Below are 72,089 nucleotides of genomic sequence, written 5' to 3' on the forward strand. Positions count from 1 at the left end.
TGGATGGCCTGAATGATGTTTGTGGATGTTCCGGTAATGTTCCTGAATCCTGGTCCGTAGTGGTCTGATTGTACTTCCGATGTATGGAAGATTGCAGGGACAGATAATCACATAAACACAGAATTTGCTGTTACAGTCAATCCATTCTTTTATGAAGAATTCTCTTCCTTCAGTTAGTTGGACTTTTGTTGTTTTGTTGTTGCTAAGTTTGCAAATATTGCAATTTCTGCAGATGTGGAATCCTGGAGGTCTGTCCAGGAAGGTGCTGACCAAGTTCCGTCTGTCCACAAATTCTGATTTGCACAGGAGGTCTTTCAGATTAGGGGCGCGTCTGAATGTTATCTCTGGATATGTTTTTAGGTCTTGATTAAGGTTTGGTGTTTGTTGAAGCAGATGCCAGTGTCTCTTGAGGCTTTGTCTAATTTGGTGGTGGCCGTTATTGTAGTCCGTTATAAAACGTATGGCTGAATCGTTCTTTTGTACTTCTCCTATGTTTTGTCTGAACATCTGTTTTCTTTCAATTTTGGCCACTGTAGTCATTGTGTTTTTGAGCATTGATTGTTCATATCCACGTTGTGTGAGTCTAGACACCAATTCTTCTCCTTTTGTTTTGAAGACCTCATCTTCACTGCAATTTCTATGTGTTCTTAACAGTTCTCCCTTAGGGATGTTTCTTATGTTGTGTCGTGGGTGGAAGCTATCGGCTCCAAGTCCTCGTTTTTGCTGGCCACTTCTTTCAATATGCGCTCCAGTCTGTCCACCCTTTTGGTCTCCTGCACCGATCTATCCTCCACGGCCGAGATCCGGGCCTCAGCCTCCACCAAACGCTTGTCATGTGCCTGGATCTTGGCCCCCATAGTTTCCAGCGTCTTATCCAGGGCATCAAAGCGACCATCCAGGGCCCTGAAGCCGGCACGCATCTCCTGCAGCCAGTCCGGGGATGGGGCACGGGCCGCCGGGCCACCGGACGCGCCACCGGCGGGGTCCGGCATGTCAGGGAGGCTCTCCGCAGACTGCTCAGCTAGTTTCTCGAACGGCAACGTTTTCTGCTTTGGGTCCTTGCGACCCATGCCCCCCACCGCCAGACGGCCACCGGCCCGCTGTGTGTAGATCAAGGGTGGCCAAGTTATGGTGCAGTGTCAGTCCGGCAGGACAGTTCAATCCTCAGCCAAGCAGCTCAGGTCAGCGGGCGATGCAGGGCCCACCGGGCACCGGACCGGTCTCGACTCCGCCGTGCAGTAGGCCAGGGCCACCACTATATGCAGCCAGCAGGATCCCGAAGGAACACCGGGGGAACCAGCGCGATGTACTCAGCAGCCGCGACTCGGCGCCGCCGGAAGGGGCAAGGGAGGACAGCCCGACCAGGCCGCAGAACACATGGCACACCCAGAGAGGGCCCAAAGACAGAGGCAGAGACAGCCCGCGCGCCAGGCCCAGCGCAGAGTCCAACCCGCCCCCACCGCTAACAGGCCGTCCCGCCACCCCCCCCCCCCCCGGCTCCCCGACCGAATTAGCTCGGGCCCAAGGGAGGAAATAACGAGCGAGGCCGCGCCCGGCGCGCAGGGCAAGAGCCGAGCGCCCGGTCGCCCTCTGGCCCGCAACGGCGCAGGGAGAGCAGCAGACCCCCGCTAGTCCGCACCACGGTGCTCAATGCCCCCCCCTCCGCCCCCCCGGGTACCTGTCTCCCGGCCGGCCGCCGTCCACACACTCGCGTCCCCAATCCCCGAGTCAGCCCGCCATCTTGAGCCTCAGGGCGGTGTGGTCTCCGCCGGGCGCCCCAGCGATACGAGCGGCCCGGTCTGCATCTCGGCTCGCTCCGGGGCCGCAGGAGGACCAGCGGCGGTGTCAGGCGTCCCGCGCCCTCATCAGGAGGGCGAGGAAATCAGCTTTTGCGCCGGGTCGATGGCGGAGCTTCAGCGCCGCGCGGCCATCTCAGCTCGCGGCTTGGCCACGCCCCCGGGCCTGCAGTACTTAATTTGAATAGATAAGTTGCTTTGAGAATTTGTCCTGATGTCTAGGGCCACTAAGTCATCAGCCATCCTGGCATCTTTCATAGTAAGGCCTATCTCATCAAAAACAGAGTTCCTGAGGAGAAATTCTTTGGGGCGTGGGCAATATCATCTCTGATAACTGAACAGCAACCTTTAGTGTGCCTGATCCAGTAAATAACTTGATTGATCAAGGACTCTTCAGATTCATGCTTGATATTGGGCTGCGGTTTAGGGTCCCTGATCATAGCACCTTGATTTCTTTTGCCTAAAGCCCTATTTCGAGGGCAAGGGGTGGGAATATAATTCCGCTCTCTGCTTGTTGAACTTACAGGGAATTAGAAATCCATGTTGGACTTAATCGCTGTGGCTGCCAAGGATTGGATGATCTGGAATTTATTAGAGTATTATTATTCCTCTGCTGGGGAGAAATAGCTTTTATAATTCGCAGGGGGTACAGGGGACGCTGGAAAAGTGGTTGAGGGCTTCGGGGTCCACTGTTGCTACTAGCTACCTCAAAAGGTTCATGGGTCACCTGGGGGTAGGAAAACTGCTGCGCTTCTGATAGTTTAGTCAGAGTAGACTGACTATGCTGAGTAACTGATTTAACACTATCATTCGTGCTTTTGAGTTTACTTAAAGTGGCAGTCAGTCTAAGTATGGCACTTTTCAGCTCTCCCACTTTGGATCTCAGTTCATTAATCAAAGCCGTGCACTCCGTGCTTGTATGTGCTAATGATCCAGACAACAAGGTCTCTGCGAGGAGACTAGAGGAGGGACCAGAGACAATAACATCATCATCACCTAAGTCAGACAAAGGTAAAAAACGATTACTACAATGAACGATGTCAGTTATAACACATGAGGAAGCACATAAAGAAGGGGAGTCCGGCACATCCAGACTAAGTGGCTTCCCCTGAGTATTAATTGCAGTCATGGCATGTGCAGCAACCTTTCCAAACATGCTAGGTATGCGCTGCTGGGCAATAGATGTGCCTGCTGGAATTAAATGTGAAGTAATTTCGGGCTCGCGAGCAGTGGCGTAACGAAACTTGAGGGGGCCCACCTGCAAAGCACATGGAGGGCCCCACCTCCTCCCCCGGCGGCGCGGCCCACCATCTGCCACTTTGCTCTACCACCCAGAAATCTAGCATATTTTGATTTGAAACCTCCAACGTTTAAATTAAATGCCTCTGTATTGTCTTTCTCTAAGTTCTAATGAGAAAGTGGGAAACACTCTTAACATACAAGCTTCGCCATTTGTAACAATACTGTCAAAAGCAGATTATTTAACTGAGGCAGCAATCAGAACAATGCCAAGGAGCGATCCTATTGTCTCAGGAACTGCCTCCGGCTGAAGAACAAAGAACAACTATGAAGGGTCTGAAATAGAATTGACAATAACTTGAAACTTTGAAAGATAAAACCCAAACCTGCAATTCCATAAAAACTCGACTGACAATATACATGAGAAGTACACAAGCTATAACTCAGTATCCAGCGAAAGTCAAGAGAAATAGATTGGTGAATTATCTGCATGCCACACACTAGCGACTGTCAAGGGTTGTGCATGATAATAACGTGAACTGAGGAAGCAATTTCAATCATAATGTCTTTATTAGTAAGCACTGCAAAACAGGCAGGCAAACAAGGCTGAGGAAGAAAACTGTTTGGATGCTTCAGAACATTGATGCAGATGTTTGTCTGTTTTAATTTATCATTTCTGTAATGTAAACAATGCTAAATACAAGATTTAAGGTACACGTATTACAGACAAGTGCAAGCAACACCATAAATAACACTGCATGTAGAATAAAAACAAACCATGTCAGCAAGTACCTAATGACAACCTATACAATCTGTAGTTGGTAAAGCAAAAGAAAAAGTGCAAATACTTTCAAAGTGCAAAATAAAGCAATCACCAGTCCAGCAATATACAAAAACCAAGCATGTTTTGTAAAACAATCCAACTTTCTTCTTGCATCAAGGTGAAAATACTTTCAAAGTGCATGGTAAAAACAAGTCCAGCAGCTTCCCTTACAAGCACTGACCTGAACCACCAGACTGGGCCTTACTTCATAACAAACAGAGGCCTCAGACCTCACTGTGTCAACACTGGCGGTATTTACAATTTACTAAGAGTATAGACACGCCTGCTAAATTACAGATTCACCATTGCCTCCAAATGGCTCTATCGTCACGTGTGACCCCACCAGCCAGGCCTTGATTTTAAGCCAACAGCGCCTTGCATTCAGGGAGTTGTGCTGTGACCATCTAAGTAAGGGGTTAAACATTTCAGAATGCAAAGTGTTGTTGGATAAAAGCTATGAATGGACACGACATGGTGCCAATGACACTTGGCAGCAATGTTTTATACACACACAAGGGGAAGTTTAATTTCCTCAACACAAGCTGCAGAAGTCTGGCATCAAATAGCAAACACGTTGTGCGGAGAACCCAGAAACGTGCTGTGTTTAGCCCCCGTGTATGGACCTGAGGTGTAATTCTCTAAGAGACCCAGTGTTAAAAGCCCACAGTTGTCTCTAATGCATGTTAGTGCCAGGCAGTGGTCGAAGTGGGAGGAAAAAAGTAGGGGAACTGTGGGAGGAGAATCAGAGGGCAGGAATAACCAATGGATTGGAGCTGTGGGCGGAGTGAGAGGTGAAATTGAAAGAGCAAAATATCCCAATTTTTAGTATTCATTTCCCATTTCACTAACCGGTTCTAGCTTATTACATTATTTAACTTAACCAATAGATACACATGTATATTTAAGGTTAAATAAGTGTTATTGACATTAAAATACATTCACAAAGTGGGATACGTTTCCAATCACAGAATGTCCCAAATATCCTTAAAAGTGGAATCGCAAGCCATTTGTCTCCCAGCCATGGAGTTTCTGTCATCAGCACCTCTCCTGCCTTTTTCCACAAGAGCAGTTCAAACATGAATGGCAAAATATCCTAGTTTGCAAATGTTTTCCACATAACTATGGCTTTGCCATATTTGCCACATAATACATCATCTGCTGCATAATCTGACGATTTTAACTAATAAATTGTTTATAGCTCAAACACATCAAAAGTTACTAATCAATGTGACTTGTGCTGCTGTGAAGTGGAGGGCCCTTTGCAAAGGTTGACTGGTCACCTTTCTCATTGCTGCAGTTGTATTTTCCACTAGTACTAATAAGGAAAAATCTTTGCAGAGACTGTTAGTATGTGTAAAAACTTCAAAATAATAAAGTATCAGAAAATGTGCAGCACCACAAATACCAGTGTAGGGTGTCAGAGCACTTTACATCACACATATTACACAGAGACAATCATTCATATGTGTGTAAATCACTGTGTAGGAAATGTTACATAAGACAAAGGACTACAAGGTGTAGGAGTCACATGACAACCATACTAGTAGGCAGCATAGTTTAATAGTGATTGGTCTGCAGAAACACAAACTGAGAATTAAAAACATAATACCATGGTTGGGGGTTCTCTTTAATAATCAGAATTGATTTCTACCCAAATGAACCCTTTTGTGCAACATTAGGATAATCGAAGACTGGGGAAAAAACATACCGCTCTAATTTATACCTTGGAGTTTGCATGCAGCTCTTACATGACAGTTAATAGCTCACTGTTCCATGTTAGGATTTTAACTTATTAACTGCAAGTAACAATAGGGTCTCTCTGACAAAAGCAGTAACCCACTGACCTATTCACATTATGTGCACTTTGTGATCTGCATGGCACATGTTCTTAGCAGCATGCACATTACACCTCTGCCATTCCTTTTCATGAGTCAAACCTTCCACTAGACATCTCTCTCTAGTAAGAACATTAATCACTGGAGTTATCAAGACATTTTTATTGTTGCCCAAAAATGTTGGAGGCCAGGAAGGAGGCAGCAAGTGCTTTTAAAACCATATTATACTTACAAACACGACGCCCCCACCTGAGGTTAGCGCCCGGTGCGGTCGCACTGCCCTAGAGCCACCTTGCTCAAGGGTCCTGTGACCTCAGTGACAGAGTCACTGCCACTCTATGGAGTGCTGCTTCATAGGTCTGTCCCCAAGACTGGAGGTGAACTTCATGGATAGTGGTGGACAGGCCTTCAAGGTTAATCCACACTTGCCACCGCTAGGGTCCACCTGCTGGTGCTAAGACACCAGGGTTTTTAAGATCTTGCGGCGCCTTCCAAGGTGTAGCACAGGAATGTGCTCCCTCAGGAGAGTGGTCTGGGAGCCTGGTCATTAAGGCTGAACCTGGTTCACCAGTTCCACTTTAGCAGCTCTGACCATAGCGCCACATCCTCTCCCCCACTGAACACCATACAGTCCCACTTAGAGAAACTTGCACTGCACTGACCCACTATAAACACCTGGATGTGACTCAATTCTAATTACGCACTAGACAAGAGCAATATGCTGCCTAAAAAACATTTAACAACATCCTAGAAAAAGTAAACCCTCATAGGGAATGCAAGATTAAGTAAAGCATGTGACATGTAAGCAGGAACAACATGGTTACCTTTTTCCTTTTACACTCATTATTCTGAAATTAGTGAGTGCTTTTGCATGAAAAGGTAAGGCCATGACTACAGGGCCCAGAAGGGACCCGTTTCAGTGCCCATTGCTTATATCCTTTCAAAACATAGGCAGTATGGTTTAACCCCTTCGCTGCGGCACGAATTGCGCCGCAGTGCTGGGGGGGTGAGGGGTGAGCGCGGTGCCGCCATGCTCATGACGGAACCACGCCATCATGAGTCACGGGCGAGCTGTGCTCATGACGGCGTGTTTCTGTCACGACTCCGCCCACTCTCTAATTCGCCCGCACAGGCGGGGAATTAGAGCCGCGTGGGAGGAGCAGCCGCCAACGGCCGCACCATGACGGAACCACGCCGTCATGAGCACACGCCGCCCGTGGCTCATGACGGCGTGGTCCTGTCATGAGCGCACAAGGGGTTAAAAAGACCACATCCGTAAACACAAACACACAGTCGCTGTACACATTTTGTTTTCCAATTCACCCATCAAGCAGGTATTTCAGTATCTCCAGGCAAGGTGCACTTTCCCACACAGGGAAAACAATATTGTTCAAAGAGAGAGGAGAAAACAAAAGAATCACTTCACTGGCAAACACTGTAAAGTGGCACTAATGTGTTTAGGGGTAAATAAATCAATCTGGCCACATTGCAACCACTCTGTCTTGCTTTAATTAGTTATTTATTTTTCACATTTGGAATGTTTTATTTCTCTCCACACCGAGGCTGCACTTGTGTCAGAAAAAGACGTTTCCAGCAAAAATGTTTTTCTTTTTTGGGTCCATTTCACAGGGGAGCAAATAAACGAAAGGAGGAAAGAGAGGGTAATACCCGTTTCTTGAAGTCTGGGTTTTCACTAACTGAGAAGCGAGACAGAAAGAGAGGGACGACTCGGAGGCTTAGAGGCCGTCAACGTGGCGTGCGCGCACAGTTTAATTTATGGGGACTTGGGGAGGCCGTGAGCGCAGGAGCACCATTTTATTTGCGAAGACTGAAGAGGCTTGCTTGCAGGCGCAGCCGTCTCCCTCTGCTGAGAGTGAGGATGGCCCCTGGAGCGTGAGGGCCCCCCCCCGCACCGCGGGGGCCTGTGTTACGCCCCTGCTCGCGAGGTACTGGTGCATCCGAAAGTAACAGTTCTTCACATTCAACAATTAAATTGTCGATTTGGTCGATCACACAGTTCCCTCCAACAGCTTTTGCCATCCTTTGGTTTTCTTGGTTTTTATGGCGACTGAGGACCCTTCAATTGTCTTCCTCTTCCCCATGATGAATATTTTTAGGCTTTAAACAAGATGCAATTAAACAGCACAAATGCAAAACTCCTTGGAAAGCAAATACAGGTAGTATCTCATGTATGCATCACCATGGGAGCTGCTGGTTGGTACTCACCAGTTTGCTTACGCTTTCATCATTGGTAACTTTCATGACCGTGAAGAAAGAATAATAGTCGCCTAATTTTTAGAAGTGAAGAAAAGAAAGAAATAACATTTGCAAGAATGCACAGTAAGGGCTTGTGTCATTCTATACCAACTGGACCCCGTAGTGAGAAAAGAGAAAGAAAAAATGCTTCTCCAACCTAAAATGCATTGTGACTCACTCGCAAATATACATACTTTATTGAGTGCCATGAGTACGTTTTCTCTACTACAAACACCTTGCTGGTTGCTTCTTTACCCTTGTGTGATAAAATACAATTGAAGAAACCTAACAGTAACCAACTGGCTCAATGTCAGGGGAATTCAATTTGTAACCACCCACCTTCTTCCATGTACTCTTATCAATAATGTATGGAGAGCAAGAGTCTGCCCAGATTGTATCCTTCACCGATGTCATTGACAGCATTATCGAAAATAACCATTACTTCAACTTCTCCCTCATCAGCAGAATTCTCATCCTCAAAGCATTCTCTTATCACATGTACAGAACGCTTCCAATTTTCAGAAGATGAAGAACCAGCTTTACACATGCGTGCGAAAAGACCTATATTTTTGTATTCTTAGCATTTTTCCCTGATGGCAACACATTTATCTGAGTCTGCAGTGTGTCTTATGCTACCACATCTGTAACAAACTCGGTTGTGTTTAGCAAGCTGGTTTTCAGGCTATTTTCTTTTCTCTTAGATGGATTTTTTCTACAACACAAACCTTAGCAGCATCAGATTTCTCCTTCACTTGGTCAGTGCTCAATTCCTTAACATATCTGGAAGTGTTTTTTATGCGTCTAGCTACTTCTATGGTTTTCTGTAGAGACGGATCCTTCATGTCCAACAACCTATCTTGAATTTTAATATTATTTGTCCAGTTTTTAAATGTATCGCTTAAAATCTCCTCCTGTAAGAATCTACAAGTAGACGCAAAGGTTCTTAATATGGAAATGTACTGTTCCACTGACTTCCCAGGTAATTGTGACCTAGAGAAAAATGTGTACCTCTCTACCACTATACTGACCATAGTTTTACTCCAAGGCTTTCACGACTTGTTCGTCGATTGGTACTTCTTCGTCATATTGCACCTCTTCACCTTCACCACTTTCCCCACCATCCCCATTACCTGCTTTATCACCAACATTAATGGAATTTACTCTTGTAGTGATGGGTAATGTTTTCAGCACCTTTCTGCCTTCTACCCCCAGATTATGCTTCAGTCAATCAATCAATCAATCAGGGATTTTAAAAGCACGCTACTCACCCGGGAGGGTCTCAAGGCGCTGGGGGGGGGGTTCAGCTCCGGATCTGTTGAGAAGCCAGGCCTTGAGGTTCTTCCTGAAGGTTTGCAGAGAGGGGGGCGCGTCTGATGCTGACTGGGAGATCGTTCCAGGTCTTTGCTGCGATGTAGGAGAAGGTTCTTCTGCCTGCTCTGGTTCTGCGGATGCATGGGGTCTCTGCCAGGGTGAGGTCGGCGGAGCAGAGGTTCCTTTTGGGTACATGGAAGAGACTCTTTTGTTGAGGTATTTGGGTCTGATGTTGTGGAGGGATTTGTAGGCGTGGGTGGGTAGCTTGAAGGTTACTCTCTTCTCGATTGGGAGCCAGTGGAGGTCTTATAGGTGCAGGGTCATGTGTTACAGTCGTGGGGTTCCGAGGACGAGTCTGGCTGCGGTGTTCTGGATGGTTTGGAGCTTGTGTAGCAGGGTTTTGTTGATTCCAGCATAGAGGGTGTTACCATAGTCCAGTCTGCTAGTTACGAGTGTGTGGGTGACGGTCTTTCTGCATTCATGGGGGATCCACTTGAAGGTCTTGCGGAGGATGTGGAGGAAGTTGAAGCAAGTAGAGGCGATGGCGTTGATCTGGCGGGTCATGGTGAGGGAGGAGTCTAGAATGATGTCGAGGTTCCGGACGTGGTCCGTCGGGGTGGGTGGGTTTCCGAAAGCAGGGGGCCACCAGGAGCTGTCCCATGCTGTGGGGGAGGGACCAAGGACGAGGACCTTGGTCTTCTGAGAGTTCAGTTTTAGGCAGCTGTCGTTCATCAAGGCTGCGACGCCTTTCATTCCTTCTTGAAGGCTGAGTCTGGTGTCTTCGGGGTTCTTCGTGAGAGAGAGGATGAGCTGGGTGTCATTGGTGTAAGATACTATGCTGAGCCCATACTGTCTGAATATGGCGGCGAGTGGGGCCATGTAGATGCTGAAAAGCGTGGGGCTGAGCGAGGATCCTTGTGGTACTCCACAGTTAATCTCTGTAGGTTTGGAGAGGAAGGGAGGGAGCCTGGTCCTTTGGGTTCTGCTGGAGAGAAAGGAGATGATCCAGTCGAGGGTGGTTCCTCGTGTACCAGCTTCGTGGAGTCTGGCTGCGAGAGTGCGGTGTGAGACGGTGTCGAAGGCCGCAGAGGTCTAGTAGGATGAGGGCCACAGTGTGGCCCTGGTCAAGGAGGAGGCGGATGTCATCAGTGGCGGCGAGGAGGGCGGTTTCGGTGCTGTGGTTGCTGCGAAAACCGGACTGGGAGGAGTCAAGGATGGCATTCTCTTCGATGAAGGTGGTCAGTTGGGTGTTGATGAATCTCTCTGTGACTTTGGCTGCGAAGGGAAGGAGAGAGATGGGCCGTCTGGTCGGCTGAGGGTTTCTTGAGGAGGGGCTTGACTTCTGCCCGCTTACAGTCGTCGGGGAAGATGCCGGATTCGAAGGAGGCGTTGATGGTCCGGCCTAGTTCGGGAGCTATGGTGGCGGTGACTCTGTGGTAGGTGTACGTTGGGCAGGGGTCCGTGAGGGCTCCTGAGTGGGTGTTTTTCATGGTCTTGGTGGTGTCTTCAGTGGTAGCAGGTTTCCAGGTGGTGATGGTCAGCCGGTTGTCGGTGGTGGAGAGGGGGGTGGTGTCAGGAGTCTGTTCGCAGAAGTTGTCGTAGAGGGCCTTGATTTTCAGGTGGAAGTAGGAACTGAGCTTGTTGCAGAGGTCCTGGGATGGAGTGACATCCGTGGCTTCGCTGGGGGGTTTGGTGAACTGCCATATGACGTTGAAGAGTTCTTTTGCGTTACTTGTGTTGGAGTGTATTTTGGTCCTCTTGGTGACTCTTATGCGCTGGTGGTATTCATTCATGGCGTTCCTGTAGTTGTTCGGGTCTTCAGTTGCTTTCTTGTTCTGCCAGAGTTTCTTGAGGTGTCTGCAGGAGCGTCTGGCTTCTTGGAGGTCGGTGGTGAACCAGGCGGCCTTCAAGGGGTGTTGATTGATGGGGTGGCAGAGGGGTGCAAGCTTGTCAGCGCAGCTGGAGATCCAGAGGTGTAGTTCTTTGGCTACGGAGTTGGCGTCGGTCGTGGCAGAGGGGGAGTCGTGGAGGAGGGTGGTGTTGAGGAGTTCCTCTGTAATCTTTCTCCAACAGGCGCGGGGCGGGTTTGGATGCGATGGTGGTATTGAAGGTGAAGTGTACGCAGTGGTGGTTTGTCTAGAGGGGCTGCATGGTGTGGCTGAAGTGGATGTTTGTCCCTCCTGTGAAGATGGGATCGAGGGTGTGTCTGGCTCTGTGGTTGGGGGTGGGGGTTTTGACGAGCAGCTTCAGTCAGCGGTTGGCGAGGTTGCCAAGGAGGGTGGAGGAGTCGGGGTCATTGCAGTTTTCGAGGTGGAAGTTCAGGTCCATGGAGGCGATGGCGTGAGGTGCGTGAGGTGCGACAAGGTCAGTAATGGTGGTGGAGGAAAAGGCGTGAGGCCCGGGGGTCTGTAGATGAGGGTCCCGTGCAGCGTGGTTCTGGGGTTGGTTTGGATCTGGAAGTGGAGGTGCTCTGTGTTGGAGAGGGAGTCACTAGTGCTGAAGGTGGAGAGTCGGAGGGATCTCTTGTGTGCGATGGCGAGTCCTCCTCGTGGGCGGAGTGGGCAGCCCTTTCTTTGGATTTTGTATTCGTCAGGGATGGCGGTGGCGATGTCAGGGGCCGAGGTGGTGTCGGTCCATGTTTCCGTGAAGAAGGCGATGTCTGGCGAGAGGGTGTCGAGCAGGTCCCAGATCTCCGTGGCGTGTCTGTGGAGGGAGCGTACGTTGAGGGGTATGCACATCAGGGCGTCGGTAGTGCGGGCATCTGTCGTGGGTTCAGCGGTCATGGGGGGCTGTTGATGGTGAAGGATTGGTGGCAGTGTTGGCAGGAGAACTGGCCGTGGGTGGTGTTTGGCGTTGATCTGTGGCAGTTGTGTCTTCCGGGGTTGAGTGCGAGAAGGGCAGGTGAGTGGTAGCGCTGGATGGTCGGAGAACCAGGGTCCCTGGCGTTGGCCGCAGTCTGGGAAGGGCGCAGACGGGCTTGCCTCTGGAGCACCTTCGGCGCACCAGCGGCGCACCCGCTGCGCGTGGCCGCCATCAAGTAGGGGGGGTGGGAAGCGCAGCTGGGAGGCGGGAAGCAGGAGGCGGGAAACCGGCAGGGGGGCAGCAGCAGCAGGAAGGACACAGGGCAGAAAACGGGCACAAAAAAGACAGAGAGGGAGACAGAGAGGAATAAAATACAAATCAGAAGACAGAGATGATGCAGAAAACGGGCATAAGGCGACAGAAAACAGAGAATGGCACAAAGACACACACGGGCACAAGAGAGACAGGAAACCAGAAAAGGTGGCACAGAGACAGACACAGACAACAGCGGCCAGCAAGGCTCTCCCACTGGGCCACCAGGGAAGAGGCGCAGGCAGGAGCCTGCGGGTGGAGGAGGGCCTCAACACCTACCTGAGCACCAGCAGCACCCAGAACAACAGTGATGGCACTGGATAGCGGAGCTGCGGGGGGAGAGCAGGTCTTTAGGGAAATGTGCAGATTCAGTAATGAGAGCAACAGAAATGAAACCTAATTGTTGCCACCACATGAACTGCCGGTGCAAAATAAGTAACTTCAAATAACAGGACTGAAAAGAGAGGCGCGACAGATGACTTCATCTCCTGTCATGCACATTGGTATTGCGCATGCGTCTAGCGGAACTTAAGGCTGGTCACTTGATGAGCTCCCTCCTCCATGACCGCCTCCTTGACAGGCCGGGCTGCACCCTCTCCTCTGGACCCCCGGTCTCACTCACCGCGTGCCTTCTTGTTTGGAAACAACCGCTAAGCCTTCTCTAGGAAACGCAGAGCCACCTTCTTGATGCCTGTTCTGGATGGCAGTTAACGCTATGGCAATACAGCGCTCTGCTTCGTCCCTGTTCGAGTAATGCTACCTTCCGGAAAGCTACAAAATCTTCACCACCTATTGCCTCTAAGTAGGTTTCAAAAGACTCTAACCAATCTTCCCATGGAATAGTAGGTTCCCCAGGATTTTGTAAATATTTGGGAGGGGCTAAAATAGCAGACGTCATGTCCATATTGTTAATATTGAGCTAGCAGTGAATCTAGAATCCCTAATATGTATAAAATATACCAAATATACTAGAAGGTAAATGGTGTCACAAATATAATAACAGCACAAGGTACCCTTAATGTTTGAACAGAAACAAATTACTGTGGTTTAAATCGAGAAAGAAAATAAACCAAAATAATTTAAGTAGTGACAGTGGTCAGCGCTGTTCAGGTCAGTTACACCTTGTTCGGAAGATTCTGTCAGTTTCACTGATGAAGCTGCAACATCAGCAGAAGTTACTTGTTCATGGGATGCGTAAAATCAGTAGAAGTTCCTTCCTTGTAGGATGCTTTTGTGAGTTTCCTCTTTTTTTTTTTATAACACAAAGCGTCCCATGCAGAGTTAGCTTTGCTTCAGACACAAACAGTTGCTAGGTAACGTCATCAAACGCGGAGTTCACGTCGCTTGGCAGCGTAATGACACATCACTTCAATTGTGACATCATGCCGTATTCTCACGCAACACGCTGGAGCCTCGCGTTGCCTTCGTGATGTGCGTCTCTTCACTCGTCAAGCACAGAACCGGAATGGAGAGATCTTCGCGTACGGGACCAGAATGGAGGGATCAGGAACACGCCAGAGCTTGCCGGTAAGCCCTTTCTGAATGTTAACAAATCGCAGGCCGTTGGCCATGCCGGAGTTCAACACGGAGCGCAATTATGTACACTCACAGCCAGATTAACACATTCACCCCAATACATGCTAAACAAACCGCTGCATCCTCCCTTCACTGGTCAAGCCCTTCGACGTCCAGTACTTGGCAAGTGCTCACACCACTTCAGCCGAATCACCAGGGTTGCGCAGCAACTCCAACGACTTCCCCAGGCACAGCTGCTCAACCAGCTGCTTAATTCAATCTTGCTCCTCCATGCTGCACAAAACAGCTGGGCTTAAACCTCCCGCACTGTTCCCCATCGTGGACACATAGTTGCACATCCAACCAACCGACAGTTTGGACACTTGATAGCCCAGTGCTCACAAAATCAGCATTAAGTCCGGATTAGCTTCTCCCTATCCAGTGTGCCCTCTGGGAAACACCATCCCGCCCTTGTTGCCACTTTTAAGAGGCGCAGACAGTGGTGTTGGATAGGAGAACTTTATTGAGATAGGGGGAACAACCCCTGGACATGTCCTCACAACAGCAACTGTCCCCTACTCTTCCCCGCTTCTAGAACCTCTGGTAACTGGTAAACATAACTACAATGTGTAAGCAGTTGCTAGGACACAACAATAACATCACTCCAACATCTGAAATTAAATCATCGATGGCAACACTGTGACTGGTGGGGGCATATGTTACACATAACGGAAAGGCTGAATTTAGTGTTTTGTGTTGGGTAGTGGTTTAGGGTACTAGGAGTAATTGTAGGGTTATGGGATTGATAGTGGATAAGGGTGGTAAGGATAATTTTAGTGTTTAGGGGTGGGTAATGGCAAAGGGGGTAAGAGTAGTTTTAGGATTTTAAGTAAAGGTGGTAATGGTAATCTAGAGTTTAGAGTGGGGTTAGTGGTAAAGGGTGGTAAGGGTAATTTTAGAGTTTAGGGGTGGGTGATGGTAAGGGTAAATTTAGGGTTTAGGGATGGTAAGGGTAATTTTAGGGTTTAGGGGTGGGTACTGGTAAAGGGTGGTAAGGAACAAGCAAGTTGGCCTTCTCATTTGATATTATCATGTTTCAGTAACGTCTCACTCCGCTATTCTTTAGAATAGTCGTATTCTAATTCATACATTCACCAATTCTTCAAATTTAGAGCAGTGGGGGCATTAAAACATGTGATTGGTTATCGTTTTGTATATTCCAGAAATCACCCTTTTACAAGTTATGTTATGTTATGTTATGTTAAAATGGCTTTTATAGAGCGCACGGCTACTCAAAAAGAGTGTCCCGGCGCTTTTATTTAGGGTAGGCTGCAGTATACTAACATAACACATTAAAAGAGAAAGTGTCACAGACAGAAAGAAAGCAACGAGCAAAAAAAGACCTACTGGGTGAACAACCAGGTTTTGAGGTCCTTTCTAAAAGCTAGTAAGCTGGTGGCTCCCCGAAGTGTAAGAGGCAGAGAGTTCCACAGCTGTGGCGCCAGTAGTCCAAAGGAGCGACCTCCCAAGCGCACTCTCTTCACTCGCGGGACGATCGCCAAAAGCAGGGATTCTGATCTCAGAGAGCGAGCCGTTCGGTAGAAGGCAAGTGTCCTTTGGAGGTACTTTGCTCCCGTCGCATGGAGGGCCTTGTATGTCAGGGTCAAAGCCTTAAAGGCGATCCGCTTGCGGATTGGGAGCCAGTGCAGGGTCTGGAGCAAGCCCGCAGCACTAACGCGTCTATTCAATCCAAAAATCGCTCTCGCCGCAGCATTCTGCACAATTTGGAGCCGCTGTAGCAGGTACTCTGGCAGGCCCAGGTACAGAACGTTTGAATAATCTAGCCTAGAGCCTATCAGGGCCTGCACAGTCAGCTTCCTGTGCTCCTCCGATAAGAGGGGAAGAAACCTCCGTAACATCCTAAGGAGGCCGAAGCAAGTGCCCGACACCCCCAGGATCTGGGACTTCATAGTCAACCCCTTGTCCATCTTGACCCCCAAGTTCTTAGCCATTTGGGATGAACAAGTTGGGGGGAACATATTGGTAGGCCACCAAGCCTGCCAGTCTGGCTCCGTGTCACACCCAAAGAAAAGTACCTCGGACTTATCGGAATTGCACAAGTGCCCTAAGTTTCAAAGTCGGGCAAGTGTGGTTCTTTGTGCCCCATACAGATTCCTGTGTTTGCCCACAGTTTCACTTTTTGTGTATGTTGTAGTCTATGTGAAACATCCCATGGGTCAGGTCCTCTCTGAACCAGGACATAAGCAACCCAACATCAGTTTTGCCCTGAGTGGGGTTCTTTAGTTGGGTGTAACATGGTTCCAGTGGTACAGTGAGCATGGGAACTACATCTAGGCACATCAGTGACCACTTAGTGGATTCATCAATTACTCAAAAGTTGCTTCCAATAAGTGTAACTACTGGTCTACCGGTTTTGCCCTGATTGGGGCTCTTCAGTATGGCGAAACTAGTTTTGAACTAGTCTTGGATCCAGCTGAGAGAGGACATGGTTTGGTAGTTCGGGCCGGACTGTTCGTATTGGAACAGGTTCAAGACTGGGTCTAATCTGAGGGCTGGGTATTTTCGTACGCAACTCCTTCCCCTTCCAGGTGCATAGGGTCACTCGCAATCCACTCTGCAGATTTGTCACGGTCTCTGGCCTGTGGGAGGGTAGGTCCCTCAATGTGACTTCCCCATATGTGCCTCCCAGACTTCACTCCATGACACTGACCGACCTGGGCCCACATATATTAAACCTGCCTGGGGGTGACTTACTGGTGGGGGGTGATTGTAATGCAAGCCATGAAATGGTTCTTAACCCTTGGTATCTCAAGGTGCTGGCGATTAGAGACAAACTCACGGAGACCACCAACAATTATTTCACTGAGAATGATGGTTCTGTTGATTCAGACGTGATGCTGTAGGAGGCATACAAAACGGTGATTCGAGGCAGCGGGGTGGCGGCGTTAGCGGGACATAGGAAAGAAAAGCCAAAACAACTGGAAGAGATGGAAAGTAAGATTGCCCTTCTTGAACGTGATCTTGTGACATCAGACACTCCAGATGGGGGGGGAGCGCGCGTGATACCTTGACCTCTGGTCACGTAGCACTCTCCCCAGCAGAGCCGCACTTCAACCGGATCGCCGAGTTTTGAGCCTCTCACCCCAGGGTTGAGGCTGCTGCGGTACCTCAGTATTGCTGTTTTCCCCCTGCTATTCTAAAATTGTGCCTGACTGTTGCCTGCTTATTGTATTGCCTGCTTATTGTATTTTACTGTTCTTAGTGGTACTGTCTCTCTGTATTTTGCGTATCTCTCGCGTCCGTTATGCCTACTTTCCCGCTGCTGCTGCCCCTGCGGCCCGCCACCTGTTCAGCCCCTCTCCCGCGTCCCACTCCTCTGCTCACGCCCCTCCCCTACTAAATGGCGACCGCTGCTGGGGAGCGCGCCTTATCCCTTGACCTCTGGTCAAGTAGCATTCTCCCCAGCAGCACCGCACTTCACACTTCAGCCGGATCGCTAAGTTTTGAGCCTCTCTCCCCAGGGTTCGAGGCTGCTGTGGTACCTCGGTATTGCTGTTTTCCCCCTGCAATTCCTAAATTGTGCCTGACTGTTGCCTGCTTATTGTATTGCCTGCTTATTGTACTTTACTGTTCTTAGTGGTACTGTCTCTCTGTATTTTGAGGATCTCCCGCATCCGTTCTCCTTACTTTACCTCTGCTGCTGCCCTTGCGGCCCCGCCACCGTTCAGCCCTGCTCCTGCCTCCCACTCCTCTGCTCTCGCCCCCTCCCCTACTAAATGGTGACCGCTGCACGGGCGCGCCTAAGGCAAGCCCGTCTGCGCTCGTCCGCGACTCGACCGTGACCAGCGCCAGAAACCCTGGTTCTCCTGGTCCCCACCGCTATGACTCAGCCAGCCTCCACGCTCTCAACCCCGTAGGCCATGCCGACTGCATAAGATCCTCGCCCAACACGACCCATGGGCAGTTCTCGTGCGGACACTGCCGAAGATCCTTCACCGTCGACAAGACGCCCGCAGCCGCCGAAGGGCCACCTAACGAACGACCCACTGAAACCCTGACCTGCATCCTTCTCAATGTGCACTCCCTACACCGACGCGCCGTAAAGATTTGGGACCTGATCGCCACCCTCTCGCCCGACTTCGCATTCTTCACGGAAACCTGGACCAACGTCACCTTAGGCCCCGACATCATCACAGCAATCCCTTACGGCTACAAGATCCAGAGAAAGGACCGCCCACACCGCCCGGGAGGAGGACTCGCCATCGCACACAAGACCCCCCTCCGACTCTCCACATCCAGCACGAGCGACCCTCACTCCAACACGGAACACCTCAATTTCCAGATCCAGACAAGCCCCAGGACCACACTACGCAGCACTCTTATCTACAGACTGCCAGGACCCCATGCCCAGCCCGCAACCACCATCGCCGAGCTCGCTGCACCTCACACCATCACCTCCATGGACTACATCCTGCTCGGAGACCTGAACTTCCACCTAGAGAACAGCCAGGACCCCGAATCCACCACACTCCTCGAGAACCTCACCAACCTAGGACTTAAACAGCTCGTCAGCACTCCCACCCACAGAGCGGGTCACACCCTCGACCCCATCTTCGCGGGAGGATCAAACATCTGCTTCAGCCACACCACCCAGCCCCTCTGGACGGACCACCACTGCGTCCATTTCACTTTCAACACCACCACCACACCCACGCCCGCCCCGCACCCACCTCGAAGGAACTGGAGTAAGGTCACAGAGGAACACCTGAACTCTGCCCTCCTCCAAGACCCACCCCCCCCAAGGCCACAACCAACACCAACTCCGCAGCCAGGGAATTCCACCGCTGGGTCTCCTGCTGCGCCAAGCTGGCACCTTTCCGCACACTGCCAAACAACACCCGCTGAAGGCCACCTGGTTCACCACCGAACTCCAAGAAGCCAGAAGCACCTGCAGACGTTTGGAGAAAACCTGGTGGAACCAGAAGACCACGGAAGCACGGAACAACCACAAGAGCGCCATGAAGGTCTACCACCAGCGTATAAGGGACACCAAAAGAAACTTCATCAGAGACAAAGTCAAGACCCACGTATCAACGCCAAGGAACTGTTCAACGTCATTCAACAGTTCGCAAAACCCACCTGCGAAGCCACTGACATCACACCCTCCCAGGAACTCTGCGACAAACTCAGCTCCAACTTCCACCTGAAGATCAAGGCCCTCTTCAACAACTTCAGCGAGCCTGCAGAAGACAGCACCACACCACCCACCACTGCCGAGAAGCCAACCATCATCTCCTGGGCCCCCGCGTCCGTCGAGTTGCTCTCTTCAACCATGAAGAAGACACACTCAGGAGTCCCAACGGACCCCTGCCCCCCTCACATCTTCCACAGGGCCACTGTCATCGCACCCGAACTAGGACGGACTATCAACTCCTCCCTCAGATCCAGCATCCGCCCAGACGACTGGAAGCATGTGGAGGTGAAACCCCTCCTCAAGAAACCAACGGCCAACCCAACTGACCTGAAGAACTACCGGACCATCTCTCTCCTTCCCTTCACAGCCAAAGTCACCGAAAGACTCGTGAACGCCCAGCTGACTGCCTTCATCAAAGAAAATTCCGTCCTAGACGCATCCCAGTCTGGCTTCCGCAGCAACCACAGCACCGAGACCATCCACATGCTGCGAGACCAAGGACACACCGCAGCCCTCATCCTCCTAGACCTCTCTGCAGCCTTCAACACTGTCTCACATCGCACGCTAGCCGCCAGACTCCACTACTCAGGAATACAGGGATCAGCCCTCGACTGGATCCAATCCTTCCTCTGCGGCAGAACCTAGAGGATCAGACTCCCCCCTTCCTATCCGATCCCACTGACACCATCTGCGGAGTACCCCAAGGATCTTCACTAAGCCCGACGCTCTTCAACATCTACATGGTCCCTATCGCCGCCATGGTCAGACTGCACGGGCTTAGCATCATATCCTAAGCCGACGATACCCAGCTCATCCTCTCCCTCACCAAGAACCCAGAAGACACCAGACTCTGCTTCCAGGAAGGAATGAGAAACGTAGCAGCCTGGATGAAGGACAGCTGCCTAAAACTCAACTCTGAGAAGACCGAGGTCCTCATCCTCGGACCCTGCACCTCCACCTGGGACAGCACCTGGTGGCCCTCCGCCCTCGGCATCCCACCCACCCCAACAGACCACGCTCGGAACATCGGCATAATCCTAGACTCCTACCTCTCCATGGAGCGCCAGATCAACACCGTCGCGTCCACCAGTTTCAACTGCCTCCGCATCCTCCGGAACACCTTCAATTGGATCCCCGCGACTGCAGAAAAACCATCACCCAAACACTCATAACCAGCAGACTAGACTACGGCAATGCCCTCTACGCAGGAATCAACAAAACTCTTCTACACAAACTCCAAACCATCCAGAACACTGCAGCCAGGCTCGTCCTAGGGACACCTTGCCACGAACATATGACCATACATCTCATAAGCCTCCACTGGCTACCCGTTGGGAAGAGGGTCCCCTCAAACTCTTCACCCACGCCTACAAATCCCTCAACATCAGCCACAAATACCTCAACGACCGAGTATGTTTTCACGTACCCCAGAGGAACCTCCGCTCTGCTGACCTCACCCTGGCAGAGGTCCCCCGCATCCGCAGAAACAGAACCGGTGGGAGAGCTTTCTCCTACATCGCAGCCAAGACCTGGAACGAGCTCTCGGTCAACATCAGATGCTCCCCAACCCTCCATACTTTCAGGAAGGACCTCAAGACCTGGCTGTTCTACTGACATGGATCTGCTACACCCCCCCCCCCCCCCAGAGCCTTGAGACCCTCACAGGTGAGTAGCGCGCTATATAGACCACTTATTGATTGATTGTTTGATACCACACATAAACTGTTCATGAAGCAAGCAGAGTATAGAAACATCACTGAAGATGCAGCTAAGGCCCAATATCTGGCCACTCAGCATCGTGTATATGATATTGGCGATAAGGCTAGCAAACTGTTAGCCTGGTTAGATAAACGGGAAATGGCCAACCGATGGGTGGCTGAGATTCTAGGCCAATATGGTACGAAACTGCAGGACAGATCTGTGATTGCAAGAGCATTTGCGGACCACTTTGAGCGGGTCTACACCGCTACTCAGGCCTCCACCCATACAGACTCTTAAGCATTGCTAGCCACTCTGGAACTACCCGTTCTAGAACAACTGGATGTAAAGACCTAGACACCGACTTGACAAACGAGGAGGTGTCCAAAGAGATTGGCACCCTGCAACCCAGAAAGGCCATGGGCCCCAGTGGCCTCTCAATTGAACTTTACATATCTAATGCCTCTACGACTGCCCCATACCTCATACGGCTGTACGAGGAGAGCGTGACCAAGGGCGTCTTGCCTGAAACACAGAGACTAGCCAACATTGTTGTCATACATAAAAAGGGTAAACCCCCCCAGCAGTGTAGCTCGTACAGGCTCATCTCCCTTCTAGACCCAGAAGTAAAAATACTGGCTAAAATTCTGGCAAGGCGTCTTTCACCTTATCTTCATAAACTGATACACCCAGATCAATCAGGTTGTATGCCGGCTAGGAATACTGCGCTAAATCTTCGACGCGTTTACGGAGTTCTGGGTAGAGCTTCCCTTTATGCCAATGATATTTTGCACTGTTTGGGCAGACCCCGGTTTTCCACTCACCGTGTACTTCATATATTTGCCCTATTTCAAAAGTACTTGGGTTATACTATTAATTGGGATAAATCCCTGTTGTATGTTCAGAGCAGGGACGCCCAACCCTACCTACGGGCTGCGAGGCCAAGATGGTCACAGACGGCTTTTTGTACTTGGGAATATACATTACTGTCAACTCTACAGTATTCTACAATCGAAATCTTGCTCCGCCTTTGCGACGCTTTCATTCGGACGTGCAACACTGGAAGACTCTACCCCTCACTTTACTAGGCGGTGCCACCCTCTATAAGATGAAGGCGCTTCCCCGCTTTCTCTATGACCTACAAAACACACCCTATTTGGTCCCATCACAATACTTTCACGCTATTGAATCGGAGGTGCACGCCTTGCTCTGGAACAATGGTACCCCCACCCCCCCAACTAGCTCGGGCCAAACTTACTAAAAGTTGGTAAGACTGAGGTATCGCCCTGCCTGCTATTAAAAGCTACTATTGGGCCTCGCAGCTAGTGGTTCTTAATCATTGGGTGCACCGACCCGTTACAGATCCTGCTTATGGGATGGACAGAAATAACATGCTCCCCGGTAACTATTCCAGGGCACTCTATGGAGGGGGGAAACATGCACCCAAACACACTCAAGCGTCCACCACAATTGCTATATAGCATACGGCGACAGCTGCCCTCGGGTGGAATTCCAAAATCACACAAGTCAGCACATTGCTTGACGCATACCAGCTGGGTGTGTTATCAAAACAACCAGGATTTGATAAGTGGGACTTGATAGGTCTCTTGAGAGTTGGTGACTTATGGGTAGGAGGCAAGGTGATCACGTTCAGTGATCTTCAACGGGATTATCAACTGCAATGCGGAGAAACTTTTCGCTACCTTCAAGCCCGCAGTGCACTACAAAGAGTGATACCCAGGGGGACTGACCTGCCATTCTCATCGCCCCTAGAGGTCAGACTATTAGACGACTTCCTCCATGAAAAAGCCATTTCACTGACGTATCATAAAATACTTAATAATACACTGGATACACTTGGGGGAAAATTTGTGCAAAATGAGAGGATGATGTCGGGGATATTAGCGACAAAGACTGGCAGGAGGCCCTGGCTTCACCCCTCGAGGTGGCTATCCGATCTCATTTTAAATTAATCCAACTTAAACTGTTACACAGAGCCTATTACACCAGCTCAGTGCTTGTGCAGATGGGGGTTCTGGGCTCTTCAGTCTGTCCCAGAGGATGTGGACAAACCGGCACCTACTTACACCAATGGTGGGAAAGCCCGATCCTTCAAAAGTACTGGAAAAGGGTCCTATCAGCGCTGTCTCTAGCTTGTCATAAACCCCTCCATGTTTCTCCCCGGCTTTGTTTTCTTAACATCTGGGAGGCTACTGACTTGTCGAGAACTGAGAGATTGTGGGTCTCCCTGGGTTGTATGGTGGCAAAACGCAACATTGCCAGAACATGGAAAGGAGTGGCCAAGCCATGGTTCAGAGACTGGGAATCTGAGAGTCATATATGAAGGCAGAGGATGCCCACGAAAATGGACTAGAATCGGGGGTCCTTGGAATGTAAGCAGAGGAAATTGATATGTACACCTTTCAGTGATGCTCCCCCACATTAAGCAGACCACGAAGCTGAGTAATGTTTTGTCTACGACGTGATGTATAAGACACGCGACTGCATTGTAGATCCTGTGAATCAATATGATGATTGCTGTATTATCGTAATGAGATTGTTGAAAATGATGGACTGCACTGCACTTTCTTTTTCTCTGTCCGTGTTTTATTTTATTATGTTCACGCAATAAAAAGATTTATAAAAATAAAAAAAAACTGGGTCTAATCTGAGGCAGCATGGGCAAAAGAACGATGGGTTGGAATGCTACCACAAGCGAATGCCAGTGGTTAGACCTATTGCAAGCATTCTCCCATCACCTTTTGGTTGTTTAATGTTAACATTCCTCTGAAGCAGTATTTATAGGCAATTCAACCCTATACTTCCACCCCTGCGTCCAAAACCGGGCAAACAGCCATAGTGTCAAGTCTTTCAGTTGAAGTGGACCGCTGCATCACAGGCTTAATGTGCAGGGGTTGAGTAGATCTCCAGCGTTTGAATACAACCAGGGATCATTTACCACGGTCTCATTCATGGAGGGCATTCACGGTATCCCTCCTGAAGTAGAGCACAGGTTTGAGTGGAGAGTTGTATTTATTTAACTGAGGAATCTGGTATTATCTGTTTTTCTCTCCTGAGCCTCAATGCCTTGTGACTTCCTAGAGGCGCCCTCTCTCCGAGGTCGAGAGGTTTCTGTCCAGTCCTTCAGATGGATGGTGGAGTGTTCAAGTCTGGTCGCAGTTGAGCTGTATCCATATCCGATTATCAAGGTATCTTTCTAGGTTGCCTGGATCTGGAAATTCCATGCTGCGACCTTTATGTGTTAGCAACATAGTGGCAAGTTCTAGCAGAATATAAAAAATGGCCATCTTCCAAAGTTGTGTTTTTAAACCCAGAAAGCGATTTCTTTTTGTAGCTTTTTGTTAAAAACATCCTGAAAGGCGTATATTTTGAGGTCTCCAACCACAAATGCCCCTATATGTGTTGCCTCTTGAAGTTTCCGTTTTCCCTGCTGATATGGAGAAATCAGACTATTATTTCCTTGGAGTATTCAGTTTACCAGAGTTCTGTACCCTGATTCTGTCCACATGTGGGAATTCTAGCCGCAGATCAGACAAGCTGATGAGTTCAGGAGGAAACTCTTCAAAAAGGCTACCATGATGCCTTTTTCCATCTTTTCTGGTGCTTCAGGGAAGGTTGTTTCTCCTATTCCTGTCTTCTACTGAAGAACCACGGCCTTATGGGCCTGGCGGCGCAGGGTACGCCTTAATCTCCTGAGTTCACCTGTTTTATTGAACAGAGACACGGGACACTCGGTTAGGCGTAAAAGATCGGGTTTATTAGCTGCAGCTAAGCACAGTTGTCCCAGAAGTACACTCGGTATGTTCTCAGGAGACTGCCACTTCACTCCGTGGCGCACAATCTTTTATAGCACATAGATAGCATACAGATTTACAAAGAACACTCTCAATGAATACATGGTGAACCAATGAGAAAAGTTTGAAAACAAGATATAACCAATGGGAAGAGTTTGAAAACAAGATATCAAGTAACCCAAATAAGCCTCTCCTCCAACTGTGTTTGTCACCCCTCCCCATAAGTTAATCAATTATAGTACTTGCAGGTGGCAGGACACATTTGTATGCCTTGGAGGACAGTTGTGAAATGAGAGAATACGAGCAGAGAACAGTGAAGGCCAGAAGATAAGATAAAGTCAGGAGAGAATAGTGTGAACCAACAGATAGTCGAGACAGGGATTAGTCAAACCAGACGAGGATTAGTGGACTCGGCCAGTCCCTGACATCAGTTTCGTAAACAGAGGCAGAAGGCTATTTGAAACGTTGCAGTAGGAAAAGCAGAAAAGATTTTTTTGCCGTGCTGCCTGAGTGAGGGCAACACAAAATGGCAGTGGGACACAAAATGGTGGCTGAATACGATCGAGATCGAAAATCGAATTTCCTCACTAGTCATAGTCATATGCTTTATTCGATAAAATTAATATCACAAAAAGAAACAATTACAGTAAATTACATAAATGCACAATTTAAAGTAGAAACAGATAAAGCTCCATAAATTCTATTAGTTATCATTATGTCAGGCATAAAAACAGGGACCTATGACACACTCCTCTCAGATTCATACTGGGGTATACAAAAAAATTCCATACAATTAATATCAGTAATAAATATTATACTAAAATTAATTAAAAGGTCATAACCAGATAATAAAATCAGAATAAAAACCACAGCATCGTACCGAATCAGAGTACCACATACCCTGAACCAGCTTTTTTCTTCGCATTGTTAATACGAACAGCAGCCACTAGGAAATTAGCAACATGGAAAATAGTCCGGACACTACTCAGTAATTGTAAATGTACAAGTGCTGGTCTAACCTGAGCAAACCCTATTTCCTTTAGCACCGGTAATAGATACCTTTTTCTAATGTCTGAGTAATACTTGCAAAACATGACAAAGTGTAAGGTATCTTGTAATAACAAACTATCACACTTGCAGGGCTCAGCATTATCCGGTGCACCCCATATGGGAAAATCTCCCAGAGAGAGATGAATTAAGTTAAATCGAAATCTAATTAACAGAAAACGATGGAAGGGGCGTGTTACTACCTTCAGGTAGAGTTCCAGGCCTGGTAGACTCACTAACCCAAAGTGTAGTCTAACTAGAGGTTTTTTCAGCTCTAGTTCTTCCCTTTCTGCTAGTTGAAAGTTTGCCATGGTAGATTTTATCAAATCCATGTCTAATTTCTTAATGGTACACGGAGCTGAAAAAAGCTCCGGCCGACCAAGTTTTTTAAAAGTTGATTCAATGTATGCTAACCACGGGATCCTACTGGCCATATCGAGAGCCAAACAATCTTTCAGGATCATGTGGTTCAAAGATATCTCTTCGTTGAGCCAAGTCTTGAGCCAACATAATATCGGGGCCATTTTCACTTTATCTGATACATAATCCAACCCCATCTCCTCATGTATCGAAAAAGTAGGGGTTGACTGTGGGACAGATAATAAGGTTCTTAGAAATGTATTTTCCACCACTTGGATCTGATGGTTTTGTGAAACATACCCCCAGATCTCAGAGCCATAAGTAGCTATTGCAAGGCATTTTGCCTTGTAGACCTTTAAAATAGCTTCCATAGGTCTGGCTCCTAAACGTTTTGAGAAACCCATAAGGGCTGGTGTGGATCTTGCAAATGCATTTCTTTTAAATTTCATTTGCGGACCCCAGGACCCCTTTTCATCAAATAAGAGACCTAGGTATGTAAAAACAGGGACCCTACTAACCTCATCTTTACCACAAAAAAAGTCATTGTATTTTTCTTTTTTCTTTGTTCCCCTACTATCATAACATGAGATTTTTTTGCGTTTATTTTTAAGTCAAGTGAATCCATGAATTTATCAAACTCCATTAGCAATTTATTTAGCCCGACTCCAGTGCGGGCCAGTAAAACGGCGGCGTCGGCATAAAGGAGAACTGGAATAGTTGTATCTCCTACTCTCTGAACATCCAACGAGGCTGCCTTCAGGACGGGCTCTAATGCATTGATGTATAATGTAAGGAGCAGGGGTGCCAAAATGCACCCCTGCCTAACCCCTCTTTCTGATTTAAAATGCCTTGTGCATCTCCCATCTTGGGTGACACGTATAGAGGCAATCAAGCCGCAGTGGAGGTCGGCAAGAAATTTAACTAATGCAGTGTCAATACCCATATTGATTAAGATTTGCCACAGCTTTGTCCTATTTACTAGGTCAAAAGCTGTTGATAAATCCATGAATCCCAGGTATAGGGAGCCCTTTTTAGCAACAGTGTACTTACTAATAAGGAGCTGTAGATTAAGACATTGGTTTAATGTGCTCCTTTTGGCTCTAAATCCATATTGAGCATTAGAGAGGATCCCCCTACCCTCAAAATAATCTGTCAGCCTGGCTAATATAACTCTGCCTAGTATCTTCACAGCAGAGTCTATCAAAGAGATAGGCCTATAAAAGGCTGGGTCATCTCTTAGACCTTTTTTAAAAACCGGAATAATAATGGATTTTGACCAGGAGATGGGCATTATATTTGAGCCTGATGCATTAAAGATATTAGTCAATACCTTTGCCCAAAATCTGGGATGACTTTTATAAAGGTCCGCCGGGAACCCATCCGGGCCTGGCGCCTTGTTTATCCTAGTCTCCGTTATTGCTTTAAATACTTCACTCTCCTGGAAAACCACTACTGACGTTAATTCCGAGTTGAAAGTATATTCTTGTGGGCTCTCAACCCCCTGACTACCATAGATTGTCGCAAAGTGGGCAATCCATTGTTCATCTTGAATATTACAGTCAAGTCGTGAATTATGTTCACTTGAAAAAAAAGGGTCATTGATGGTTTGCCAGAATTTCGCACTGTCCCTCAAGACCCCCAGGGACAAAAGTTTGTCCCAAGCCTCATCTTTAATCTGATTTTTCCTACACCGAATGGCCTGTTTATAGGACTTCCTTAACGCCCTACTTAACTCACTATTTCTGGGGCACTGTTTTAATGCTTTAAGGAGAGCAGAATGAGCCCTAGTACAGTCTTTGTCAAACCATCTTTTCTTTCTGGTAGTAGATTCGGGGTGCATTTGCTTCATCAACTTACTGCTGATATGTTTACAAATAATTTCAAAAGCCTCTATAATCAGTATGTTTGATGCAATAATATCCAAACAGATACTAACTTCCTTCTCTGTATTGGACAAAACCTCCCCCACAAAAATTTCTGGAATTACTTTCAACCATTTCAATCTCCTGCCTTGATCCGTTGGTATCACCTCTCGACTAATAGCCATATTTTCAGATACTGTAAAATTTAATTGTGCCCCCTGGGCCATTCCTAAAATTACAGGGTTATGATCACTAAAAACAGAAGACCCCACCTTATAAGAAACAACACTGCCTAGGACTGGGGCAGTCATAAAAATACAGTCTATAATTGTACCTGTGTCTGTACCCTTAAAGGTAGCTACCCTAGGGCCTCCCACAGTACATCCCGATTCATAAAGATTTGTGGTAGCCAAAAGTTTCTCGAGGGTCTCCCCTTGCTCAGTGTGTTCAAAGTGTACTGGGGCAGAATATGGGGGACCATCTAAATTATCAAAGATACAATTTTGTCCACATGGGTGAATGTTAAAGTCGCCCATAACAATAACCTCAGCCCACTGATTTTTTGCTTGATAGGCAGTTAAAAAGTCCTCTAGACGTAATAAAAATTGATTTGTACACTCACTATTGCGAGAGTTATAAAAATGTACCAGTAATATTTTCCCAGAATGTGGCCGGGATAGCTCCACTGCCAAACAATTATGACAGCTCGCATCGATCTGTTTTAATGAGCCATTCAATTTTAGGGAAAAAAACATTACTAACCCTCCCTGTGCTCTACCATAGTGTGCCTGTTTGGCAGGGATAAGAAAATGTGTATACCCATCTATATAAAAATTATGGTTTGTGTCCCAAGCTTCCTGAAATGCCATGATATCATAGGACTTTATCTCTTCCAGCCAGGACTTGTCCTTACACTTACTTCTCATCCCGGCGATATTCCAACTCAGAATTTTACAAATAGGAGTTTGCGGATCAATATTAACCACTAAACTATCTATAGCATTTACCCTTTGTGCCACAACCACCACTGTCTCATTGGGGGCTGTATTAACCTCCCCCAGACCTAGATTATCCCCTTGAAGTCAGTCGCAATCTTCCAAGCCAGATAGCGCATCAAACCTATTAGACAACACTAAATTTTCCCCCAACCTCCGCTCCTTATGACCTCCATAATGCTGGTTACTACCCCTTTCTAATTACGCAGCTGCGTAGAAATAGGACAGGGAAAGAGGGTGAATAGCGGATACCAAATCGTCTTGAAACCAATCACAAATATATTCTACCGTACCTCCAGTCCCTAAAATTTACAGCTATACAGTCTCCCTCCACTGACTTTGGTTTGTACCCCACCCACCCGACTCTTCTAGCGTGGAGAATTTCAGCGGAAACATGAATTGGAAGTGGGCGATTCTTGTTGAGCCAGTGGATACACTTGTTCTTCAGCTCCTGGTGTGATTCCTTCTTGCCCTGACTTAATGAGGGCACCCCCACCAGAACCACTACATAGGGTGCTGACTCCGGAGGGAGCTGAATGTTTGGTAGTGGAACTTCACTATGGTCCCTTATGTTTGTGTGCGATGCTACTTTATGTGATAAAGCCATACCAGACTCAGCCACAAACCCCTACCACCTGGATGTGCTGCCCTTAATAAGTTGTTAGAGACTGGTTCAGGGGGATTTACCCGGGGTACTGCCGTATTTCCATCTACAGCCGTTGTAGTAGAAGCTATAAGCCCCCTGGTGACAGAGGGAGGTATCTCTACATGGGTTATAATAGACCCCTCTCCCCCTCTCTCAGCATGGTTATTGACTGGCCTGGTAACTTGTTTCCCTTCCCTGCCCCGGGATGAGGCTAACAATAGTTCAAGGCAAGTTAATCTAGAGTCAATTGAATCCAAACGTTCACTTAATGGGGCCCAGGACTTCTTGATCAAATGTTCCATTTTTATCCAGAAAGATGGACTCATTTCTTTTATATTATTCTGTTCGTCAGAAGGGACGTTGATTATATCTTCACTGGCAATGCGAGTACTTCCAGGCTGAATTACGGGCTTGTTCGCAGGATGAACTTTACTAGGTTTTTTAATCTTTCCGGGGGTCTGTGCTTTATTTCTGTTACGGCTCCATTTTAAAGAGAGACCCTGTTCACCTTTAGACGGCACCACCTTAGAACTAGTAGTAGACCGAGTTTTAATTTTATCATAGCGTATGGCTCCAGTCACAGCAGGGGTAACTATATCAATGTTCATATCCGAAATATTGACAATACCTGGAGGCTCACTGGTCATGGGTGTTACTGATTCTGGTGACCCTGGTAGCCCCTGCCCACCCCCCTCCTCTACAGAAGTCATTAACACCAGAGAATCTTGGGTATAACTCCGATGTAGATCCGGAGATCGAGCTTCGGCTATCCTGCCCATGGAAGATCTTTTCTCAAAGGCAATATCAAGTGATAATCTTTTTTCTGTAAGCTCAATGTCCTTGGCAAGGGCAGAGGAGTCAAGTCAAGTCAAGTCATAAAATTTGTATAGCGCACTACATACCCAGAGGGTTTCAAGGCGCTTAGGAAGGGGAGGAGGATTATTTGTCAAATATCCACGTTTTAAGCTGCTTTCTGAACGCTAGGTGGTTCTGGGTGAGGCGAAGGTACGCGGGGAGTGAGTTCCATGTTTTAGCAGCCAGGTATGAAAAGGATCTGCCTCCCATGGTGGTCTTGTTGATGCGAGGTACAGTGGCGAGGGCTTGGCTGGAAGACCGTAGTTGGCGGGAGGGGGTGTAGAAGGACAGTCGAGAGTTGAGGCAATCTGGTCCGATGTCGTAGAGTGATTTGTGTGCGTGGGTAAGCAGTCGGAAAGTGATCCTCTTATTGACGGGTAGCCAGTGGAGGTCTTTAAGGTGACCAGAGATGTGTTCGTTGCGTGGGATGTCTAATATGAGCCTGGCTGATGCGTTTTGGATTCGTTGGAGTTTCTTCTGGAGTTTTGCGGTAGTACCCGCATAGAGGGTGTTTCCGTAGTCCAGTCGGCTCGTGACCAGAGCGTGGGTGACTGTTTTCCTGGTTTCGGAGGGGATCCAGCGAAATGTTTTTCTGAGCATGCGAAGAATGTTGAAGCAGGAAGAGGATACGGCGCTGACTTGTCTGTTCATTGAGAGTGAAGAATCCAGGATGACGCCAAGGTTCCGTGCGTGGTCTGTCGGGATGGGTGCTTTTCCGAGGGCTTCCGGCCACCAGGAGTCGTCCCATGCAGAGGGGGAAGTACCTAAGATGAGGACTTCTGTTTTGTCTGAGTTCAGTTTCAGACGGCTTTGTTTCATCCATTCGGCAACTTCTTTCATTCCATCGTGTAGGTTAGTTTTGGCGGTGCTGGGGTCATTGGTGAGAGAGAGGATTAGTTGAGTGTCGTCCGCGTAGGAGATGATGTTGAGGTTGTGTTGGCGTGCGATGGCCGCGAGGGGGCTCATGTATACGTTGAAGAGGGTGGGACTGAGTGAGGATCCTTGAGGTACGCCGCAGATGACTTCAGAGGCCTCGGACTTGAATGGAGGAAAGCGGACTCTCTGGGTTCTTCCGGTGAGGAACGAGGTGATCCATTCAAGTGCTTTTCCTTGGATTCCGATGTTATTGAGGCGTTGTAGAAGGGTGCTGTGGCAGACTGTATCGAATGCTGCAGAGAGGTCGAGGAGGATGAGGGCGACTGTGTCTCCATTGTCCAGTAGAGTTTGAATGTCGTCTGTTGCTGCGATGAGGGCGGTCTCAGTGCTGTGTTTTGCTCGGAAGCCAGATTGTGAGGGGTCGAGGGATTTGTTGGCTTCGAGGAAAGCGGCGAGCTGGTTGTTGACGGCTTTCTCGATGACTTTGGCCGGGAATGGAAGAAGCGAGATGGGGCGGTAATTTTTGAGTTCGGTGGGGTCCGCTGTTGGTTTTTTCAGGAGGGCGGTGAGTTCAGCGTGTTTCCAGTCTTCTGGGAAGGTAGCAGAGTTGAAGGAGCAGTGTTGAAAAAATTATCCAAGGTGCCCATTAGTGCTCCTCCTGTTGGCCTTCTTATTTCTTTGGCATTACGAATTGGTGGAGAAGCAGACATTAGAAATGCATACAGTGCCGAACCTAGCGTCGACAAATAATACAGACAAAATTGTTTGTTTTTTGGTTGTAGAAATAAGGAATCCACAGACTGACCTTTACTGTGGTTAGGACATGAACGAGACCAGGCCCGTCCCGGCCTTGTCCGGTCTCGAACGGGCCCGCCCTTGGCCCGGGCTTCGCCCGGCGCGTCCCGCGAAGCGGGCCTCAGCTTTAGTTATATGCGCCTCCTGGCGTTGGCGCGACGTGTAGAGAACGCGCCGCCACTGGGGCAGCCGGGAACTGAAGTCCCGGGGCAGCGACGCTGCAGGCAGCACTCCCTGGCTCTCCGTGACTCCTGGCGATGGCGGCGTGGTTCACAATGAAGGTAAGTTCAGTCCCCCAGCTCCGCCGGCCTCAGTGTTAGTTATATGCACCTCCTGGCGCTGGCGCTGGCGCGACGTGTAGAGAACGCGCCGCCGCTGGGGCAGCCGGGAACTGAAGTCCCGGGGCGGCGACACTGCAGGCAGCACTCACTGGCTCTCCGTGACTCCTGGCGATGGCGGCGTGGTTCACAATGAAGGTAAGTTCAGTCCCCCAGCTCCGCCGGCCTCAGCGTTAGTTATATGCGCCTCCTGGCGCTGGCGCGACGTGTAGAGAACGCGCCGCCGCTGGGGCAGCCGGGAACTGAAGTCCCGGGGCGGTGACGCTGCAGGCTGCACTCACTGGCTCTCCGTGACTCCTGGCGATGGCGGCGTAGTTCACAATGAAGGTAAGTTCAGAATTTCCTCACTACTTATGACAGCTTCACTTGTATGTGCCAGTGTACCTTTTCCCAGGCTATTGCTGTTAAAATCATGTGTGCTACCTTTGCTTGTCACCTCTTTCACCAACAGGAGTGTGTTGAATGTTGCTCTATTGGTTCATAGGGACAACCGTTTTTCAGGGGTTCTCACTGTGTTCTCTTCAATGGTTGACCAGAACACTTTGACGGAGAGGAGTTTCTTTATGGTTGTGTCTAAAGCTGGCTCCTTCAACATGGCATTGTGGCATTGCCAGTTTCCTGCTTTTACTTGTGGCCAATTACATGAAGAGTAATTGCCTGGCAGGTTTTGACACTGGGCAGAGGTATGCTGTTGAGAAGGCCTCTGATATCAAACCTCGGGGAGCATACAAGTAATGCTATTCTTTTGTGTACAGGAAAGGAACACTACTGCATTTTTGGTTATCCCACCATGGTCTATGTCTGGAACATGATCACCTACTCCACCTTACACCATCAAAAGATTTTTAGGCCCTTAGGAATCAAACAGGCATACCATAAACATCAGTTTATAATATGGATACTATACCTTTGAGCATACTTCCTATTACTTTATTATTTAGATTCCCAACAGCTGTTGTCTCTCAATTGTTAATAGGTGACACTTAGAAAACCAGTGATGGATGTTGCAGTGACATAAACCCAGTTACATGTGGCAAATACTGCTCCTACTCACACTCATGGATATTTTAGACAATGATTGGCGTTTAAAAGTATTGCACATCATAATCTGACACTATGTCCGCATGAACTACTGCATTAAATTTGGGGTTAGAAACATGAGTGATTTAGCTTGGGTGTGTATCAGGAATGAATGCCCACGTGAACTGGCCTGCCATTGCCGCCCCGCATTCAGAGGACTATGAAGCATGACATGCTCCATTTCGTGACTTTGTGCCGCAATACAAATGCAACACCAAGGCCTGGCAGATGCATTTACACTGGTGGATGTTTCTTTAGTCAGTGTCGTCTGCTTGTGGTCAATTTCCTGAGGATGCATTTTTGAGTAGGTATGAGGAGGGGGATCTCCCTTTGACAGAGTAAGTTTGGAATATTCTGTATCCATGATTGATCTAATCTTGCCAATTATATACTGACCTTTGGTGCTATATCCCCATCATGTGACTACAAGGAGAGTCTCCAGCGTTTCTTCCATGGGGCAATGTACTCCCCGAGTTAGAGTAGGACGTCTGATTGTGTGGGTCGAGAGTGTGTGTCACTATAAGCACTACATTACAGTCTTTGTGCTGTGGCTTTTCAAATGTGTATTTGCAGTGTCACATAAACTTTGAGCATACATTAGTGTGCAATACACAATGACGGTAGCTTTTACCTTTTAAGTTTTTTTAAATGTTGTCCTGTATGTCTAACATTTTGTTTCATTGTAAATTACAGGTTCCAAATCAATGCAAAACGTGATTACTGTTTACTCCCAGCAAGTACCATCTGAGTGTGCTGTATGCAGGGTCTGTCTATGGGCAGAGTCGTCTGTTCATATTTGTGATTGAGGTTCTGATAAATGCTGTGGACTCTGCATGCGACAATGAGGCAGAAACATGTTTACCACAAAGGTGCAGGAGTTCTAGCTCTCCTGAGCAACCTGTACATTTCATTTGTAGGTATCTCCTCAATATTCAAGGTATAAAGATATATTCTAGACACCCTTGATATTTTTAAACCTCATTGATGAGATGCCACTTCACCTAGTTAAAGTGCCAAAGTCCTTCCTGACAAGTAGAAACGCATTTGTGAGCATCATTCTTAGTGAATTGTGAAGCTAGAGGAATGAACATGACACTGTTGTATATCGAGTCTATGGCCAAGGTCTACAAGGTTTAAATTCACAACCTATGGGTTCAGGGACTGGGTTCAGGGCGCACACAAAAACCGAAAAGGAGGAAAGGTGAATATTCTGTGGAAACAAGAATGTCAATAACGCAAGGTTCTTTCAAATTGACCTCACCCACTAATGGTGGCATGCTCCATCATAGGGCTGCTACAACGTGCCTGCGCAGACCAACACCTGGGATGGAGCACGGGGATATGGGGAAGAAAGTACATACATAGAAAGGGATCTACTCTGCAGAACAACAAGAAATGAATGGTGTGATGGCCTAAGCACTTTTTATTACTGGACTCCCAGGTTAGGATTAAAAATTAAGATGGAGAATAAATGGGGGTAAGTGGTGCTGTTTCATCCCCCTTATTTGCTCTCTCATCGACATGTTTTGATCACTAACAATCACTCAAAAAGGTTGTTCGGACTTCCTCAGGACTAAAGTTCCCACTTATTATACACTCCCACCTAACAGTTCTGGTTATTTGAATGGGACTATTTTTATCCACAATATATTTCTATGTAAACACACAACGGGTATTCCTGCAATGACATAAATCGCTCCCTTGAAGTAGTGAGTAACACGGGGACAAATAGATGTGGGCACTTCCCGTTATTTTAACACATTAATAATCTATGATCTTTTCTCATCGGGACGAATATTTATTTGCGATCGGACCATAAGAACGGAAATGTGTTTGTTATAAGAGTCTGGAACAGAGACGCCGGTATGACTGGCTATAACAGGGGCAGTGAGAGGTGTGACGGAGTGGCATTTCTCCCTCTGTTAAAATGTGTGAAAAACAGCTTAAAGTGCGCATTTTGCTGGTGGTCCTTCCCCAACATGGAGGTCGTGTTTGGCTCCTCTAAGGAACTGGCACTCTCTAGCTCTGAACAGAACATGTGACCAGGGTCACCTGATCAGGTAGGGTGCATTTAGAGCAAAAATGCTGAGGGGACTGCACCTACACGGGGTAGCAGGGAGTGCTATCAAGGGACTCTACAACCTTGTCTCATTGGGGCTGACTATTCATTTCTGATCAGACCATGTGACCAGAACTATGTGAGATTAGTTTGAGACACAATATCTAGAACACAGACAAATCTAAATAGTGGGGCAAACAAACCCTGGCCCGGTAGTGCTAATTAACTGGATCACAGAGAGACTCATTCTAGAATCGGCGTTCTTTATAACTCTGGGCATTATTGCAGACCTGCTTGCCAGATTGAAATAAACAAAACGGCATGATGTGCTAAGAAATGAGTAGACCTTAGAAGTTTAGGGGTATTTAACATGTATTTTATCCTATGTGAAAGAGTGTGACTACAGGGAGACACTCTCGTTTGCACTCGTTTCAGAGAAAAGCTTATTGAAACTTGGTAAGTGATATTCTTTGCATTGCAGCTTTTCTGACCGGCACTTTATACTTGGGCGATGTTCGAATGTGGAGGTGGATTACCCATTTACACTTAAAGACACAGGCTGTAAGAGATTCTGTGTTAGGAATGAGGCTGTCTCTCTCACATCAACAATTGAACCATGCATGTGTGGGTTCTACTCGGTGGATGTCTGTACCATGTTCTTAACGAGAAATGCATTTTTTTTAAATTCATTTATGTTGTTTGTCATTGCAGGAATACCCGTTGTGTGTTTACCTAGAAAGTGACAAGCAAGGTCATTATATTATGGATAAATATATCCATATCCTCATTACCAGAACTATTTGGTAAGGATGGATAAATAAGCAGGATCTTTAGTCCTGAGGAAGGCACAAAAACAACCCTTTTGAGTGAGATTTTGTGGCCGGAACATGTCCACGAGAGAGCAGATAAGAGGAATGAAGGGGCAATAATTACCAGCATCTTCATTTTTAATTCTCTACTGGGAGTCCAATGATAAAGAGTGTTTAGGCCATCCCAGAGATAGTTTTAATCACACCATTCATATCTTCTTGTTCTGAAGAGTAGATCCCTTTACATATGTATGTATTGTCTTCCCCATATCCCCGTGCCTCCACCCAAACCTTGGTCTGCGCAGCAATGTTGGTGTAGCCGTATAATGAAGCATGCTACTATTAGTGGGTGAGGGCAATTTTAAAGAACCATGGGCTTGTACTTTGTGATATTCTTGTTTCCACAGAATATTCACATTCCCTCATTTTCCCTTTTTTGTGTGTGCATGATTTCTAACAAAGGGAGGATGGAAAAGGAGATGTACCTCTCTCCCCTTTTTTGTGTGTTGCAACTGAGTTTAGTGCACCATCGCTTGACCACGGGTGTCTAGGTTATGGTAGCCCCACAGAATCCATTGACCATTCCTGCAGGCATGTTTGTGCTTTCTGAAATACAAACAGTCTCCTAAATGATTCAAAGAAGCAGTGGCAATCTAAATGATCTTTCATTAATTAGTTACACACTTAAGGACCACTGGAAACAGAATATGCATTTTGATATATTTATTTTAAGAAAACAATTTAAAACTCCTGAATCTAGTGCAAACAGTATTTTTTGGCAACATGACAAAGTAAAAATTAAAAGCAGTTAAGCATTTCTTGAACAGTGAAAACAACAGGGGAAAATTATGACATGCATGTACCATAGGCTATCCATGGTCTGAGTGAGAGGATGTGACCTTTACGTCCTTCGTACTCCGGCAGTAGTATAAAGGACGAAGAAGGGAAAGCCTCCACACATACAGAATTAAGTGTTTACATCATCATATCAAACTTTATTTTGGCACATTGCTATAAAAGGACATACAATTAAAAGGTATTTGGACAGAATATCAAGTCACACAAACATTGAGTTTTTAATATCGTAATACTAAAATAGCGTGGTGCAGAAATATTGTTTACAAAAACATGGATTTTTTTATGGTAAGTAATATAGTTGTCAAAAATATCTGTGTTGTTAATATCATTTACAAAAATATAGTTGTCAAAAATATTGTTTTAAATGTATGTATTTCTGTTTAAATTGTTTATGCAATTGTCGTTAATGTTTTTGAATATAGTTTGTGCTTTTTAATTATTTTTAAAAATGTATTTACTCGAGGAATAGTGTGGAAAGGTAATTATGTAATAATGACTCATTATTAACTTTGTAAATTACTTATTCATTGAGTTTGTAGGAGAAAAGGGTGGGAAGTTATTTAAGTAATTATAAAGCAAAAATTAACTATTGTCTCAGACTGCTACTGTACAACTATCAAAATGTACTTTGGAATGACCTCAAAAGACTCGTTAGTCAAACTGAAAGCTTGACATATTACTCAAAGCACATGGCCTGTGTTGGCGGACGGTCTTTTCTTATGATGTAGTTATGACAGCGGTGTTGACTTCATTACATTTGTTAAAGATCTAAAACGGTTTCCATTATGTGAAGCTGATCAGCTTAGCCTTGAAAGAGCATAAATTAGTCATCTCTTCTGTCCAGATGCATCACCTGGTGAGAAGCGAGGCTTCCTTTGTTTCTGAATCTTTTCCCACATTCTGACCATTGAAATGGTTTCTCATGTGTGTCCCCAAATATGTCTTTTTTTATCACTATAGGTTTTTCTACATTCTGAGCATTGATAAGGTATCTTGCCTGTGTGTGTTCTCTGGTGATCTGCGAGACTTCCTTTAGTACTGAATCTTTTCCAATATTCAATACATTGATAAGGTTTCTCGCTTGCATGCTTGGTGCTCAATGAGAGTTAATTTCATAATGAAGCTTTTGTCACATTCTGGGCACGGATGAGGTTTCACACATGCATGTGTCCTCTTGTGTTCAGTAAGACTTCCGTTCTCAGTGAACCTTTCTCACATTCACTGCATTAATGTGGGTTCTGTCCTATATGGTCACTTTGGTGATATGTTTTTCTTTCTAACGCATTCATTGCAGCAGCAGGTTTTTCATCTGTGTGAATTTCCTGGTGTATAATAAGTTTTCCTTTCAGCCTGAAGCATTTCCCACATTCTGAGTGTTGATATGGTTTTTCAAGTGTGTCCTCTGGTGCTTTGTAAGACCTTCATTCCAACTGAAACTTTTTTCACATTCTGGGCATTGATACGGCTTCTCACCTGTGTGTACCCTCTGGTAATGTCTTTTATTTACACTGAAACATTTCCCACATTAACTGCACTCATGTGATTTCTTACCTGTGTGTGCCCTTTTATGAATTATGAGACTTGCTGTCACAAAGAATCTTCACCAACATTCCAAACATTGATAAGGCTTCTCATCTGTGTGTGCTCTGTAATGAACAACAAGATATACTTTCACCCTGAAACGTTTCCAACACTCACCACACTGATGTGGTTTCTCACCTGTGTCTGCCTTCTTATGAATTACAAGTCTTGCTTTTGTACAGAAAAGTTTCCCATACTATGAGCATTGATGAAGTTTCACACCTGTATGCATCATCTCACTGAACTTTTTCTCACATTCTGTGCATCAATATGGTTTATCTCCTGTGTGTGCCCTCTGGGGACATATACAACTTATTTTGGAACAGCACCTTTTCCCACATTTACTGCACTGATAAGGGTTTTAATCTGTATGCACGATTTGCTGTTTATTAAGACATTGCTTACGTAAGAAGCATTTCCCACATTCTGAGCAATGATATGGTTTTTCACCAGTGTGTGTCCTCTGGTGAATTGTAAGATCTCCTTTCCAACAGAATCTTTTCTCGCATTCATGTGGTTTCTCACCTGTGTGTACTCTGGTGATCAGTAAGCCTTCCTTTTGAACTGAAACTTTTCCCACATTTACTGTACTCCTATGATTTCTCACCTGTGTGTACCCTCTGATAACTTATGAGACTTGCTTTCACAAGGAATCTTTTCGAACATTCCAAGCATTGATTAGGCTTCTCATCTGTGTGTGCTCTGTAATGAACAACAAGATCTGCTCTCTCACTGAACCTTTTTCTACATGCTGAGCATTGATATGGTTTTTCACCCGTGTGTGCTCTAATGTGTTTTCTAAGACCTGCTTTTTCAGAATAGTGTTTCCCACATTATGAGCATTGATATGGTGTTTTACCCGTGTGTGCCCTAATGTGTCTTCTAAGACCTGCTTTCTCAGAATAGCACTTCCTACATTCTGAGCACTGATGAGGTTTCTCACTTGTGTGTCTTCTCTGGTGAAAAGTACAATATTGCTTCGTTCTGAACTCCTTTCCACTTTCTGAGCATCGATAAGGGTTCTTGCAAATGTGTGCCCTTTGGTGAGCAATATAATGGTCCTTTCTAGTGAACCTTTTGTCTTCTTTCAGAGTTATTATAAGGTTTCTTGCCTGTGTGTATTTTCTGATGAAGAGTAACCTTTCGTTCACTTTTAAATTGTTTGCCACACTCGGAGTACTGATAAAGACTTACTCCTGTATGTGTGTAGTAGTGCCTAAATAAACTTTCCTTTCGCCTGAAGCATTTTCCACATTCAGTACACTGATAGGGTGTCACGTCTGTGTGTGTGTTCTATGGTGCCTAGTAAGGATTTGTTTCCGACTAAAGCTTTTCTCACATACAGTGCATTGATACGGTTTCACACCAGTGTGTATTCTCTCATGCCTAGTAAGGTTCGCTTTCATACTAAAGCTCTTCCCACATTCAGTGCACGGATAAGGTTTCATTTCGGTGTGTATTCTGTGGTGGACAGTAAGATGTTTTTTCAGACGAAAGCTTTTCTCACATTCAGCACATGGATACGGTTTCTCACCAGTGTGTATTCTCTCATGCACAGTAAGGCTTTCTTTACGAATGAAGCTTTTCCTACATTCACTGCATTTATAAGGGGTCTCTCCAGTATGTGTTTTTTCATGCCTATTAAGACTTGCTACGTGTCCGAAGTTTTGATAACATTCACTGCACTGATAAGGTTTCTCACCCGTGTGCACTCTTTGATGTACAATTAAATGATTTTTCCGAATAAAACTTTTCATACATTCAGTGCACTGGTACGGTTTCTCACCCGTGTGCACTCTTTGATGTACAATTAAATGATTTTTCCGAATAAAACTTTTCATACATTCAGTGCACTGGTACGGTTTCTCATTTCTATGAACTGTCCAGTGCATAGTAAGAGTATTTTTCAAACTGAATGTTTCACTACATTCGGTACATGCATAAGGTTTCTTGTCTGAATGAGTTCTTTGGTGCTCAGACATCATTCTACGTACCTTAAAGCATTTGTTACCCTGCTGTACATATGTAAGTTTTCTTGCCTGTATGCCCTCTCTGGTTGGCTTTAACAAGATCTTTCTTACTCAAGCCTTCCCCACACTTGGCATGTACATCAGGTTTCTCATTGGTATGGGTTGCCTGATACCCTGCAACACTTTAACTTCTTTGTTGCAATTTTCACATTTAGTACATTGATATTTATATGAGGTATGCATTCATTTGTTGACAGAAAAGGTTTCTGTGTGATTGAGGCTTTTCAAGAATACACTGCTTTGATTATTGCTCATTTCATCTGCAAATGCTTAACATTATTAACTAAATTGGTCTTAAATGTGATCAATATTCTATGTGATTCTCCTGAAAGAAAAACATTCTCATGCTGATGAACACTTTAACAACTATTTCCAGATTTACTTTGTGTGCCTGACATGTAAGATCTCATATTCTTTTGACTAGGTGTCACAGAAAATTGACAATATTACTTTTTCATGAATTAAGCTGCCGGTAGTTTTAGTCTTTCTGAGAATTGTTGCTTTTCAGTTCACATTTGAGTCGTCACCTAAATCAAAAGAAGAATCATAGCATTAGCTTTATTCATGTTAACACAACATTATCTACATGACACAGGGTATTTCAGTGTGGTATGAATGTTATGGCTCTGTGTTGGTAACCTCTCATGGTGATGGGCATGCAACCCTGCCCTGACTGCCCCAATTGTGAAGATGTATGAATCTCTGATGTTGATTTTTGCTGTCATGGGTGAATACAGATCATGAGTGTGTTCCTTGATAAAGGTCTGTCTCACATGTGTGGTCTTTTTTGACTGGGACGGATGCCCACAGTGCTACCCTCATAGTGCTGATGCTTTTTCCAGAAGTTAAGCAGCACAAGCGCGGTAGTGGCAGCATATTGTGCAGTGATCAGCAGAAGTGAGCAGGTCTTTTTTACCTGTGTCAATGGGGAGAGGCCAACAGGCTCACTCATTTAAAGTTCTGCTGCTGTGCGCTTAACTCACCTTTGGCTTACATTGGTTTGATGTGGAGTGCTGTACAGTGTGTGTGTAGTACACGTGCTGCTTGTATGTGTGCCTGTGAATGATACAATACATGAAAGATGTAATGCTCTGCAGTTTGTGTATATTTTATTCATGTGTGTCTGTGAATGCTAAAATTAGCGGGGTGCGAAGCGAGGTATTTGGTCTATGTTTATGAAAAGAACCAATGAAGCTCACTATGATATCTTAACTTTTTTTTTTATTGGATCAATTAGGAAATTTGAATTCTCATAAGTGCTAGAGATAGTCAAGGCGCACAATACGTTTCTGGCACATATTTGGTTAACACTTTAGAAGGAAAGCAAGCCAATTTAATTTGTTCAGCAGTACTGCCTACTTTATGCATTAATGCACTGATTGAAGAATTGGGTTTATATACTAAAGAGCACACAAGTAGGGTTAATGACTCCTGGAGCCAGGAGGCATTGGCATACAGTGTTGGATTTGTGGGGTATTACAAATTCTTTCAAAACCTAATAGCACAATTGCAGCATAGATAGTGCACTGAGATGGAGGGAACAATAGCTTTATCTTTTTAACTGGCTGTTATATATATAGTAGATAGTTAGGACCACGTTTCCATAGGATAAGCATTGTTTGACTTGCCTATATCTTTCGTGCAGTTTGACGAATCTTCGCAAACGTTTCCCAAAAAAGTGCCCCAGTGAATCTTGTTCTGTATGGAGATTTCAGGGTTTCTAGATAAATAAAATTAGAGCAGCAATAATAAAGCTAGATGCAGAAATGGCATTCGATCGAGTTCAGTGGAATGTCCTTTTTACAGTCTTAAAAAAATTTGGCTTTCCATCTAAATTCAGTCAGGTAGTAAAATATCTTTATTATATTGCAAGGGCATTTATAATTATTAACAGAACTACAGCAGGATCTATCTTAATCAGTCGTGGGATGCACCAGGGTTGTCCCCTTTCCCTTATTTTGTTTTCTTTATTGAGCCTTTGGCATGTGCTATTCAGCAAGACAGCGCTATTAAAGCCCCAATCTCAGCATCAGCAAAACTTAAACTCTTTGCTGATGATCTGGTTCTTTATAAAGCAGTAGACAAGGATAATATTTCTCGAGCCTTCTCCACAATAAGCAAATATACAGCAATAGGGGGTTAGAAAATCAACCATTCAAAGTCAGAGGCGCCACTTTTTAACTGCATTTCAGAAATATTATCGACCTCTATGCAGGTCGATCATTCACAAACTTAGGTAGTAAGATATTTGGGGATCTTTGTAACCGCTAAACTAGAAGACTTATTTTCAATAACTTTTATCATAATGTTAAATAAAATGCATAATCTTCTAAAACAGTTACAAAACCTGTCTATGTCTATTATGGGGTGAGTGGCACTTATTAACATGAAACTTCTCCCACTATTTTTATTCTCAAATATTATGATTACGATTCCCCAAACATTTTATGATGCTATTAATAGGGAAATTAAACACTTTATTTGGCAGGGGGAAAAGCAGAGACTAAAAATTCAAGCTCTACAGCTAGATGTGGATGTAGGTGGCCTAGCCCTTCCTAATTTAAAAGTATACTATCAGTCGTTACTGCTTAATTGGCCAAATATTAATTCCACTAAGGACTAACAGGAGGCCAATTTCTATTTGAATCTTATGATAAAAAGACCTAGGCATTCCTAGGTTACCTACAAAATCGACATATAAGACATCTCCGGTTATATAGTGCTTTAAAAAAAAAAAGAAAAAAATCTGGGATTCATATGAAATCCCCTGGCTTCATCTTCTGTTAAAAATATCAGACTGTATTCCATTGGCGCTAAGGTGGCCTCTGCAAACATGCATTCAATGGACTATTTTGAGGTTTCATAGATTACAGGATTTTTTCAGTGGGGGGAACTTATTAAAATGGCAGGAAATAGGGAATCGGAATCCCAACATTAAGGTGTATTATTTCTTTAGCTTTGTTAAAATTAAACAGTTTTGATCAGAAAGAACAGGGAAAGAGGAATTTATTGAGATGCATCTTGGGAACCATAAGGTATCTCCAGAATTAAAGAAGTAGGCAATTGGTACAGACTACTCAAACCAGCAGCAAATCAATTGGAGATCTCAGACCATTTGGAGGAAATACAAACTTCTACAGGCTGTTGTATAACTCTCTCACAATGGCAGGGATATAATCGATGGAGCTGCAAGGCAGTAAGAGCAGCCAATTTAAGGAGAATGGCGCAGTTTAGTAAATGGATGATTATTACACCCCCGTCAAACTCAATATTTATCCCGGGGTAGAATCAAAATGTTTTAGATGCAGGCAAGCCTATGGAGGTTGGCTTCTTATAGCATTTACATGCACCCATTTAATTAAATTCTGGCAAGACAGAAGCGTCTGCTACTCTATTTGGCATGCTTGAGATAGCTGAAGAACTATTAGACAGCGTTGATTTATTTTTATCGCCATCTTAGTGGCAAGGTTTCCTTTTAGCAAACTGGAAATCGGAGACAACCCCTACAGTTTCCCAATGGTTCTTGAAAATGCAAAGGGAATACACTAGATAAGTTCTGTATGCTAAAAGGGTGGGCTCCACAGTTAAGCTAAGTAGAATATGGAAGAATTGGGAATTGACCTACTAATTAAACAAGCATTGGCATAGCCAATAGGTCTCGCTTTTGGCACCTTATAAGTAATTAGTTATGCAGCAGAATATCCTTGGTGCAACAACACCAACTGTTGCATGGTTAAACACTTATAAGTCTACACTTATAACACTGGAAGGGGAATAATGCTGGGGAAGGCGGAGGTGGTTTGTGGGGGTGGGGCGGGTGGTCAGCGCGGAGCGGCATAATGGGGCTCCACCCCCGGATGCCACCTTGCATTTGATTACGACAAATGCATTTGTAAACGGTGATTGGAACAGACACGGTGTCTTGCTGAACAATGGTGCGGCTGAGCGCAATCCACAAATAGCGTCCTCATTCCATTAGCGGTTGGTAGCAGCTTTTGCAAGATTTGGTATTACCAATGAATAATGAATGAATACACGGCTCCTAGCGACAATGTGGTTTACTCTCTGATGGGTTGCATCCGTGGCCGCCTCTGCCGGCCGGAGGAGTCGGGTGTGGAGTGTGCGCATCTGGTTGCGGGGGGCCGTGTGTGTGGGTGGTCGTGGTGCTTGGATGTGGCGTATGAATGCAATTGTTCAGGGATTAAGTGCGACAGAGGGATGAGGAGGACCACAGTGAGGTTGGGAGTGAAGTTTTGGATGGGTGGGCTCCGGGGTGCACACGGGAATGCTTGGGTGCAGGAAAGGGCGCTCGAGAAAGGGGGTGGGTCTCGGGCTGTGGAATGCTCAGTTGAGGGTTGCAGAGGCGTAGATGGTGGGGCTCGGGAGCACAGGGTGGCGTAACAAGACAGTGGGGATGGCGGGGTTTCCTGGGCGGAAGGGGGCTTATGCTCGGAGCTGCCGATCTTGGAGGGGGGGTGGGGGCTGGGTTTGGGTCTCGGCGTGGTTCAACGTCCTGGATTCCTGGGCAGGGTGGTTGGTCTCGTCGGCGGGCTCAGCTGGAAGGGGGAAAGGAGGGGACACCGTGATTGGGCAGCCTGAGGAAGGGGCAGCAAGGGGTTTCATTGTGAAGTTAAGGAGAGCGCTGGGAATGCCGGGTGGGAAAGCAGCGGAGTGCAGGAGCAACAGGGGGGGCTTGCAGGAGGGGACGTATGCAGGAGTTGGGTAGTCTTCATGCCATAGCCTTTCATACTTCTGAGCGCGGTGTGGTTGGTTACAGTTTCTGCGGGTGCTCGGGAGACATGGCGGGGGGCCGGGCACAGTCATGGGAGGGGTGAAGGGGTGTATTGCAAGGGAGGATGTGGGGAGGGCCGAGGGTGATGGGTGCAGGGGTGCCGGGCAGACTGTCACCCTCAAAGGTGGGAGGTAATAGAGCCTGGCTGGGGGGAACTTGGGGGCAGTGGGGCTGATTGTGTGCGGTTTCCAAGGGGAGGTTGGGTGCGGCTGCACCTGAGGCTAGGCCCAGGGCCACCTGACAGACCTTGCAGCGGCGAGCATGGAGGATGGTGGTATGGTTTGGTTGCCATTCAGGAGGATGGAGGTGTTGCCGGGCTTGATCTGTTAATGGGGGGCAAGTTGTGGAGAGTTGGGAAGGAAGCGGAGATTTCAGTGAGCGGGGGAGGAGGGCTTGGGGGGCAAATTAGGGATGGGTGACTCACATGGCTCGGGAGGTGGCGGAAGGGGGGATGGGTACAGGGGGGCGCCCAATATGGGGGAATTGTGTCCCGGACTGACACTGAGACTAGATGGCAGGGAACTGGTACTGGGTAGCATATACGTGCCTTATTCGGACCAACCAACCTTCTTTTCACACCTTTCTGGGAAACTGGCCACTGCACTCACAGGTTCAGTTTTATAGGGAGGAGACTTTAACTGTACATCAGATGTTACACTTGACCATTCCCACCCTCTGCTCCCTGACGCACCCGCCTACAAACTAGCAGAGGCAAGATGCAACTGGCAACATAGGTGGGGATTGATAGATATGTAGACAGCACAACACCCCGGGACCTGGGATTACTTCTTTTTCTCAGCCCTGCACGAATTGCATGTCCGATTGGATGCCATACTGTGCTCCCCTGATGTGCATGAGGGGGTTTGAAGCAGTGAATACCTCACTAGGACGATATTCAACCACAATCCTGAGATGATAAGCTCGCAATGGTCCCGCGCGCAACCCAAAATCTGGAAGTCCAGGTGTTCCATGCAGCGATAGACACAGCTATAGTTCATTATTTCCCAAAAAATGCTAACATTGCAGCAAATTCATTGGTGGAGTGGGATGCATTTAAAACAGTTATTAGAGGATGCTGTATATCTGAGATGATGGGTACAAGAAAGGTACTACCCCAGGACTACAGCACCTAAGAGAACTAGAAAAAGTAAGACCTGAGAAAGTGGACAAGCAGAGGGAACTCCTGGAGGCTAGAGAGGCAGTGGCAGTCCAGGTAGAACGCCTTTGTTGCTTCGATTACAAAAAATACATAACCCGTACTTACTCGGAGAGGGACAAGTCAGGTGCTCTTCTGGCTTGGCTGGCTAACCCTGCCAGGAGAGGCATGGTAATCGTGGAACTTAGGGAACAAGATGGAGCAGTGATGTATGACCAACAGGGAAAAAATTATTTGTTTTTAACATATTACAAGGACCTATACCAGAGTAAGTTGGTCCCAGTGGAGGAGGAGTTGCATGAATTCATACGAGATGTGGAACTACCAGGTCTGGCTGAGGAAGTTGCAGATACCCTGGGGCGGGAAGTCGAGATTGGGGAAGTGAGGGGGGCTATTAAGAATATGGCATAGAATAAAACACCTGGCACAGATGGCCTACCAATTGAATTTTACCTAGCACACATCGATGTGTTGGCCCCCAGGCTAGTAAAGTTATACAATGATGCAAAACAAGTGGGACACCTGCCCGTATCTACTAGAGAGGCGATCATCATACCACTGCTCAAACCGGGGAAGTCACCATGGGATAAAACGGCGTTTTGCCAGCTCTCTATGCTCAACTTAGACTACAAAATACTGAGCAGGATATTGGCAACTCGCTTACTCCCTCACATGACCATTCTAAAACACAAAGACCAATCCGAGTTCATCCCCACCAGAAACACAGCGCTTAATATTCGGCGCCTATTGCGAGTGCTGGAGGCTGACTCCTATGGGAAAGATATTGGGACAATCTTCGCAGTTGATATAGAAAAAGCGTTTGATAGCCTAGAATGGCCATATTTGTTCCATGTGATGCGGTAGTTCGGGCTGGGAGACAACTATGTGGGCTGGACAGATATCCTGTATTCCGACTCGACTGCTGGAGTTAAAACTGGTGGGCTGATATCGGATATCTGCAACGTGGGACGAGGAACGAGACAGTGGTGCTACCTTTCCCCCTTACTGTTTGCCCTGGCGATGGAGCTGCTAGCAGTAAAAGCTCGATTAGGGCAATCCTATCAGGATCTTAACGTTGATGGGCAGATCCACCACAATGTCCTGTATGCCGATGACCTTTTATTATTTCTGGCGGATTCAAGGGAGGTGCTGCAGGGAGCGAAAGAATTGCTACGGGGACTCAGCAGGATTGCAGGGCTAAAGGTGAACTGGGCAAAGTCTTGCCAGTTCCCTGCAAAAGAGGGCAAGATAGGCCCACAGGAAACAGAGGGGGTGAGGTGGGAAGATAGGTGCCTGTCGTACCTGGGCACTCAAATATACCACACTCAGGAGGACATGCTAGAGAGTAACATAGGGAAGGCCATCAGAGGAGCAAAATGCAACTTCGACTTCTGGAGCTCCTTGCCGCTATCTGAAGCCGGCCGAGTAGCTCTGCTTAAAATGGTGACCCTACCGAGGTTATTCTATTACTTTGGGACCTTGCTGGTCTGGATACCAACGAAGTACTTTGCCCAACTTAGGTCAATAATCACGGGTTTTCTATGGGGCAATGGTAGACGTAGAGTGGCGCTTGTTCTCATGCGGCCAAAAGCAGAGGGAGGAATGGCAGTGCCTGATTTTGAGGCCTAATTTCTAGCGGCACAATTCCAATGGCTCACGCAATGGGTGGTTAACTGTCTCAGGGGGAAAGAAGAACGGAAGGAAGACTGTGTTACCTTAAAACTGGTATCGCAAATCATATTACGGCTTCCTGTTCAAACCCCAAGCCTCACCACGGAGCTCGACACAGCACAACGGTACTGGAATAGGATCTTGCAGCGGGCCAAGATTAGACACCCTTATGCCCCGGAAATCCCGTTACTTAGGTGTGCAGCCTTGCCACATGGGGGTAATTGGCAGAGATTGACAACATGGGCGACACAAGGGTTGGCTAACATAGGAGACCTATATGAGGAGGAGGCCATGATCCCGTTCAATGACCTGCAGGCCTGGTATGAGCTACCGGGGGGGGGGGGGGGGGAAATTTCCTGTTGTATCCTGCCCTCACTGCGGTCATACAAAAACATTGGGTAGAGTGACTTACTGAAACAAAAACGTCACTGTGCTGCCAATATGTGGTTTTGGCGGCAGGTACGTTCAAGGTGCTTACGTGCTTATACAAGCCCATAATGCGGGAAACATTACTGCCTTTATCGGAGTTGAGACTGAAGTGGTAGGCGGACCTTGAAGAAGCTATCCCAGAAAAAAGCTGGGGCAAATTAGTGGAGAAAGCTTGGAAGAGCACCAGAAACACCAGATTTCAGGTGGTGCATTTTTACATACTACATAGAGCATACCTCACCCCGGAAAAGATTAACAAGTATTTCCCGACTCAAGCAGCTGCTTGCCCGAGATGCAATAGAGAAGGAGCAAATTTAAGGCATATGTTCTGGGACTGCCCACACCTGAGTAATTTCTGGGGGGAGGGGATGACGTTGCTGACTGACATCAGCGACGGAGAAATAGAGACGACTCAGAAATGCTGCATATTACACTTGTTCCGTCATACATCTAAAAATAAAATCCCGAGTAAGTTCTTAGATATGGGCCTACTACTGGCCAAAAGAGACATCACCATGCATTGGAAAGCGAAGCAGCGTCCCAGCATAGCAAGATGAAAAACAGAAATCGTTAAGTGGGCTGAATGTGAAGGTGTGATCAGAATGCAAATAGCAAAAAGAACGGGAAGCGAGAGAGCACTGGAGGCAGCAAGAGCTTGGGAAATGTTAGTTGTAGCACTTAAGGTCCCCGAGGACAATGAGGAGGATGACTCAATAGATGAACCCCCGGTAGGAGTAGACTAAGCTGCCTGAGTATGAGTGAATCTTAGAACCATGGAACTCACTAGCAAGCACAACAGATTGCCACTCTGTCTGATTGAGATTCCCTAACCAGTTACCCCACTAAATACTGCAGCCCAACCTGGAGTTGTGGGATACCGCAAATTAGCGACCTGAGTACCAGGGACATGCCTGGAGGGGAGGGCGGGGGGGGGGGGGGAGAGTTGTAGGAAGGGAGGTTAAGGACGGGACTGAAGGTAAGCCTAAAAATCCCAGAATCAAACACTATCCAACGTATGTAAACTGAAATGTGGGAGAACGAAGGAACAGCTGAGAGTACTAGGTTGACCAGCAACCCTCATGTTTGATTACTGCCTTAATTATGTTCCCAGCCGTTCAATTGTAGGCCTGAACTATACTGAGATTCTTGTATAATGGATAACTTGAACCTTTGCAAAACCCAATAAAGTTTGTTTAAAACATATAGTAGCGACTGGCACTGTATAACATATGCAAATATATAAAAGCCCTTGGTCTTTATTTGCTTGCAGTTACAATAATCTCTTCACATTACTCATAACCCCTTACCTTTAACCTCCGTAGCCCTCTCATACCTTTGACCCCTTGCACTTAGCCCTTTACCGTTGCACCTTTAAGCATTACCTCTGTACAATTAATACATTGGCCCCTTATACTTAACCCTGTACCAAAAAACCCTTTTAACCCCTTACCATACCCCTAAACCCTCCTCTTTTACCACTTCACTACCTTTGTACTTTTGACTCCTTACACAGTGACTTACCCCCTAACTCCTAACCCCACACCCCTTGCCCTTAATATATCCATTTACCATTAAACCTTACTCCTTTGCTATTACATTACTCTTAATCTTAATTGTTTACCGCACTACCCATTACCCCATCCTCTCATCCTTAGTCTACCCTAAAAAAAATATACATATAATATTACTTATATATTTTTCTTTATAATTGAAAAAGAAATGCCCATGTAGAACTGGCCCGACAATGAAACTAAGACAAGCGGAGTTGGGGCGTGACCACAACCAAGATGGCCGGATTCTGTCAGTGCGGTATTTTTCAGGCATCATAACATGAACTAAAGCAGTACTAGCAGTCATATAGACCCTGAAGTGGGGTGCACCAGCCGCAGACACCTCATGAGCAATTCCTGCTAGCATGTCTTGTTCCAAAATAAACCAGAAAGGGGGAGGTGGCATGGTGCTGTAATAGCCCAATATCTGATTAGGCTCCAGTGCTTCATTCACAGCATAAACAACCTTTCCAATGGACTGGCTCACCAGTGCAGCTCAATGCACATCAACTGGATAAGGTGTCGTAAGAGACACTGGGCTCCAGACAACCTGGTATCTGGCCCTACCAGATGCCCTTGAAGTGGTGAGGCGCAGTGATAAACTTTAAGACAGCAACACGACTGAGCACATTACTGGACAGAACCCTTGGCACGAGGATTTCACTCCTGTGAAGGAGGCGGCAGAAAGGTAGCTCTTGAAAAAGAGAGGATACTGTGAAGTAACTTGGTGTCCTCGGCCCTTTTGCATTTTCCTCTCTCAGAAGTAGCATGGTTAACCCATTACTGTGGAGCTATATTGCATTGTTTTGGTGACATGATCACATACTGTACTTTCGCTGTTGACCTGAACTCAATGAAATCGCTTGCTGTCTAGACTCCATGGGGAACCCTGTATTATGCTAAAGTGGTTGGATGCCAAAGGACACACTTTGCAAACTGTTCACACTGAAATTTGAGGGTTGTATCAACTGGTTCAGGACTACTCTCCCTGCTTGAGCCAACTGGGGTATAGTGACTCAACAAGGAGAGGAGATCCCTTCGACAGACTGAACAAATCTGGAAACAACACCAATCTGCAGCACATCTAAAACTTCTCCGACAGGCCAGAAATGCCTACAATAAGAAAATCCTCAACACTAAAAAAGAATTCTTCAGAACTGAACTGGAGAACGCCAAAAATCGACCTTGCAAGCTGTTCGACTTGGTCAAACACCAATCCAACAAAATAGCGAAAACCTCCAAAGAAACACCTAAACCCCTAATATAAAGCGAGGATTTCTCTTCCTTCTTTTGCGAAAAAATCTCTGCCCTTGGAATTGAACTTAAATCCGCAACCCACCACCAAAATCAAAATCTGCCAGCTCCACCTCTTCTCTCCGCGTTGTCCTGCAAAACCTCACCCAAAAACCTAGCGCACTGGTCCAACTTTAAAATCTATGACGATCAGTCTATCTCGAGAATTCTTGCCTCCTTAAAACCGAACAATCACTTTAATGATCCTCTTCCCTCTAACTGCCTAGCTGCCGCCTCTCAGGCTATCATCCCTTCCTGGACCTCAATCAACGCCTCCCTCCTACAGGGCTCAATTCCTGATTCGCTCAAGGCTGGCCAAGTTGTTCCCTTCCTGAAAAAAAAACACGCTGGACCCTGCCTCCGCTGAGAACTATAGACCCAAATCCAACATCCCACTCCTTGCCAACAGCAGCTAAGCCTACACATCAACAACTTTCACCTGCTAGATGACTTCCAATCAGGTTTCAGACCTGGACACAGCACGGAAACCACCCTCCTCCACATCGTGGAAGACGCCCTCCAAGCCCTCGACCAAGGCAAAACCTGTCTCCTAATCCTTCTAAACCTTTCCTCCGCCTTTGATACGGCTAACCACGAAATTTTCCTAGAACGCCTCAAACTCATGATGGGGTTGGATGGCACCGTCCTTGAATGGTTTAGATCCTTCCTCCAAAACCGCTCACAGAGAGTCCTCATCAACAGTGATCTATCCGCCCCCTCTCCGGTTTCTGTTGGAGTCACCCAAGGATCAACCCTCTTCAACCTTTACCTTGAACCTCTCACCGAGGTGCTTCGTGCGCCAACATATCCTACCTTATGTGCGCCGACGATACACAGGTCTACATAAAAATCTCTTCGCCCGAGGACATTTTCTCCCTAAACGAGGCCCTGAAGCTGACAGTCCATTGGCTCACCGCCAACCAGCTTAAACTCAACGCAAATAAAACTGAATTTCTTCTGATCTCCCCACCCAAACCCAATCCAGACATCCAGGAATGGATCAAGACCATCACTGCACTAAACTGCCCTCCTACCATTGTTGACTCGGCGAAATCCCTTGGAATAACCCTTGACGGCAGCCTGAATATGCATGGCCATATAAACTTGATGGCTAAAAACGGCTAGATTCCACCTGAGCTACCTAAGAGACCTAAAACCCTTCCTTGGTGTGTCCGACCTGAAAACGGCAACCCAAGCTCTAGTCATTTCCAGACTTGAATATGGATGCTCTACTCTTGCAGGGCTACCCAAGAACTCTCTGGCCCCATTGAAACCCTGCCTCAACACCGCCGCCAGACTCCTAACGGGTTCAAAAAAATTTGACCACATCTCTCCCCACCTCAAAGCTCTGAACTGGCTTCCCCTAGAGGCCAGAATACAATTTAAACTGGCCTGCATTACTCACAAAGCTCTGTACTCAAGTTCCCCTACATTTCTCGCACAAAAACTCGTGATATCCGGAGAAGCCAGAAACTCCCGATCTGCCAAAGACCTACTGCTGCAACCAGCACGCTTCCGGAAGAAAGAAACCTACAATCGGGCCTTCTCTGGGGCCGCACCATGAATCTGGAACACTCTCCCACCCGCCATCAGAAGACTTCCGTCCTTGGCACACTTTAAGAAGGAAACCAAAACCTTCTTAATGGAAAAATACCTCATCTAATGAATACTTTACAATCACCTCATCGACACCGCAGCATTATCCACGGCCTCCACGGATGATACATTTTTCTGCACTCCTGGGCAACCCCCAAGAGCTGAGACTGCGTGCCTTCTTGTATATTATACCTTCCTGCTTTAAATTTTATCCCACATGTAGTAGCTTGGACCTCAGACGGCGTGCTCCTCCTGTATAATGTAGCTTTTTTGTATATTATATCTACCTGCCTTAATTTCTATCCCACATGTAGCTTGGACTTTAGACTGCGTGCTCCTCCCGTATAATGTATCCCCATCTCTCCCAATTTGATCCCTTCCATCCTTACGCTTTGTATTCCTCCCCCTCAATCCTGTAAAGCGCTCTGATACCCTCACGGGTCTGGTTCGCGCTCTATAAAACCATAAAATAAAATAACATGACACAACACTTGCGAGACCTCCACTGGCTCCCCGTCGAGAAAAGGGTCACCTTCAAACTCCTCATCCACGCCTACAAATCCCTCTACAACACCGGACCCAAATACCTTAACGAGAGAGTATCCTTCCACGTACCCAAGAGGAACCTTTGCATCCGCAGAAACAGAACGGGCGGGAGAGCTTTGCCCTACATAGCAGCCAGGACATGGATAGAGCTCCCCATGAACATTAGACGCTCGCCAATCCTGTATTCCTTCATAGAGGAACCTCAAGACCTGGCCCTTCGACTGATCCGGAGCTGACCAACCCCACGGGTGAGTATGCACTTTATAAACCCCTGATTGATTGATTGGTTTAAAGCAGGCAATTCTCCAGGCCCAGTCTTGAAAAGACAGTAAACTGGTATGGCCTTTCTAAGGAGTTGAAGCCTTTGTCAGCATTCAGTAGGATCCAAACAGCATCAACATCAGGTGTGATGTCGTGTAGCATAGCGAAGAAAGTGTGGAGATTATGGCCACTTGACCTACCTGGAAAGAAGTCCAACCGGTCCAGAAAGGGGAATTTGTTCATAAACGGCAAAGATGCCAGGATCAATACCTAGCCAAGAATTTTATTGCTTATATTCAATAATGACAAAGCTTGAACAAGAAGCAGACTAACGGTTCCTTACCAGGCTTAAGAAGCTGTGTCACCACAGCCTTCCTGGTTGGGGCCGTTGGTGGGTAGAGCTTCCTCATACATGACCAGCAAGTAGGTGGTTGGAGTGTCTTGAACTGGTTATAAAACTTAGAAGTGAGGCCAACGAGCCCAGCAGCCCTGCCACTTGCCAGGCAATCACCTGTGTTCTTAATCTCCTCCTCAGACTAAGGTTCCAGCAAAGGGTCATCCATCCACACCAGTGCACCTAGGTAGGCGTGATTATTGTGTGGTGAAGTGCAAAGATGTAGATCGAAGTCAGTGAAGGTGTTCAGGATGTCACCAATGGCAGCAGTCCTTTCTCTTTCCAGCTCTAAAAATCAGAGATATGAAGGGGAGTTTAGTTTGAGTAACCAGGCAAGAGTCCTACCCCGCGCCTTATATTTATGAGCCAGTACGTGTTTACCCAGGAAGTTCACCTCTATCCACAGTTTCTCCCCGAACGTGACCAAGCGCTCATTCATTTTTAAAAGTGATGCAGCTGTACTTACTTGTGCATTACGGTCCTTTAGATCTCCCCTTCAAAGGAAGGTTGTGCCTGGACGGATCATAAAACCAAGGCATGTTTAGAGGTGGTGAAACCCACAAATATTTTCTTAAAGGCTTGCCTATTTTAGAACACTGGGACAAAGATCCCACAGTAATACTAAAAGATTCAACAAACGCAGATCTGATTTCAGTCCTGAAAGCTGCACCTAGCAGGACGTCCGAAGGAAAGCACCACTGGCAAGGACAGCAGTTATCAGACCCCAGACAGATCTACAGTATGACAGGTCAATGGTCTGAGGGAGTGTGCACCATAAATATCAGGAGAGAGCACTGGTCATTAGCCAATAATCTATTCAAGAATACGAATTTGGTACAAAAGAGTAATTGGGCACTATTGGCATGTCTCCTTTGCTAAGCTCAAAAACACTGGAACCATTTAGGAGCGAAGAAGGGCATTCTACAGGGGTCGAGGTGAGATTCCTGCAAAAGTGACACCACATCTATGTTATGACGGTTCAGACAGGCCACCAAAAGTCTGCCTTTCTTTGGTGTTCTAATGTCTGTATTTGCAGGCTTCTTTGGTGATGTGGGTGTTTTCCTGCTGCGATTACTCTGCGTATGCAGAAATTGCCTTGCCTCCTGCACCAGCGCTGTGAAATTTGAGAACAGGGAAAGATTGGAGCTCTGATATTGAAAAGTGTCTCGCTCCCCACCAAAATGCAAGTGCTTGGAAAAATACTCTCTAACAAACAGATCAGTGAGGAAATCTTCCATGATTGACTCATGACTCTGCACAGCTGTGCTTCAGGCAGGAAGGACAACTATCCTCACATTTGTGCATCTAGAACACGATCCGAAATCCACTTTCTTAGCCTTGATAAATGGTTAGTGTCATCTCCATATGTGGCAGAGGTTTGGAGGAAATGACGGCCACAAACCCAACCTCCGAGAGGCGTGGCTCTACTTGACCAATCCTAGTATTATGCTTGTCCAGGCATTCCTTCATTGCGTTGAAACAACCAGAAAGTAAGTCGATTTTGGCACTGATCACTTTCATGCTATTCCTTAGTTCTAAAAGGATCTAGCTGGAGTCCTGCTCTGCCTAATCTACGGCGGGGACCAGTGAGAAGTCTCCATGTTCTTGGGCTGTCCTGCCATGGGTAGCCCTCTTTTTATTATTAAATGACAGTTTGCTCAGCTTAGGATGGCATTTCCGCATTTTGATGGTACAAGAAGGCATAGGCAAAAATCAATTACATAATCTGTGGTTAGGGGAGCACACTGGTGTTGACGAAAATAAGGTATGGAGTTTGAGCTCAACTTACCAAGAAGGGCTGAGTGGATACAGTATTGTAGCTGTCGGGCATAGTGGCGGAGCACCGATTAGATCCACCCGCAACTCCACAATCACACTCTTGAATCAATGTGACAGGAAGATTTCAGCCTCACTGTGGGATAACGTATGCTGTCAGAGAAACAGCAGTCCTTAAGCAGTGTTCGCAATAAAGTCCACCTGGAGGCTTGGTGTGGCCAGGATCAGCTAGCCAGTCAGAATAGCCATGCCGCAGGAATATGGAGAGTCCATGAATGAGCAGCGGTCCACCTCTGATTGTACTGGGGGCTTAGAGGGTATTGCTCAACACCAGTGCCGGGCAACATCCTCACGAGGAGAACAAAGATGTTGGCTCCTGCTCTCCAGACACAGAGACTCGGCAAAGAGCATGTCGCCACACTCATCCCCTCCCATGGCATTGGACAGCAGCACAGACTGGGCCCAGGCACAAATGCCGCCACTGAGCTCCAGGAAACCAGTCACAGTCAGAAAGGAAATGGGACAATGTGCAGCTCTAGATGGATGATGTGCCAGGTGGCGAGAGTCTCAGAACTACATGGATATCTCGGTCAGACACTGATAACACACCAGCAAGAAGAATGTTTTTAAAGAAAATCATCTTGTGGCATTTTAGGACATAGGGGAAGAAACTGATTTCCATAAATACAGACTCTACTGGCTATCTAAAGCAAGATAGTCAAACACTAAAGACATAAGGAGGTAGTTGTGCAGCAGTGAAACCACAGGTACTGTGTGTTGAGCTGTTAGAGGGAGAGTTTGAGTAGAGATTGGTAGAATTGTGATTGCAACTTGTTTGGGTCCTCTGATATGACTTCCTCTTGCAACATTCACACCAAGAGGAATACAATTTGACTCAGAAGACCGAACAGTGTACAGAGAGACAGACCAAGAATCAACATCTCCAAATCCCATTTCACCTGTCTACGGGGCTTCAGCGGTGTGCCTCTGGTAAACAACCTCTGAGGGGAGAAGCAGCTTGTAAGATCCAAGGGGCGCAGGCTTAGTAATTAAGATAGGTTTATTCTAAGAAGAGGACCCCATCCACATATGAGAAGTTACAATCAAACCAACAAGCTCTAACTGAAGTCTCTTCTACTTTGCATCATAACCTTCCATGATACAGCTTTGCATCATAGCATTCTGTGAGTCTTGGCAACCAGTGCAGAACCACAGAATGCCACACAGCTCCAGTGGAGTCTGCAGCTCTCCCCACACGGATTCGGCTTGTCTTCCACCACACATTAATTCTGTAACAATTCACTTACTGACTTTTGAGTCATGGCCCCAACATGTACTCTGAGCTCCTGCCAGCATGGTGTGAATGAACCTCTGGGGTTACAGAAGGGTTCACAAACATCATAAATTACAAGCTCCTGCAAAGTTCTCCATTTTTGGTTAATCAAAAACCTTGTTCTATACTAACATGACAGGCTCACAATCCAAGCACATTGGGAATTATGCTGAACTAAAAGGCACACGTGAAATTACTGATGTCTTAGCTATTGGTAATTTGGTGATGCATATTGGAATTTCATGAATTTAGAGTTATTCCATGTATAATGGAAAATTGCCAACTGGTGGAATCTGTTTTACCGCACTGGGGTGGACGGTAATTCCACATCACTCCCATTACTAATGTGTAAACCAAGCTGAGGTGACAGAGTTGTGAGAAATGTTCAATCTCTTGTCTTTAATGTATGCCGTACCTTGTGCTCCAACCTCCGTAGCGACAGTTTTACATTTGTTTATATCTATATACCTTTTCTTATGAATTGTGTTCTTCTTAGGCCAGCCCCAGTGTGGCATCAGAGCAGTTATCGGGCCCTGGCCATAGATGGCAAAGCCCCCCCTCCCCCTGGGGACCCCCATACTGCTCATACACACGCATCACTCTGCATCAGTGACCCACGCATGACCGGGGGAACGAGCGCCTGGCCTACAACTGCGCGGCCCTTTGCACGACTGCATTCTTGGGTCAGTGACACTAGCACAGCATCGGAGCACACCACTGCTGGCGACGAGGACTCATGAATGAGTGACTCTCACGGCAGCTCTGACAGCCCTCGGACCACAGGACTCACCGCCTCCAGCTGGGACACTCCTTCACCGGGGCCCGGGGCCGCTGATACGCCAGGGAGAGGATGATATTCAGCGGTCACTAGTTAGACATCACCAACGGAGAGCATAGTATCTGCTCCCTCTCAGAGATGGTGCAGGTGCCTGCCATCATTCTACTGCGCATGCCCAGAAGGCACGGTAAAAACACTTACCCAGACAGTGATGACGGACCAAGAGACATTGTACTGGTGCGCATGTACAGAAAACGAGATAAAAAAACACACACGCCCAGACAGTGATGACGGACCAAGAGACATTGTACTAGTGCGCATGTACAGAAAACGAGATAAAAAAAACACACGCCCAGACAGTGATGACGGACCAAGAGACATTGTACTAGTGCGCATGTACAGAAAACGAGATAAAAAAAACACACGCCCAGACAGTGATGACGGACCAAGAGACATTGTACTGGTGCGCATGTACAGAAAACGAGATAAAAACACACACGCCATGACAGTGATGACGGACCAAGAGACATTGTACTGGTGCGCATGTACAGAAAACGAGATAAAAACACACACGCCCAGACAGTGATGACGGACCAAGAGACATTGTACTAGTGCGCATGTACAGAAAACGAGATAAAAAAAACACACGCCCAGACAGTGATGACGGACCAAGAGACATTGTACTAGTACGCATGTACAGAAAACGAGATAAACAAGCATTTACAATGCAATAGGTCTCGCATTTACACGAGTTTGAGCTATTCACATTGCAAATAACAATGCCTTTTATTTGTGTTTTCGTTTTTCAAACATAAATAAAAGGCATCGTCATTTACAATGCCAATAGCTTAAACTCGCGTAAATGCGAGATCTATTGCATTGCAACTGCTTGTTGTTCCTTTCACTGTAGCAGTGACCTGGTTTGTTTTAAAAAACAAATAAGACCTTTGGCATCACGCTGTTTGTTCATTTGCATCTCACTGATGCTGGGAACAAAGAGATTGCAATCTTTACTGCCAATCTTAAAGCACTTAATTATCTTGTCCTGGTTTTGTTTCTCAGCTGGTGCAAACAAGCTGACACTTCACACTGTACCAGACTTTCTGTCTCTCTTTTTCACATCCTATTCCCAATTGAAGGACAATTAAAAATTTGCGAACATACGTGACAAGAATTTTCAATTCTATTAAGGACACGGAGGCGAGGATTATGCTTCTCATTTCTTTACTAGAAATTCGCTCAGCAGCCAATCATATTACAGTATAACAAAAAAACTACAATACCCATGAACCCAATGGGTATGACGAAGTAACCATAGAGTATGCACATATAAATAGTCAGCCAGGGAATGTCACATCCTCTTTCTTTGGAAAATAGCAACAGTCAGAAGAAGAAAAAAAAAAAAAAGTGCAACAACTGGAAAAAAGGCGTGGAAGATAAAATCGTAGTTCGAACACTTCAATTGCAGACCAACAGGATAGAACAGCTGATTATATGCGTGAAACAACATCCTCCAAAACAGGAAACCAGCAGATGTCCAAAAAATAATCCAAGGTCAAGAAAGAAGCGCAGCTCACTTCGGGTCAGAACCTGAAAAAGATATAAAGTGGGATTATACCATTCCGAAATGAAAAGAAAGCATAAAATATTGAGGGAGGGAAGAGAAAAAACAAGGACTGTATCCAAATACATCATAATAGTATACCAGAAATATATAATTGAAAAATTATCATATGCAAAAAACATAACAGAAAAATGGGTGGGATAATCCTCGCCTCCGTGTCCTTAATAGAATTGAAAATTCTTGTCACGTATGTTCGCAAATTTTTAATTCTATGTCAGGACCGGAGGCTCCGATTATGCTTGTTCAAAGCTGAGCCACCACAACAGAAGCAATATCCAGAACAGGTTTATAATAAAATGTCTTAAACATAGAATCAGTAGACCAATCAGCTGCTTTCATAATATCTATTAAGGTCACACCCATAGAAAAAGCCTTGGAAGCCATAGCTCCACGAGTTGAATGTGCACCAAAAGTAGTAACATCAATACCAGCTTCACCCATGAGCCATCTGACCCATCTGGCTAAAGTAGCCGGGGTCACAGGGCGAAAGGGTTTTTGCAACGCAATCAACAATTGACCATGTAAATCTTGACGAAAAGGAGCAGTACTTACCTCATAATCCTTAAGACATTGCACTACACAGAGTTTTGGATTGTTGGGAAAACTTGGGTAAGTGATGGAGGTAGTATTAGACTTAGTACGTCTGGAAATGGAAAAAGTAACCCCTTCAGGAGAAAAAGTACGACCTGCAAGATCTAGCGCGCGAACATCAGACACACGTTTGCAAGAGACTAGACACAACAGCATAGTTAACTTTGCTGAAAGCTGTTTGCGGGACAAAGTGTCGTTGGAAGGCCAAGCCTCCAAGAAACGTAAGACAATAGACACATCCCATAATGCAACATACTTTGGAGAAGGAGGTTTTACCAATCTGATGCCTCTGAGTAATTTGGAAATCAAAGGGTGTTCACCCGCAGGTTTACCATTAATAGGAATATGCCCCGCCGAGATAGCCGAACGGAAATTGTTGACAGTCCGATATGCAAGGCCGGAGGATGCCAGAGAAGCTAAAAAATTTACAATCAAAGCGACATCCGCAGAAGAGGGATCCACTTGCCGTTGAGTGCACCAATCACACCAACGTCTCCATGCTGCGGCATAACGTTTGTGTGTGTTGGGAGACCAAGCTTCGTCGATAAATCTGGAAGCGTCTCGCGAAAGGCCTGGGATCTGCCAGCGATCCCCGAAACCCGCCATGCCACCAGAAAGAGTTGACCCGACTCTATGAGAGGATGAGGATTGTTGAGTGGGTCCAATAACAGATTCCACAATTGGGGAAGAAGAACTGGAATTGCACAAGACAACTGCAGGAGAACAGGGAACCAAGCTTGAGCCCTCCAGAGAGGGGTGATCAGAATCAACTCCGTCTGATATAGTTTCATGCGTGCCAGAACCCTGGATATCATGACAAACGGGGGAAAGGCATAACACAGAAGAGACGGCCAGGTCTGAAGAAATGCATCCGTGGCAAGAGCCTCCGGGTCCGGACGCCAACTGAAAAACCGAGGAAGTTGAGTGTTGAGGCGAGAGGCAAAAAGATCGATCTGGCAGGGGCCCCACATTCGAGACAGAGATCGGAACACCCGAGGGTGAAGTCTCCAGTCGCTGAAGTCGCGAAGATGTCGCGAATTCCAGTCTGCTATCAAATTGCTGTGACCCGGCAGGTACTCCGCAATCACCGTGATGTTTCTCTGGAGGCAAAAGTGCCAAAAATCCTTGGCAATTTCTGCCAGAATCTTGGAACGTGTCCCCCCCAATTTGTTGACATATCGAACCGCTGAGACATTGTCCATGCGTAGGAGAATGCAACAATTCGTCATGCGTGGAGACAGACAACGGATCGCAAACGACCCCGCCAGAAGCTCCAGACAATTGATATGGAGAGATAGTTCCTCCGAGGACCACCGGCCGCCTGTGGACATTGGACCGCAACGGGCTCCCCATCCCCACCGACTGGCGTCGGATTCGATCACCACCTCTGGAGACACTCCGAACAGGGCTCTGCCATTCCAGGACTCCATGTGTTCCAACCACCACAACATCTCCCACCTCGCCTCCTCTGAAAGAGGAATCTGATCTGAGTATCGGAGGCCTTTCTGGAGATGCCGGATTTTGAGTCGCTGAAGTGCCCGATAATGGAGGGGACCCGGGAAGATGGCCTGAATTGAAGAAGCTAACAGACCGACAATCCGAGCTAGAGACCTCAATGACACAAGCTGTTTGTGTAAAATCAATCGCAACTCCCGTTTGATCATCCTGATCTTCTGAAGAGGCAGGAACAGTTGGCAAGAGAGGGAATTGATCAGAAAACCCAGAAATTCTATCGACTGGGAAGGGCGGAACATAGATTTCTGAGGATTGACTAGAAACCCGAGTGACTGTAAAAGATCTATTGCCCAGTCCAAATGGAGCATTAACAGACGCGGGCAGTGCGCCAGGATAAGAATGTCGTCCAGATAAATTATCAGACGAACTCCCCGAGATCGTAGAGACTCTACCACAGGCCTCAGAAGTTTCGTGAAGCACCAGGGTGCTGACGAGAGGCCGAACGGGAGAACCTGGAACTCGTACCAGACACCCTGCCATTGGAATTGGAGAAACCGGCGATGAGGACCGTAAATGGGAATTGACAAATACGCATCCTTTAGATCCAGACGAACCATCCAGTCCCCTTCCTGAAGAAGATCCCTCAAAAGATGGATGCCCTCCATCTTGAAGTGGCGATAAACAATCCAGCCGTTGAACTCTTTCAGGTTGAGAACCAACCTGGAACCGCCTCCTTTTTTCTGAACGAGAAAAATGTGGCTGGAAAAACCCTGCGGGTGAGGAGAAGTCCGGACAACCGCCCCTTTTGTCAGAAGGGAGTCTATTTCCGTGGAAATAATCGCCTGATCCTGAAGGGAAAAAACCAAGGGTAAAGGAGGGACGGGTTGACTTGGGCAACTGAAAAACTCTATCCTGAAACCCTGGACCGTCTCCAACACCCATGCATCGTTGGAGATCAAACGCCAATTGGGAAGAAAAAACTGAATTCTGCCCCCCAACATGACCTCTGAGGCAGAGATCAGACTCACCTGAAGCGGAGGAATCGTGGTGCCCTCCTTGATTGCCGCCGGAACGCCCCTTCCGGAATTGGTGTCGACCTCGACGGGAGGGGTAGAAGGAAGGCTTGTTGGTGGAGTAGTTGGGGTCCTGACCTCCTCCACGGTGGGACTGGAAACCACGTTGGTTAGATTGGTTATGACCTCGGCCGGACGATCGTCCCCTATATCGACCGGCCCTTCCAAAAACCGGGCGAAAAGCCCGTCTGATCGATGCTTGCGCCTTATCAAGACCACTAAAAGTGGCCACAAATTTAGTGAGTTCTTTGAGAAAAGACTGTCCAAACAACAAACCCTGTGCCAAAGGACCAGATTCAGAAGTAGAAAGTTCGGCCAATTTTGGGTCCAACTTCAGTAAAATAGAACGCCTACGTTCCGAAGACATAGCACAATTGGCGTTACCCAATTGACAAACTGCCCTTTGAGCCCAACCAATAAGGTCATCCGGGTCAATGGCAGATGAAGACTCCTTGGCCCGATAACCTAAATCCAAAATTTTGGTGAGGGGTCCCAATAAATCCAAAAGTTTATCTTGACAAGAGCGCCATGCTCTGTCAATGCCCCTTTTAGGGTCCTTGGCATATTTTTTAAGGTATGTCACCATAGTGGGATCCACCTCAGGGGTGTCTGCTAATTTATCAGCCAAGTCAGGATGGGGACATTCAGAGCGAAGACGGGAACGCACCTCCTTGTCAAAAGGTTGACGAATATGCGTCTGGACGTACTCCGCCACCTCAGGAGACGGGAGCCAAGAGGAGGAATTGGGATGAATGATATCTGAAGGTTCAAACGTGAGAACCTGGGGATGCGACGGCGCATCAACAAAATGCTCCTTGCGAGCCTTTTTACGAGGAGGAGGAGAAGAAACCCCCTGGTCTGAAGAAGATGGAGAGGTACCGTCATCGTCTGTTGGATGAACTGAAGGAGAGGAAGGCTCCTTAGGAGGTTGACCATAAGAATGTTCAGAGGAAAGGGCCTTAGCCAGCTTTACAAAATCTGACCTGTGAGGATTAGTCAATTTAGAAGATTTAGAGGACTTGGAGGACTGAGAAGATTTCGAAGACTTAGAGGACGAGGGCAACCAACCCTGTTGCACAGCATAGTGCGATAAATGACGTTTTAGAGGTGTAATAGCGCGGACCAGCGCTTTATTCACAGAGGACTGTACACCTAAATCCAAAGCCTCTACCAAGTCCTGTTCCATAGAGCCAGAGGCGTCCTCATCTTCATAATCATAATAGTAGTCGTCTTCCTCATAATAATCAGCCATGGCAGAACCTGGCGCAAATAATGCCCACAAGAGGAAGGAAAAACAACAGTAAATCTGGTATGCCAAGCACAATAAAGGGGGAGCGGCACAAACCCCGAAGGCAAGTTTAAACAAACAGGTCAAAATATGAACCTGAAATATGAATTATTTAAATGTGGAGGGAGGACTTGCCAAATGAAAGCCACTCTAGGCAAAGCCTATGCAAAATTTTACAACCCCAACTGCTTCAAACCTGCAGCAGGGCGTCAACAGGGGCAAGAGAAATCAGGCAGTGGGCATGAGCAAATGAAGCGCTGCTCTCGCGCTGAACTCTTGAGGAAACCGAAAGTTTTTCCCAAGAAAAAATGGCCGCCGCGCATGCGCGGTAACGGCCGCCTGAAATCAAACGAGGAAAGACCTACGCGACACGCGCGTAGACTTTCAGCCCCTTAAATTACTCCCGCTCCACTGAAAAAAGACGCGGGCGCAGAGCGCCCGAACCGGGGAGGCAGACACGCGCTCCCTGCAACGACGGGTCCGATAACCAGCCAAGAAGAAAAAACCCCAACAGCGTAACAAGGACCGCCAGCGGCGCACAGCGCTAAGAAGAGCAACCAATGCAGAATGCAGCGAACAACAATACCAAACAAGCGGTATAAATAAATAAACAAATAGCGATAAAGATAAAGAGAAATGCACTTAACTGGCTGCGGAGCAGCAAAGAAAGAGGATGTGACATTCCCTGGCTGACTATTTATATGTGCATACTCTATGGTTACTTCGTCATACCCATTGGGTTCATGGGTATTGTAGTTTTTTTGTTATACTGTAATATGATTGGCTGCTGAGCGAATTTCTAGTAAAGAAATGAGAAGCATAATCGGAGCCTCCGGTCCTGACATAGAATGCGAAGTGGCTGCTTGGGTGTTGTATGGACGCAGGTAGAAAACACTAGTGTTATTGTGTACATAGGTGCAGCACTTTATGCAGTTTTACAGTTCTTCCCTGTCTCTTTATAAATTTATAACAAATGGCACGCCATGTCCTGACTTTGTAACGATAGCAGGGTGATTTAATGTCTGAATTAAGTCCTGTAAATATACAATTACACTTGATGTCATAAGCAAGCGTGGAACTTACTTCAGTTTTATAATTGCATGTTCACTCACTATCAATGGTATGCTATGTATTGAGTGCGTAAGGATAGTAGGGTGAGTTCTTGTTAGTATTGAGTGTTGTAAATATACCATCCCGCTTGATGTCAGCAGCAAGCGTGAAACTCGCTTTAGTTTTATAATTGCACATTCACTCATTATCAATGATATGCTATGTACGGAGTGCGTAAGGATAGTAGAGTGAGTTCTTGTTAGTATTGAGTCCTGTAAACGTACCGTCCCACTTGATGTCAGCAGCGAGCGTGAAACTCGCTTTAGTTTTATAATTGCACGTTCACTCACTCTGAATGGTATGCTATGTACCGAGTGCGTATGGATAGCAGGGTGAGTTAATGTTTGTATTGAGTCTTGTAAATATACCATCCCACTTGATGTCAGCAGCGAGCCTGAAACTTGCTTCAGTTTTATAATTGCACGTTCACTCACTCTCAATGGTATGCTATCTACTGAGTGCGTAAGGATAGCAGGGTGAGTGCCTGTTAGAATTGAGTCCTGTAAATATATGCCAACCTACTTGATGTGAGCAGTGAGCGTGAAACTCGCTTCAGTTTCAAATTGCACAGGCATATGCATAACACGAAACATTATTTTAAGCTATGCGTGTACTATACTAAATATGGGTTAGCCCTTTAAGCTGTTTTTTGCATCTGCACAAAACAAAGCATTATTTGTTAAAGCTTTGCTTATGTTATACTGAATATGGGCTCAGCGCTTTCAGTTGTAATCTAGTTTTGACCTCTGGTTTTAGGAATTCTTTATTAATGCTCTGTCATGTACCGACTGCGTAGGGTTTGCAGAGCTAATGTTAGAAATATGTGCCGTAATATACCATCGCACTTGATGTCAGCAGCGAGCGTGAAACTCGCTTTCGTTTTGTAATTGCACGTTCACTCATTAACAATGGTATGCTATGTATTGAGTGCGTAAGGATAGTAGGGTGAGTTCTTGTTAGTATTGAGTCTTGTAAATATACCATCCCACTTGATGTCAGCAGCGAGCGTGAAACTCGCTTTAGTTTTATAATTACAGGTTCACTCATTATCAATGGTATGCTATGTACGGAGTGCGTAAGGATAGTCGGGTGAGTTCTTGTTAGTATTGAGTCTTGTAAATGTACCATCCCACTTAATGTCAGCAGCGAGTGTGAAACTCGCTTTAGTTTTATAATTGCACGTTCACTCACTCTGAATGGTATGCTATGTACCGAGTGCGTAAGGATAGTAGGGTGAGTTCTCGTTAGTATTGAGTCTTGTAAATATACCGTCCCACTTGATGTCAGCAGAGAGCGTGAAACTCGCTTTAGTTTTATAATTGCATGTTTACTCACTATCAATAGTATGCTATGTATTGAGTGCGTAAGGATAGTAGGGTGAGTTCTTGTTAGCATTGAGTCTTTTAAATGTACCATCCCAGTTGATGTGAGCAGCGAGCGTGATGTGAGCAGCGAGCGTGAACCTCGCTTTAGTTTTATAATTGCACGTTCACTCATTATGAATGATATGCTATGTACAGAGTGCGTAAGGATAATAGGGTGAGTTCTTGTTAGTATTGAGTCTTGTAAATATAACATCCCACTTGATGTCAGCAGCTAGCGTGAAACTCGCTTTAGTTTTATAATTGCACGTTCACTCATTATCAAGGGTATGCTATGTACGGAGTGCGTAAGGATAGTAGGGTGAGTTCTTGTTAGTATTGCGTCTTGTAAATATACCATCCCACTTGATGTCAGCAGCGAGCGTGAAACTCGCTTTAGTTTTATAATTACAGGTTCACTCATTATCAATGGTATGCTATGTACGGAGTGCGTAAGGATAGTCGGGTGAGTTCTTGTTAGTATTGAGTCTTGTAAATGTACCATCCCACTTGATGTCAGCAGCGAGTGTGAAACTCGCTTTAGTTTTATAATTGCACGTTCACTCACTCTGAATGGTATGCTGTGTACCAAGTGCGTAAGGATAGTAGGGTGAGTTCTCGTTAGTATTGAGTCTTGTAAATATACCGTCCCACTTGATGTCAGCAGAGAGCGTGAAACTCGCTTTAGTTTTATAATTGCATGTTTACTCACTATCAATAGTATGCTATGTATTGAGTGCGTAAGGATAGTAGGGTGAGTTCTTGTTAGTATTGAGTCTTGTAAATGTACCATCCCTTTTGATGTTAGCAGCGAGCGTGAAGCTCGCTTTAGTTTTATAATTGCACGTTCACTCATTATGAATGATATGCTATGTACGGAGTGCGTAAGGATAATAGGGGGAGTTCTTGTTAGTATTGAGTCTTGTAAATATAACATCCCACTTGATGTCAGCAGCGAGCGTGAAACTCGCTTTAGTTTTATAATTACAGGTTCACTCATTATCAATGGTATGCTATGTACGGAGTGCGTAAGGATAGTCGGGTGAGTTCTCGTTAGTATTGAGTCTTGTAAATATACCGTCCTACTTGATGTCAGCAGCGAGCGTGAAACTCGCTTTAGTTTTATAATTACAGGTTCACTCATTATCAATGGTATGCTATGTACGGAGTGCGTAAGGATAGTCGGGTGAGTTCTCGTTAGTATTGAGTCCTGTAAACGTACCGTCCCACTTGATGTCAGCAGCGAGCGTGAAACTCGCTTTAGTTTTATAATTGCACGTTCACTCACTCTGAATGGTATGCTATGTACCGAGTGCGTATGGATAGCAGGGTGAGTTAATGTTTGTATTGAGTCTTGTAAATATACCGTCCCACTTGATGTCAGCAGCGAGCCTGAAACTTGCTTCAGTTTTATAATTGCACGTTCACTCACTCTCAATGGTATGCTATGTACTGAGTGCGTAAGGATAGCAGGGTGAGTGCTTGTTAGAATTGAGTCCTGTAAATATATGCCAACCTACTTGATGTGAGCAGTGAGCGTGAAACTCGCTTCAGTTTCAAATTGCACCGGCATATGCATAACACAAAACATGATTTTAAGCTATGCGTGTACCATACTAAATATGGGTTAGCCCTTTAAGCTGTTTTTTGCATCTGCACAAAACAAAGCATTATTTGTTAAAGCTTTGCTTATGTTATACTGAATATGGGCTCAGCGCTTTCAGTTGTAATCTAGTTTTGACCTCTGGTTTTAGGAATTCTTTATTAATGCTCTGTCATGTACCGACTGCGTAGGGTTTGCAGAGCTAATGTTAGAAATATGTGCCGTAATATACCATCGCACTTGATGTCAGCAGCGAGCGTGAAACTCGCTTTCGTTTTGTAATTGCACGTTCACTCATTACCAATGGTATGCTATGTATTGAGTGCGTAAGGATAGTAGGGTGAGTTCTTGTTAGTATTGAGTCTTGTAAATATACCATCCCACTTGATGTCAGCAGCGAACGTGAAACTCGCTTTAGTTTTATAATTACAGGTTCACTCATTATCAATGGTATGCTATGTACGGAGTGCGTAAGGATAGTCGGGTGAGTTCTTGTTAGTATTGAGTCTTGTAAATGTACCATCCCACTTGATGTCAGCAGCGAGCGTGAAACTCGCTTTAGTTTTATAATTACAGGTTCACTCATTATCAATGGTATGCTTTGTACGGAGTGCGTAAGGATAGTCGGTGAGTTCTCGTTAGTATTGAGTCTTGTAAATATACCGTCCCACTTGATGTCAGCAGAGAGCGTGAAACTCGCTTTAGTTTTATAATTGCATGTTTACTCACTATCAATAGTATGCTATGTATTGAGTGCATAAGGATAGTAGGGTGAGTTCTAGTTAGTATTGAGTCTTGTAAATGTACCATCCCAGTCGATGTGAGCAGCGAGCGTGATGTGAGCAGCGAGCGTGAACCTCGCTTTAGTTTTATAATTGCACGTTCACTCATTATGAATGATATGCTATGTACGGAGTGCGTAAGGATAGTCGGGTGAGTTCTTGTTAGTATTGAGTCTTGTAAATGTACCATCCCACTTGATGTCAGCAGCGAGCGTGAAACTCGCTTTAGTTTTATAATTACAGGTTCACTCATTATCAATGGTATGCTATGTATGGAGTGCGTAAGGATAGTCGGGTGAGTTCTCGTTAGTATTGAGTCTTGTAAATATACCGTCCCACTTGATGTCAGCAGAGAGCGTGAAACTCGCTTTAGTTTTATAATTGCATGTTTACTCACTATCAATAGTATGCTATGTATTGAGTGCGTAAGGATAGTAGGGTGAGTTCTTGTTAGTATTGAGTCTTGTAAATGTACCATCCCAGTCGATGTGAGCAGCGAGCGTGATGTGAGCAGCGAGCGTGAACCTCGCTTTAGTTTTATAGTTGCACGTTCACTCATTATGAATGATATGCTATGTACGGAGTGCGTAAGGATAATAGGGTGAGTTCTTGTTAGTATTGAGTCTTGTAAATATAACATCCCACTTGATGTCAGCAGCGAGCGTGAAACTCGCTTTAGTTTTATAATTGCACGTTCATTCATTATCAAGGGTATGCTATGTACGGAGTGCGTAAGGATAGTAGGGTGAGTTAATGTTTGTATTGAGTCTTGTAAATATACCATCCCACTTGATGTCAGCAGCGAGCGTGAAACTCGCTTTAGTTTTATAATTGCACGTTCATTCATTATCAATGGTATGCTATGTACGGAGTGCGTAAGGATAGTCGGGTGAGTGCTTGTTAGAATTGAGTCCTGTAAATATATGCCAACTGTAGGAGAGTAGGGTCTGCTATCCTATGGTCACCCCAAATTTTTGCTTTTTGCTTCACTGGTTTTTGACATATTGAGGCTGTGGGCCTGCCAATCAGACCCCCAGCCTGCTGTTCTCTCTACTAAATTAAAACTATGCACCCTAGGTGCATAACCAATTGGAAGTGGATCACCCTGTCAGCCCCTGTACCAGTGTACACTAGGTACCCAGGGCATTGGTGTACCCAAGGCCTGCCAAGGGCTGAAGCATGTATTATGCCACCCCAGGCTTGGCCTAACAATTTGACACAACTGGCTGATCACTCAGCTGGGGTAAGTTGGTGTAATCACCTCTTACTAATGTGTAGTATACCTATACCTAACCTTAAATGGGACACCAGGTAACCTATAAGTCACTCCTATGGCAGGCCTTAACAATCCTGAAGGCAGAGTGCTTGGTTCCATGTGAGATGGTGCTCTGGCATGAGCTGAGCCTGTCTGCAGTGGTCGGAACAACTTCCTTCTACTGTTTCCAGATATCGTCATACCATATACTCTTAAGTGCATTATGAACCTCGCGGTTAAATGCTATCTTTGGTTTGGCTTTATCAAAACATGTCGAGTAAGGTGTCATACGAATTGGAATACTAACCCCTCGCCAATTCTGGCGACGGGGTTAGCATTCCACCCTTCTAGAGGGACACGACATGTACAGTACCTGAAACCCGGGTAAAATCAGACATAGCCTCAGCTCCACAAAATGGATGCTGCCACCACAGACACAAGTCTGCCCTCCTGCTGCTGGGAGTCCTTCCAGCTTGGGAGGTGTGGACAAAGGGTTTCCTGCCAGGGGAGGTGCGTGCACCACCCCAGACAGGATTTTGTGTATTGGTCAGGTAGGGCTTGAAAGAAACCAGACATGCCTGTGGCTCACAAGGAGCCTCGGTGCATATGCCAGTTCAAACCGGTCCTGGGGCACACCAGTCCCGGGCCTGGGGCGAGCTGGACAAAGGATTGGGGGTGTAACCACCCCCCTTCCTGGTCCCACCCATAGGGAGGGACCTAGCAGGTAGTCCGGCCCCTAGAATCCGCTTAAAGGTAGGAGCTGTGTCCTAAGACTTCAGACATCCTGGAATCAACTTAACACTAAGAAGAAGACGGGAACTTCGACGCTCTGCTGCACAGAGGACTGAAGCCAATCTCCCCTGTGGTCAGGGAGTGACCACCTTGCTAACGCAAGCACCATCCAGCGAATCAACGTCTGCCTTGCCGCCGCCTCCCGCCGGAGCCCGAGCCCAGAGACTGACAAGACCTGGACCTCCAGACCTCTCACCGCCTGATCCACAGTCCCTGAAAAGAGGAGACCCGTGGAGGCACCGAGACACGTGGAGCCAGCCATCTTGAAACGACCACGACAAGCTGACAAGTGCAACAACCGAGGCTCCCTCCAAGTTGTGCTTTGGGATCTGAGAAGCCCAACCCCCGAGCAGCATCTGCACCAAAGGTGAGCCCTCCAGCATCTCCACGATCTGCGTGGGGCCCTTCTGCATTTTGCCACTCGACGCGCCTAACCGGTTGCTGGCCCGCTGGCTAGTAGCCATCTTGGCGACGAACTCTACGAAATACACCGCTGGTCTGGTTGCTCCAGACTGGCCCTTGCTCCCCTCCAAAGGAGCAGTCCTTCTGACCTTGCTGGTCAGAACCATCAGCTTATTTCATCTCCTACAACAATTGCTTTTGCCAAGGCTTGTTTGCTTCGATCAAGTCGCCGACACCGCCGACAGCGAGAGCCTGCGTGGGACAGCTCGTGAACCGACTCCTGGACGTCGTCGACCTCCAGGGACCACGTGGCTGCAGAGACAAGCTACACCTTTCTTCCTGTTTGCACCCGACATTGCCTGGTACCCAC

The 72,089-nt window shown here is 46.4% G+C and overlaps 1 long non-coding RNA gene across 1 annotated transcript; it reads right to left on the minus strand.

Moving 5' to 3' along the window:
• Positions 1-40,156: 40,156 nt before the first annotated feature.
• LOC146813509 (uncharacterized) lies at positions 40,157-58,548 on the minus strand. Its single transcript, XR_014966038.1, has 3 exons — positions 58,396-58,548; positions 54,446-54,784; positions 40,157-41,335 (listed from the first exon to the last, which is right to left on the minus strand). It is a non-coding gene; the product is annotated as an uncharacterized LOC146813509 (long non-coding RNA).
• Positions 58,549-72,089: the final 13,541 nt, after the last annotated feature.

Source organism: Triturus cristatus, chromosome 7 (assembly GCF_964204655.1).
Source record: "Triturus cristatus chromosome 7, aTriCri1.1, whole genome shotgun sequence".
NCBI classification, from domain to species: domain Eukaryota; kingdom Metazoa; phylum Chordata; class Amphibia; order Caudata; family Salamandridae; genus Triturus; species Triturus cristatus.